At 41.0% G+C, this 72,089-nt stretch overlaps 3 protein-coding genes across 5 annotated transcripts in view; all 3 read right to left on the bottom strand.

The window, feature by feature from the left end:
* Positions 1–4,893, bottom strand: part of LOC146608281 (sodium/potassium-transporting ATPase subunit alpha-1-like) — a 25,806-nt gene extending 20,913 nt beyond the window's left edge. The window contains exon 1 of the mRNA XM_085349008.1: positions 4,655–4,893. Within this exon, the coding sequence (XP_085205134.1) occupies positions 4,655–4,666 (12 nt within the window). The 5' untranslated portion in view covers positions 4,667–4,893. The remainder of the gene's footprint in view (positions 1–4,654) is intronic.
* Positions 4,894–13,049: 8,156 nt separating this feature from the next.
* On the bottom strand, positions 13,050–36,692 carry LOC146608280 (sodium/potassium-transporting ATPase subunit alpha-1). Its single transcript, XM_085348932.1, has 23 exons — positions 36,452–36,692; positions 36,038–36,148; positions 32,561–32,620; positions 31,269–31,370; positions 31,029–31,130; positions 30,826–30,939; positions 30,215–30,349; positions 29,667–29,784; positions 29,301–29,569; positions 28,900–29,208; positions 27,949–28,083; positions 27,083–27,275; positions 26,806–26,981; positions 26,584–26,720; positions 25,850–26,000; positions 25,597–25,765; positions 25,354–25,508; positions 25,128–25,251; positions 17,047–17,192; positions 16,823–16,953; positions 16,494–16,595; positions 15,336–15,427; positions 13,050–13,246 (listed from the first exon to the last, which is right to left on the bottom strand). The coding sequence occupies exons 1-23, from the start codon at positions 36,461–36,463 to the stop codon at positions 13,218–13,220; spliced, it is 3,072 nt and encodes a 1,023-aa protein (XP_085205058.1). The 5' UTR covers positions 36,464–36,692; the 3' UTR covers positions 13,050–13,217.
* Positions 36,693–38,198: 1,506 nt separating this feature from the next.
* On the bottom strand, positions 38,199–59,050 carry LOC146608279 (sodium/potassium-transporting ATPase subunit alpha-1-like). 3 transcript variants are annotated; one of them, XM_085349033.1, is made up of 23 exons: positions 59,039–59,050; positions 55,178–55,288; positions 54,524–54,583; positions 50,458–50,559; positions 50,220–50,321; positions 48,868–48,981; positions 48,442–48,576; positions 48,073–48,190; positions 47,075–47,343; positions 46,674–46,982; positions 45,951–46,085; positions 44,847–45,039; positions 44,583–44,758; positions 44,368–44,504; positions 43,566–43,716; positions 43,313–43,481; positions 43,070–43,224; positions 42,844–42,967; positions 41,328–41,473; positions 41,068–41,198; positions 40,813–40,914; positions 39,772–39,863; positions 38,199–38,227 (listed from the first exon to the last, which is right to left on the bottom strand). In XM_085349033.1, exons 1-23 carry the CDS (start codon positions 59,048–59,050, stop codon positions 38,199–38,201), a joined length of 3,072 nt encoding a protein of 1,023 aa, XP_085205159.1. The 3 variants fall into 3 exon arrangements, with proteins under 3 accessions (XP_085205159.1, XP_085205158.1, XP_085205160.1); XM_085349032.1 differs by lacking the exon at positions 59,039–59,050 and adding an exon at positions 55,796–55,811 and having other exon boundaries at positions 55,178–55,284; XM_085349034.1 differs by lacking the exon at positions 59,039–59,050 and adding an exon at positions 55,800–55,811.
* Between the last annotated feature and the right edge of the window lie 13,039 nt (positions 59,051–72,089).

Below are 72,089 nucleotides of genomic sequence, written 5' to 3'. Positions count from 1 at the left end.
CCTTTTTCTGTTTAAACACTGAAAAGAAAGTGTGTTAATTTAAATGTGGGGGAGGGGGGGGGGGGGGGTCGTGTTTAAATCTCCCTCCACGTCCCTGTGACTCTCAGCTTTTTTTTTTTCCCCCCCATAAAAAAAAAAGAAAAGAACAAAAGTGAGTGAATGAATGAATGTCTGGCAGTGTTTCCTCAAGAATTCAAACTGCAATCTTATGTCATAATCACACGAGCCAACAGCTCAGTGATTCAGCCTGCAGATCCTGGATCTAGATTTTAACATGGCGTGGAAAATTCCCATATTTCCTCATGCAGGAAAGGAGCACAAAAGACAGCCACCCGTGTGTTCTCTGCAGGTTTTTGGTTTTTATGTCCATGTTCCACATTTACTCAGCTACAGGCTCGCAGGGAAAGTTCAAAGAGCTGCCACGGAAAACAAATCACACGGCTCAAGCTTCTTAGCAAAACAGAGGGGAAGGCTCAGGGAGGGATGGCATGTGGAAGAATTGGAGGGAGGGAATTAAAAATAAAAACGAGGAAAGCCAGAAAGAATGGCAAAGCAGGAAAGAAAGAGAGAAGCTAAAGATGGCAAACAGATTAATGGAACGTAGGAAACACAACGGGTAAAGATTGACTGAGCGTAGGAAAAAGAAGCAGAGAGAAGGGGGTACGCGGTGTTCAGAAACAGACAAGGGGTACTGTGTGACAAAAGTCCCAGTTAATTCACAGTGACTGCCAAGCGGAAAGAATGTTAAATCCCCAGTAAAGAGGGGGAGCGGGACAAGAGCGGAAGGAAAACAGGTACAAACAGAGAACAAGGGGGGAACGAACTGTAAGGAATGGATGTGAAGGTGTAGATTAAAAGTGGGCGGGGACTAGCATGCCAAGTCAGCTTATGGTGGGAAGATGAGAGAGAAAAGTCTTTGATACGAGTGAGGGGAGTGCCATCCAGAAACAGCAATATTACCATCTTTTCACTGTTCACAGCATGTACACTTCAATGTTTCAACTACACTCGCATAGTCATATTTTCCATGCAAAACTGCAAGCTCAAGATCAGAAAATCCTCAGCTGTGTCCTTAACCAGTACTTTCACAGAGCCAATCTGCCTGTCCATAGATTTCAGATGAGACAAATTCAAGGAAAAACTTAACATTGGGTGTTTCAGTAAGGTACCGCAGCTACACGTTCCTGTACACCTGCTTTGGTCATCCTTTGTATTGATTTGCCAAGTTTCTACAACTCCATTAGGGTCCTCATTTGGCATTCCTAAGGATTGTGGTGGAACTCCCCAACATGTCCGTCCTAAAATTTTCTAATAGGACTGACTGCACCCTCTTCAAATAGTTATCATTAGTGACTGTATTGCCTCCTTTCTACTAGCACCTACTCATCTACTACCTACTCACTTGACTGTACTCAGTTTTTAGGATTTCCCATTAGGTGGTAGTGCCTGGTCTACTGGGCTGGGACCAACAGACTTCATGCCACTGATTCCCTCAAACATGGAAATTAGGGAAATGGATGCACACAAACCAAGACCCTAGTCCAAAGACTAGGTGCAGACATTTACCATCAGCTTAGCAGCAGGTATACGCCTCTGTTTTCCATTGCTGTGTTGTATTTATTTCACATGTAAATGTTGTCACAGGATCTTTGGGCCACATTGTTATAAGGACCCCACCCACAGTGAGTGGTAATTGAAAGGGAAAAGGCTTAAACTGAGCCAAGTTGAATCCAGTACAGTCGAGTTGGTGCTAGTGGAAAAGAGGCATGTGTGTCCTACAAAGAGGGCATTATCATCCTGAAGAAGCTTACTCCCATCAGAATGAAAATGACCAGCGGTCACATTGTAACAATATGACGGTTGAAAGGTCAAAACTTTGTCAAAACTCAACCCTCATAAACCCAAGTCAAATGTTACCACTTTTAGCACTAAAGAAAAGAAAACCCCAGAAGGGTGGGAGCCAAAACACTGAGGCTTTGCAATGCAGAGTCTAGAAACTGATGGGAGATGTCAAGGAGGCTATGGCAGCTATGGACATTTCAACCAGTTAGAAAGACCCTTGTCACATTTGAGTGATGTACTTTCAGCTTGCTGGAAGGCTGATATTGAATCATAAAAAATAAAAAATATTTCTCTTCAATGTGTCATCCATCCAAGTATGATTAAGACAACTGGGTAGTTTAACTCTCTATAACTGCAGAACGCATGCTGCACGAAAACAAACAAATTCAACCTGACAACCCAATATTCATGCAACTGTGACCATTTCACCCTACCCCACCCATTTACCAGAACAGGATAATTTCGTTGGTGAAAGGAAACTGCTATAGCTAAAGCGTTTGAATTGGTTGTAAAAACGGATGATTTTGAAGACCTGAAACTTCTTAATAATTCAGCCAACTGAGGAGAAAAAGATCTTAAAGGTTGAGTTAGGTAAGACTATGAAATATTTAGTCCACTTCGCCCCCATTGCTCCCCTGAAAGCGTTGACAGCTGCCTCTGCGTTCAGATCCCCCACTCCGCAGTGCTCGCCTAGTTCAAGTGCAGAAGCTGCAGTTTGAACAGGTGAGGTAACCTCCCATCAGCTTCTGCACTGCGAATTTAAACAAAAGGAAAAACAAGTGTGTGTGTGTGGGGGGGGGGGGGCATAAATAAATATAGATAAGCTTCAGCTACCTGCTCCTCTTTCCTAAAGAGCTTTTAATCCATGAATGGATCATTCAGGTTAAGAGAGTGCACTGCACAGAAATGTCCGCAGCCCCTCCATCATGTCTGGAAGTTGTTCGGCAGTGGCAACTGGTGCCTCTTGGCCCCCACCTCCCTCTTTTCAAGCAATCAATCCACCCTCTTGCTAGCTCACTTTGCTTTTGTCTCTTTATTGCACTGTGCTGCTGATGTGGTGAGGAAAATATTTTTTTTTTTTAAAAAAGGGCGAAAGAGTAATGTCATCCTCATATTATGAGGGGAGCAAGTGGGAGGCACACTTCCCCCCCAAAAAATGATCTTCCCGTACCTGTTCTCACTCTCTGCCCCACTTCTTCTCCATTGCAACTTAACCCCCCCACCCCTTCGGAAGGCTCTATGGTGGCCATCATCTCTTCCAAGTCTAGCTATTTGTCCGTGCCAGCACTGAATGTATTTGAGAAAAGGAGAGAAGAGGAAAGGGAGGGGGGCAGGAAAGGAGGGGAGACACTGTGGGGGAAGTGGAGGCTCGAATGGGGGCAGGGCATGGCTTTCATCACATATGGGAAGGAGAAAAAAGAAGCGGTGGCCAAGAAGCTGAGAGAGAGTGAGGAGAAAACTCTGCGGAAACAGAAGGAGGGAAAAAATGAAAGAGGAACAGACTGAATGAGGCGTTCTGCTTCACATCTCCCGCCAGATCTCTCTCAGCCCATCTTCCCTCTCCCCTTCATCCCACCTCTCCATCCCTTGCAGGCTGAATCTGTAATGAGTGCTTCCCCTGCGCAGAATGGCAGGGTGTGGCGACTGCTGACATTACATGCAACTGGCTTCAGTTTCATCCCCTACAATTCAAGCCGGGGAGGAAGGGGACGATATCAGCCATACCAAGAAGCAACAGAGGAACAATAACAGACTGAATCTTTCCATGTAAAAAAGCTGGACACTAATATATGATGAAAAAAGACAAGGAGGCGTGGGAATTTTAAATCAATTTTAAAACATCACAAAAAGGGCTTAAACTGTCCTCTTTTCTTTTTTCTCTTAACAATGCCTGCAAGCAGCTTATAGCAATTTTAATCTATCAGTGATGGATTGCTGCCACCATGGAGCACAATTACCCTTTCATCCATTATATTCCTGCAGTTAAAGTCACAATAGTGAACCCGCATGACACAAAACTACCCAGCAAGCAGTCGAAGAAATTCTCCCTAAAAGGAGGTACGGCTGACTTCAGATAAGTTTAAGATAGCTGCTCACAGTTGCAGGCAGAGAAAAATGGGTCGGGCTGCTAACATATCCCTCCCACTGCCAGGCTGTTATTCCCAGAATAAAAACGCCTGGTGCTGAAATAAAATAAATAAATACATACAAGTAGCGAGAAAGAAAAGCCACAGTTCTTCCCTAAAGGCATACATTTCTGTGCTATGTGTTGCTCACGAAGAGCTTTCCCACTCGAGTTGAAGCTTAAAGTGGCTCTAAAGTCAGTAAAGTGAGGACACCGTTACTTTCTCGAGCGGGTTTATTTCCACAGCTGCACCGTCGCAGCTGGAAAACTTTTGACAGCTCAGGCGGTTCAGAACATCTCGTTACATAACGGGACGCCACTCAAAAGCATCTCTGTGAGCGATGGAAACTTACTTCACAGCGGTCTTTATCCTTGACGGGCTCAAGTCAATGACAAAATACATAAATAACAGAAGGAGAAGAACAAGAAAAGGGGGGAGTCTCTACTCTCTGAGGGTTCGAAACACGGAAGTACCCCTCAAGAGGCATTTGAGGAGAAGGCATTTTGAAGCGTTTCGAGCGAATCGCAACACATGGTGTAGCATCAGCATCGACTTAAAGCGAACCACTTGTTTGAATGGCGAACTTTCAAATATCTCCTTTTGCCTACCGCTTATTCTCAGCGGGAGCAAATAAGAGCATTTGTGGAGTCGAACAAAGAGGTAAAATAAACATTTTTTATACTCACTCCTCGTCCCATGGTTGCCAAAATGCGGGGTTAATTCTTCCCAGTTCAAGTAAAAAAAAGAGCAACGAAACTCCACCTTAAATTTATATACAGTTAAAAAAACAAGCTAAACAAAAAACAAAGATAAAAAAATAAAACTCCTGGATGTGCCTGTTATTATATATATATATATATATTTTTTTTTTTTTAAATTTATTTATTTTTCTTTATTTTTGTAGTCAGCACGTGTCACTCCTCCGCAGCACACATCCGAGCTCGCAAGCCGTCGCGGCAGACCCTCCAATACTTATAGACGGCGTTTCTTCCATAGTGACGTCGACGCCATTTGCCATGGTAACCCCACGGATGAAGGCGGGGCATCCTCCATTATTGGGCGTTTTTTTTTCCTTTTTCTTTTCTTTTTTTTCTTTTTAAGCGCCACACACAAACACACACACAATTCAACACTGATGGGCACTAATCTGCACCGCAAGTAGTCCAAAATAAAAATGATAATAATAATAATAATGATAATGACAATACTAACAATTAAAATATCATGGCAACTGTTGATTTTCTATGTTAAATGTTATGTATCTTTGCTCATTCACTGAACGAACTATTTGTTTTTGAGAAACATTGCTAGCTTACAAAGTCTATGACCCCTTCCTTATTTCCTAGTCTTCTGCATATTTGTGACACTTACATGTTTTAGAAATTTTAATAGTGGACATAATTTGTATTAGAATTACAATTTTCTGTTTTTTTAAATGATTATCCGTTCCTGTATTAATGAAATAAAAGCTATCCAAACTATCCTGTGTGAAAAAGCAATTGCCCCTTAAAGCTGCGTACCCAATGAAACTGATTTGCAGCAACGCGGCAACCAGAGAACATAGAAAGTGCATGATTTTTGGTGACATCAAGCAACTACGGAAGTTAACTTTGGATGGAAAGTGTGATGATGAGAGTGAAGAATAATGTTGATTGACATATGACCAACTGATAAATACATTTGCGGGTCATCTTGGGAGCCCAAGCCTGTAATGTCATCAAGCAACCAGCTGGTGCGATGCATGATGAGAATTCACTTCCACTGTGTGCAAAGCCTAAACCTAATAACTGGTTGTGCCACTCTAGGCAGCAATAACTGCAATCAAGTGTTTGTGATAACAGCAAATGAGTCTTTCACATCACTGTGGAAGAATTTTGTCCCAGAATTTTATTTGTGGTGCTTTATTTATGTGCTCTGACGCAACATTTAAAGTTGCGTCAGAGCATCTCAATCTGATGTAAGTCCAAACTTTGACTGGGGCACTGCAAAATATTCATTTTATTTTTTTTTAACCAGTCTGAGGTGGACTTACTGGCGTGTTTCGCATCATCGTCCTGCTGCATAGCGCAAGTGCTCTTGAGCTCCATGGCATTAACTAATGTTTTTTCTGCTAGAGAGCACAATTCATGGTTCCATCAATCACAGCAAGTTGTACTAAAGCAGCAGGGCAGCCCCAGACCATAACACTACCACCACCATGTTTAAATGTTAGTATTATGATCTTGTTATGATTTTCTGTTTGATGTCTAACGTAACGAGACTCAAACTTTCCAAAAAGTTCCGCATTTGTCATGTGAGTCCAGCGAATATTTTCCTAAAAGTCTCAGGTATCATCAAGATGTGTTTTCTGGTCAGCAGTGGTTTTCTCCTTGGAAATGGATGCCATTTTTGTCCAGTCTCTTTTTTATTGTTGGATCATGAACTTAGACCTTAACTGAGGCAAGTGAGGCCTGCAGTTCGTTGGGTGTTTTTCTGGGTTCTTTTGTGATGTCCTGGATGAGTCGACGATGCACTCTTAGAGTACCTTTGGTACGTCGGCCACTCCTGAAGGTTTGTCGCTGTTCCATGTTTTTCCACTTGTGGATAATGGCACTCACCATGGTTCACTGGAGTCCCAAAGCCTTAGAAATGGTTTTGATAGGTGTCATTGACTTTGATGCATTAATTTTTGAGAAACTGTAGCCTATTTCATTACCAGTTCTTGTGTGAAATACTAACACTGGCACAGGGCCAGATAGGTGGATACTTATTTTCCGTTAATAAATGAGGACAAATATGTTTTCAAGGTCCTATCTATTTGTAAATTAAATCGAAATGTGGTTAGCCTCTGTGACCAGCAATATTGGCACCTTCAAACCCTTTTATAGAAGAAACACTTAAATATGAAGGCAACCATCTAGATGAACTATACTCATATCATTTCTATACTTTTTAAATCCTCATTAAAGGACAGCTTAATGTGAGTTTAGAATCAAAGTACCAACCAAGAAAGACTGTTCAGCAGAAATGTTGAACTATTGCTTTAAACTTCAGCTCTGCACAAAAGAGGCCCACCACTAACACCCTGCTGTTAGCAAACTACTACACACACACATGCACACACACTCCTGATTCATCTACACCTGTTATGTATTTTCGTGAGCGGTCGTGGCTCAAGAGTTGGGAGGTCGCCTTGTAATCGGAAGGTTGCCGGTTCGAGCCCCGGCTTGGACAGTCTCGGTCGTTGTGTCCTTGGGCAAGACACTTCACCCGTTGCCTACTGGTGGTGGTCAGAGGGCCCGGTGGCGCCAGTGTCCGGCAGCCGCGCCAGTGTCCGGCAGCCTCGCCTCTGTCAGTGCGCCCCAGGGTGGCTGTGGCTACAATGTAGCTTGCCATCACCAGTGTATGAATGTGTGCGTGAATGGGTGGATGACTGGATATGTAAAGCGCTTTGGGGTCCTTAGGGACTAGTAAAGCGCTATATAAATACAGGCCATTTACCATTTACACCTCTCCCAGCTTAACAGCTGGGTTCGCAGACACCTCCCTTCCCCTGCTGCTTTGACAAGGTTGTTGCTGCTGATAGCGGGCAGCCAACTTTTGAAGCCCCTGCTTCTGAATCTCTAGCTGCAGAAAAAAAGGCACACTCATGCTCGCAGTATAGTCTGACCAGGCTTGTCATGGGTTTTGAGGGTATAAGCAGACAAAAGCTTATAAAAGCTTATCTGTTTTGTTGGTTTATCATGTCAAAATTCATTAGCATCCCAGGCCTCCATTCTGCCCTGGGGCGCCTTGACACTTTTCCCTCCTTTCCCTCTGACCAGCCAGCCTATTGTTTCCTTTTTCTCCCCTGGTACTAGGTCCCTAGCTGGACTGGCCATCGGGCATACCGGGCATTTGCCCGGTGGGCCGCTGGCGACTTTTTGTTTTTATGGGCCGATCGATTTTTTTTTTTGGAAGGGTATAAATAATGAAAGGTGTTGGATTGGCCAATCCGATTGTTCAGTCTGACGTCACTGGCCGTGTCTGGGTCTAAACCCCGCTGCAGGTCCATATATCAAACGATCACTATGGCATTACTGAGAGTTGAAAAACTGTCTAAAGTCTTTCATCTTTAATAAAATAATCAGCGTTCTGCTCTACCAGGTGTAACAATTGAGTTTAACATCCAGGCATCCATGAAAACGGAATTTATGACATTTAACGGAGTTAGAAGTTAGCAGGGAGTTAGCTCGCTAGCTTCTATCTAAATACAATATAGCATGTTCTGACTGCGGGGTTTTGGAAACAAATTAAAACGTACAGCTCTGCTATCACTTCCAGCATAAATGAAGACAGAAAACTAGACAGCAGTGACGTTTGTAGGGTTACTGAAGTTAGGCTAGCTGGTATATAATGATGTGCTACGTGACCGCTAGCGACACAGCATGTTAGCATAATATAAACAAGCTAACCTTTTTTTCCACTCGATAAAAGTTAATGTGAGTGTTCTCGGTGGTCAGGAACAAATGTAATCGCATGGCAGGATGCTGTAAAAGGACCAAACTTCAGCCAGGAGAACAACTGAGATAATCCATCCACAATACGAGGTTAGTCATTCATATACTGCTGCATGGGCTGGGCTGTAGTTACATCCTAAGGTTTTAAAAAAAACTGAGCTTAAATAAATGATTAGTGGTAATAAAAGCCGAGGGAGGTCAACAGGGATCACTGACTGTTTTTAGGAGCTTCTTGAGATCAAATAGAAGAAAATACATAACATTAAACATGTTAACAACACAAAAGCCATATTAAACGCAGACTACTTTGGACCCGGAAGTAGGATTCGTCGCGTCATCACTGAACAACCGGATAGACGAACTAAAGAAAATGGAGAACAAAAAAAGGAAAGGAGGTGCAGAAAAAATTAGGGCCAAAAAGAAACAAGCCCTTCAGGCAGACGCTGCCAAATGTGTAAAAATAACTGAATTGTTTGGCGGTAGCTATGGCATAGCTTCCACAGATTTAGCAACATCAGCAAGTGGTGGAGGCCAGCAGGTGGATAAGGGAAAGGGGAGGCAAGAGGAGGAGAGACCCGAGGCGGCCGCCGGTCATAGTGGCAGAGGAACTGAACTTCAGGTAAGTTATGACCTGCTGTCTATCTGTGTCAGATATAAACCAAGTTTAGTTGTAGTTTGTTTTCGTTGTGCAGACTTTTTACAGTCGCTTAGAATAACTGGTACTGCGTACTAGCTAGCATGACAGAGTTTATATACTGCTGGGTGGGTGCTATAAAGTTACTGATAGTAAATTTTATTTTATGCTTAAGGTTAGTTTCTCAAACTCCTCAAAATCTTAACAAATTGTGCCAATCCTTACATGTTGCACCAGGCTGATTTATCATCAAAAGTGGAGAAGTCTGTGACAGAGGAGACAGAAGAGCAGCAGAGAGAGATGGAGCAAGAGAGAGAAATAAAAGAACAGGAGAGAGAGATGGAGATGGAGAGATGACTTTATGTCATCCATGAGGGATGCATTTGACATATGTTTCACATATTATAGCCCAACAAGTTACTTATAGCAATTTAAATACGAGCAATCAGTTTTTGGCAAATACCGGAAATCGGTTTTTGGCAGACAATCACTTTTTGGCACAACACCAGCTATTGCAGTTAATAATACAACAGCTTCTTGCCATTTTTTGTGTTTCTTTTTATCGCTGTGTAACTGAGTTCAATTGAAAGCCTGCATGCGCTAGTACCTCTTGCCACAAGTTCCCAGAACCCTTTGCGGTTTTACCCCTGAATGACGTCACATTTTTGGTGGGCCGGTCTCTAGTCCAAATTCCCCGGGCCGATTTTTTTGTCCCAGTCCAGCCCTGACTAGGCCACATATACTTTGAACATATACCAGCTCCAGAACACTGCCCAACCTCTGACCACCTCCTGCGGAGATTGCAAGATAGAGGGAGAGGGATCTGTGCCGAGAGCCCACTGACTATCACACTGCAGCAAGATTTTGCTGTACACTACCCCAGCAGCAGCAGCCGCAGCAGCAGCAGCACTCTTATGGCCATTTGCATCTGTTCCATGAGCTTTTAAACCCTTTCATCCCACAACACAAATGAGAGATTTAGTCTTTCATCCCTGCATGTAAGCTTGAAACCAGAAACAGTCAGCCACTTGCTGTCGTATATATATGGCCAGAGGGGAAAAAAAGGAAAGTTACAGCCTTATGTTCATGAGCCAAAGCTCCACCAAGGCTTTAGATTCCGTAAATCTCGGGGCAAACCCACATTTATAATTCCCCCCTCATTGCTCTCCTGTCTCCTGTCTGCAGCTCGAACCAGCCGCATCAGAAGGCTGTGACAGATTACGCTTTGAGAGCGACCTTCTCAAGAATGAAGTAGACCGGGGCAGGGCAATATGAGCCTGCAGTTACGGAGTGCTATTGTGTCCCGATAGGTAAACGGTGTCACTCGCTGTCTGGATCCCTGTGTATTCTGACAGACTTTATCAGCTGGCCTGGAGAGCACTCTGCGGCAAGTGTCAAGATAAAGCTGAGATAGATCAAACAGACGACGGGAAGATTTCAATGGCGGGCTTCAGCAAGGAGTTCAACAGACACACACACATTAACTCCATGGTTGCTTATCAGACCAGCTCTGCTCTGAAATATGATGAGAAAAAAATACCCCAAAGCAGGGGTAAACAAACAAAACCCACAGGTGGACTTAATTCACAGATGGACGCACAGCAGCAAGCCTTGGCATAGAGGAGGCGGGTGTGCACACAAGCCTATACGTCTTCCTGTGTATTACTGCACATGTGCAGTTGCCTGTTTACTGCATTTTTGTTTTGCATTCCCATTTGTGGGTGCACGATTAAATGTGGCTTGCATGTTGCCAGTGTTGTGCTATAAATAGCCAAGATTTTATTTAGATGTTAGAGAAAGAGACAGAGAGCGAGAGAGAGAAGGCTCTCAAATGAGTTGCCATAGCAACAGGCACGTTCAGGGGCCCTGCTTGTGAAGGAGGGCAGGACTGGGGGTGGGGGAGTGGAGGAGTGTGTGTGTGGTGGGGGGGGGGGGGGGGGGGGCTGAAGACATGATAATGTTAGTCTGTCTGCAGCCTCGATTTCTCTCAAAGCAGTGAGCAGAAACCCATAAACTAAGCTTCATAATGTCAGCCCCTAAAAACACAAATTAATGCCTGCCTTTGTTTCTCATGCCCCAACTCTTTCGCTTCCTCATCGTCACCCTGACTCACTTTTGTCGACCCCATTCTTTGTCCCTCTTTCCTCTACATCCCTCCATCCTTTTGTCTGCAGACTCCTGACTCTAGACTCTGTCTTGCAGCAGCACCCTCTGCTGTGGAAGAAATCACCTGAAAGATTACTCTTTCGGCTCAAGCACTTTTCCCCCAAGTGTGTGTGTGTCTATGTGAAGCTGGCCATCTGTGACCAGGTTGGCATGATGATTAGATACTCGCACACACACAAGACAGGTTGAGGGGCGATCATAATGACCAGTGTAAACACAAAGATAGCACTAGAGTGGTTTCAGTTCATTTTCACTGAGGCCCTCTTTGCATTAGCGGTCAACAGACCAATCCATTGCAAACACTGCTGTGACAGACATGGCTCTTGAGATAATAGAGACACTTTTAAGCACGTGCACACACACACACACGCACACACACACACACACACACACCGTTTCAGTATGCTTGTTCCTCATTTTTGCGAGGAAAGTACAGCTGTTTACTGCACATGAAAATGGAAATACAGTATATGATAAGAAGACTGAGATTGTGGTGTTCAACAGTAAAATCCCTCGTGCCCAACTCTGTGCTGCCCTGGGTTCCTTTGCTAGCTTTTCTTGTGACTATGTCAGTAACTTGGGTGTACTGCTGGATAGCTCGCTCAAACTCGATAAGCAAGTGTCTGCTGTAGTGAGATCTAGCTTCCACCAACTGCGCCTTATCTCTAAGGCTAGGCATTATGTTCCGCATGAGGACCTGGAGAAGCTTATTCACGCTTTTGTGACCTCCAGGTTGGATTGTTGTAACTCTTTGTACTACGGTCTTCCCTCTTCTCTTCTTCTTAGACTGCAAACAGTCCAAAATGCAGCAGCCCGCCTCTTGACCGGCACCAGGAAATTTTGCCATATTACTCGTGTCCTAGCTAGCTTGCATTGGCTGCCCACAAAGTACCGTATTCCATTTAAAATATTACTCTTTACTTTCAAAACTATTAATAAATTAGTGCCAAGTTATCTTAGTGAACTTCTCAAATCACATACTCCTGCTAGAACACTCAGATCTGCCACTCAACTACTTCTGACCCAACCCAGATCTCGGCTGAAGTCCCGGGGTGACCGTGCGTTTGCTCTAGCTGCCCCGGTACTGTGGAATACCCTTCCTCTCGACCTCCGCGCATCTGATTCCATTGCACTGTTCAAATCACGATTAAAAACCCACTTATTCAATCTTGCCTTTCCCTCTAGTTAATATTTCTTTTATGATTTTATATCATGCACTTTTATGCTCATTTAAATTCTTGTTTGCTCTGTACCTGTTGCTTTCCTATGTATCAGTGACAGTTATCTGCTTGCATACTTAGTACTTGCTTTGGTCCTATTTCTATTATCCTCCTCCTATTCTCTATCTTACTTGTTAAGCACCTTGGCATACCCTTGGTTTTTAAGTGTGCTTTATAAATAAAGTTTATTATTATTATTATTATATGAGGCAAAAACAGAGTTTGTACAATTACTGAATTTGAAAGTCAATATTTGTTCTGACCACCTTTATTCTTCAATACTTCAATACACTCTGAACTCTAAGTTACTAATTGATGGTAAATGATGATCATGCTTTCCTGTGAAAATGCCCTAAAATATTTCTCCTTCCCTGAGACATCTTGCTTGTTCCCCATTAAGCTCTTCATATTCAATTCCTGCAGTGAAGACTGTTGAGGTGGATAATCCCACTGCACGGGTCATTGCGCCTGACTCACAGGTATGTATCTGCTGAACCTCGGAACATCCTGAATCAAGTTCCTGAAACACGGTTTCCAGTCCAAAGGCATCAGAGAGACAAGCAATCATGCAAGCAGCCTCAGTGAACAGTGGGAATGTTTTATTGGGAAAGAAACACACATCAATATAATCTTAATCTATCCATGCTTTGTGGTGTTATTAATGGGGGGGTCTAATAACTCAAACAAATATGTAACATGGCATTAAATAGTAATGAAGCACACGCTCCCTCCGTGTCTGTGTGGCGTTGGATCAGTAGTATGTTTCTTTCTCCACCCAACCTAGAAAGCAAAGGAGACACAATTAGGGAGGGTTTTTTTTTTTTTTTTTTTATCTTTCTCACAGTTTAGGGCTCAAATTTGTCTCATTGTCTTTTACAGAGAAAAAAAAGATGGAATACAACACGACAGCCACATCTAAAACGGCTTTGGCCTCAAACCTCGTGCTCAGAAAGATTTCACCCCTCATGCTGGCTGACAGTGATTCGAAGAAATAAGACTTGACTGGGCTTGGGCCGTGTGCGAGAGACTGCATGCTAAATTTAGGGGAAATGCGGCCATTAGGAGATGCACCCTGAAGGGACGGGAGAGGCTGTGTCATTTTTGTTTCATGGTTGCTTATGAGGTTACACCATCAGTGAGGCCATGAATAATCACCCTGGGATGAAATGACTAAAAGAATCACATAAAATGACCCTGTAGCTCAAAAGCTAGATGTTTGGGTTTTATATCATTAGCTGGACATAAAATCCAGTAAAAATGAATGGCGAGAGTGGTCCTAATACCAAAATTCCCCAATTTTGACACCAATTTGGTATTTGGTGTCAAACATAAGGCGCCAGGACTGCAAAAGACTCCAATCTGGCCCGCTGGACATCTTTGGACAATGTGAAGGAGGGCATAAATCTTGGATTTTTAACTGTATTTTCATAAATCTTTCAGTTTTACCTACTGATAAAGACCACCCCATGCATACTAATCATCCTACAGTGATATATTAAATAATAAAATCATGTCATAGATGACCATCTATTATAGAAATGCCTCTGTTTTGGTTATTATTTCACTTAATTTTCTTATATTATAGAAAAATATAGAGATGGATTAAACTTAAACTTACAACGACAGAAAGGGCCCAGTTAAGATCAAAGTGGGCTGTATGTGGCCCTCAATGTAAAATGAGCTTGACATCCCTGCTCTAAATGCTTGAATTATACCATTTAGCATGTTGGGTTTCACTTTTGGGAGAAACTGTGAGTTAAAAAATAGTTTTAAAAAAGTTAAAAAATTATCTAAGGGCAGTTCACTTTGGGCTATTTATGGAGTGGAAAAAGTATTTATTTGCTAGCGCTTTCAAAAAAAAAAGAAAGAAAAGGGGGCCAAAGTTGCTAGAAACCATGTCAGCTCAACTTGTGTTTTTTCCTGTCTGAATGTAACACATTATTCACCATGGATGGGCAGTGGGATGTTCACTGATCTGTGCCGTGGGGCTCAGATGTAGCGCACACGCACTCTCACACAGCTGCTTCAGAGCCAGCCCTTCGTACAGGTTCTGTTCAGCTTTGTGGGTGGAATGATGCATTAACTACACCACGGTTGGGGGTTCAAATCCCACCGGGCTCTGCCATCTGCCTCAGCTCACTGGTCAGTGTAGGGACGCAGTTGTGGCAGCAATACTGGGCACGAGTATCCACGAAAAATAGACTCGCAAGAGGCATACGCCACTTTTGCTGAGCGCGCGTGTGCGCACACACACACACACACACACACACACACACACACACACACACCTGTGTCTCATTTTCACACAGTACAGTGGGCACCTTCACAAAGCTGCGGCTGCCTTTGCTCTGTGATGTCAGCCTCAATGAATCAATGAGACTGACATCAGCCACTGGAGGGAGTTTGTTTGTTTTTGTGGGTTTTTTTAGAAGTTTCAACACCTTTTAAAGCCATCAATATTTCACTACTTTGCAGTCGTGTTTTCAATCCCGTGTTTGTCAAAAAATAGCTAAAAAGAAGGTCTCCCATTCAGATGGGGGTTTTTTTAATGCGGTTTAATTACGTTAAAGGGACACATTTTTCCTCTGCCTTCAGCGCTTTTCATGCATTGAGATTACTGCAATGTGTGGGGCGAACTTTTGAGAAAATCACCTCCCAAATATGCAAAAATATGATCCTCTTCTTTCCAAATGTGCAGAGAGCACATATTTTAAGCAACGCAGCACATTTTTCTGCATCTGACTTCAAGTCAAGTAAAAAATCCCTCTGTGCCCCACTACATTCAGATTACAATACTGAGAATACAGGCAAAAATGTGTCCTAGGGGCCTCAGATAGTTATATATGTCAAGAGTTAGTGAAGCTCTTACCTCCTGGGTTGCGTCTGAGGATATATCTTCTGGCTTCATCATAAACAAAGATGAGGAGGGAGTAGGGGAAGGCACAGAACCACCACAATGGCCTAAAGGTAAGGATGGACAGACAGGTTGAATTATTAATGGGAATGTGACAAAAAACCCCAACACAAGCACACTCTTCTCTTTTGAACAGAAAAGCTTTTGGGGTGAGCATTAGGCTGTGGAGAACCGGCTATTAAATGAATTCAGAAGCCGTTGAAACAAAATGATGCAGAGAAATCTGACAGCTGGGTTGAGGACATATCCTGTTCATCTCTTTGATAGTGCTCTCTGGCAACGCTAACGAGGCTGCTAAAAGCCCACTAATGCAAAGCCCTGAAAACAAATCCACAAAACTTCTAGAGGGGGTTTGTGTGATTCTATAAGTGTCTTAGAACTAGAGCAGGGGCCTACACCCCTGTCTTTACCCAATAAAATACCCCAGAAGGGCATAGTGTCAGACACATATGCTCAGCACCTTTAATCTGCATAAGATATTTACAGAGGTAAAGAGAGAAATAACTTAGAAAGAACAAAACAGAAGCTAGAGTCTGGGACACAAAACAGGTGAATGAAGAAGGTGAGAAAGGAGAGACAGATCCATGGGAAACCGATGAATAAAGGTGACAAAGGAAAGTAGCGTGTGAACTCTTGAGCTAATGAGCCTCAGTGCTTTCTATTTTTCTCTTTTGGGCAAAGAAACTCATTAGTATAGCATCTCTTGTGCTTCGCTCTGCCTCTGAAGTGGAAATTACCAGTGACACTAGATAATAGCCATCTTATTTTCAACGAGATGATAAAGCTAAAGCATCACCAAACTGAAAACGTGAAGCTCTCAAAGGGCTGTCTGCACTGAGTGATGTACGAGAAACCTCCGGAAGGATCCAGCAACCAGGGATGTCTGCAAATTTGCCAAAAGAAGGCTTTTCACACTTTAACAAAAGTTGCCTTGTGCTCAGCGAGGTCCTCAAATAAACTGAACAGACACGCAAAGTGGGATATCAACAAAAGCCAACAGTGAAAAAGGAAAATGAAACGTTCTGCATGATTATTGGAGCCTACGAAATTATCTTGGAAGCTAATTTTAAAGTCATGAGTCACAGGATGGTTCTGTTTGTGTACTTGACTCACTTCATAGGGTACATTCTGAGGGCAACGTCCATGCCTGGGCAGTATGAAAGGAAGGCAGCCAGAGCCGTCTCCTCAAAGAGCCCAAAGATGAGGATGCGGTTCCTGTGGGGGTGAAAAAAAGGTATGGGTCAATACAACAAAAGCTCCTACTCTTAAAATTACCTGACATATTGATGTTCTTGTCATAGGAAAGCATGCAACACAGTACCAAACTGTCATTGTGGCTTGAAGCCATCTCATCAGTAATGTCTTTGATTTTATTTACAATTACTCAAATATAAAGACCCAGTTGTCATTTGAAGATCTCAAGCATCTCTATGTGTACATACGTCATTCCTTGCTGCACAATGGAGTTCCTCCTGGTCTTACAGATGATCAGATCGGCCCACTGCACGATCACAATACTGGCGAAGAAGGCTGTGTGGCAGCTGTACTCTACAATCTTTCTGCGCTCATATGTCTGGAACAGAATAAAATAAAAAGGAAAAGATTAGAATGTTTTCCTTTTCCTAGACTGAAACGCCAATTAAATTTAAGCATAAGTGTGACTGACCCACTGCTGCCCATAGCTGTCTTCCAGGTCATTTACATATTTATCATCCCACAGCACTCTGAGTCCTATCAGGTCCATGGGGAGGAAACCATTTTCAGCCAGGATGACAAAATATGTGAAGAAGCCAGCTGTGGCCTGCATCATACCTAACAGGAGAAAAACAACAGGAAACCTCAGGAAATGCAAATCAGAAGCAGAGTTACAGTTTCTCTAGCTTTCATTAACAACTTTCATACTTGTCTCTGGTAATCAAGATGGAGATAAGACAACCAAATATAACATGTAAGTGGCATTCCCTGCAAAGCTAAGCCTCTGGAGAGACATAAAAGTAAGTAAATCAAGTAACATTTTATTTGTATAGCACCTTCCAAGATTAAAAACACAAAGTGCTTCACAGAGAACTGAAAACATAGAAACAAAAATCAACCAAAAGCAAGTTTAAAAAGATGAGTTTTTAACAGTATAAAACTATATGTTTGAAATTGTGAAGATATCCTTTAATTTGATTTTCTTCTTTTTGAGGATTTTTAAAAACACGACTTTAAATGGATTTAGTCTCTAAAAATGTGCTGAATTAAAGCTGGAAGTCTGTGCTACAATCTCATCTTGATCAGTTGATTTAAAATCCAATGTGATTTTGGCGCCGCACAGAGACATTTCAAGCTTTAATAAGTGTAGTTAATTAATGGAAATATTGACTTTGTCACTGTAATAAGCATCATATAGATTGCTTCATAAGGTGAAAAAAGGAGAGATATGGGGGACAAAAAAAACTGACTTTGGAAACCCATTGTGTTGTATTTGATGCAGACTTTACCATGAAGTCAGGTATAAAAACATCAAAACCATCTGAAACAAAGCAATGATATTCACACCAGAAATGTATTGTAAAAGCAAAGATTTCCCCAGCAAAGCGCAACTCGCCAAAACAAGGCAGCCATTTTGGATATGGGATTCAAAGTACAGTATGCAGACTGTCCACCAGGGGGCAGTAGAGAGCATACACTTCAGTTTGTGTTTTGTTTTGTTTTGTTTTGAGTTGGTAGGAGGAGCATGTGTCTGAGCGACACAAACTCCCTGAGCGGTCCTTTGGACCACTGTGAGCAACAGCAGACATGTCCACTGTGGTCACGCCAGCATCGAATCCATCCAAGTTACATGGTTTATTAAAATAATCAAATTATAGACAAGCATGGGGTAGTCACGCTTTCCCTTAGCTCCCGCAACTTTTAGTTATTTGAGCGAGCCCACCTAACTTATCTTTTGAGGCAAATATCTTGGTGATTTGGTGAAGCCGTTGGAACATTTGATGCCCTGTCATGTCGCCTAAACCTGCAAAGTCGAATGGTAAAACAACCGAATGCGTGGTTGCTAGCGTTCCTGCGAATGTTAGCAAAGCCGACATAACAGCACTGCTAGCGGAGCACCATTCAGCTTTACTGGCGAAACTAAAAGTCAGCTTTTGATGACTTGAGTAAAAAGCTGGATGGACTACAGAAGGCATCGGACAACCATGGTGAGTGCCTAGAATCTTTGGGGGAAAGCGCTGAACCGCTCGACCAGCGCCTTGCTAAAGTGGAGGATACCTGTGAGACACTACGGGTCGCTAATGAAAAGCTGAAGGCTAAGCTATCGGACATTGAGTCGAGAAACAGACGCTGCAATGCCCGCCTTATCGGCCTGGAGGAAGGGATTGAGGGTCCACAACCCTCTAAGTTTTTCTCACAGTTGTTGCAAGATGTTTTTGGGAGAGACATTTTCCCCTCTCCCCCCGAACTGGATTGTGCACACCGTATTTCGGCCCCCAAACCGACCCCTGGAGGCAGACCGCGGCCCGTCATTGTCTGTTTTCACCGCTACCAAAACAAGGAGCTGCTAATACGACAGGCTAGGAGGAACGACCTGAAGTATATGGATAAACCATTCCGAGTCTATGAAGACTACAGCCCTGAGGTGGTGAGCCAGCGGAGAGAATACAGGTCAGTGATGTCAAGCTTGTACAAGATGGGCCTGAAACCATCACTGCTATACCCGGCACGACTACGCATTGTTAAAACAGATGGTGTACGCCTCACATTTGGCTCTGTGGCTGAGGCCGAAAGGTTTGTGCAAGACTCCATGGAAGACTGAACTGTTTTGAGGCGCGTGGAACACGGGACTACTTCGGACGACTGTTACGGCATTGTCATGCATCCTTTGTTGATTTTCAGACATTTGACTTCATTTCTTTTTCTTTATTATTTTTTGGCGTGACAGTGCAATTATTTTACACATACTTTGAATGGTGGACTTCACCGGTGTACACCTGGTGAGTCTTATTCCAACCTTTCCACTATGCGGCTTTAGGTAGGATAGTTATGGAAGTTTTTCAGTTAGATTGGATAGGTGTGCTGTTTGTTCTGACATCTAGCGTCACCTGGGGGTTCAGGGGGTTTCTGGGAGGGTTCCAAGTGTTTTATGTTTCTTGTCTGAGCAAGAATGAGCTAAAATTTTTGATATATTTTCAATGGTTACCCCTATTGACTTAGTGACCTGGAATGTTAAAGGCCTGAACCATCCTATTAAAAGAAAGAAGGTTCTCACTCACTTGAAAAATATGGGTACTGATATAGCCTTTATCCAAGAAACCCATCTTAAAACTCTATAGAATATTTATTGTTAAAGAACCGCAGTGATACCTATGAGCACGGAGATTAGGCGGGAGAGATTCTAGCAAGACAGTTGAAATGTGCAAGAGCCAGGCAAACTATTAATGGGGTCGCAACCCGAGATGGTGGAACTGTTACAGATCAACAGGATTATAAGTTGTATAGCTCCGATAATACCAATGATTCTAACCTTCTCTCTGACTTTTTTAGAGACCTAAAGATTCCAACATTGTCCCCAGACGAGGTTTCCACCCTAGATGCACCTCTGCAGCAGCAGGAGATCATAACGGCAATAAAATCATTACAGTTTTGCCGATCACCAGGCCCTGATGGTTTACCGAACGAATTTTATGCCGTCTTTGCTGGAAAACTAGCCCCTGTGTTAGCTACAGAGGTGGGACCAAGTCATTGTTTTGCAAGTCTCAAGTAAGTCTCAAGTCTTTATCCTCAAGTCTCAAGTCAAGTCTCAAGTAATGTCAGGCAAGTCAGAGTCGAGTCTCAAGTCACTGGTGTAAAAGTCCGAGTCAAGTCACAAGTCTGAAACTTTGAATTTCAAGTCCTTTCGAGTCTTTAAAAAAAAAAAACGAAAAAATAATGTTGCAGTTATATGCTAAATGTAAATATTAGACCATGTAATTTTAAAATCTGTGTTTTTCTCAACACATGACAAAATAGTGAACTTAGAAAATATACACAAATTGTGAAATTGCACCTCTTTAAAATGCAGCTCAATTAAACCTAGCTCCAAGAATAATTTTCACCGACAGTTCTGAGATAAGCTGCATGTTATTCTTGGATGCGGTTGTAGGACCAGCTTTAAAATCGCATGACAAAAATATCATACACATTAAAAAAAACTGTATCACCAACGTAGCCTGGACAACATTTGCTAGTTAGATGAAGTCAGCTATCTCATTGTAGCATATTTATATGCATATTTATAATCATACGGTTCTTGGAGTGAGCGCATACACTCATGAAGTTTAGTAACTTCAGGTCACTGCAACAAGCCCAGGTACAGTTTACCGACGGATGGGTGCAGGACCTTGAAATGCACCGTGTAGAACGAAAGACCATCGTACGTATCATAAGTTTACCAGTCTCACAAATTGTCGTCATAAATACACATTCCTTAACCGTTTATTAATAGGACCTTTGAGCTCAAGGGTAATTAATTAGTAGTGGAAATAATTTCTGGTACCCATCACAGAAATGTAGCAGTGACAACAATATTGTATGCTGTAATCGTACTGGGCAATTAGTGATACAAAAACCCTGTTTTATCCTGTGAATAAAAGTATATGTTTTTGTCAATGTACCATAATAACAGAAGCGAAACGCAATATTGTGTCAGGACAATTCACTATTTATGCACAATAAATAAAGGAGCATAGCGCGACAATTTCTGTTCAGCGCCAGACTTGCTTGTAACCTATATCACTAATTATGTTATGAAAATGACGTATTAACTACTAAAAAACACTGACCTTCGTGTAAATGCTTGGAGCAGACTAACCTGTGAGCTGGAGGGTTCTGGGACGTTATATTTGATCTTTGAATGGCTGCAATCCAGGCCGTCTTTGTTACTTCGGAAACATGGCTAGAACAATTTCTCTTCAACGACGTAATCCGATAACAACCGATCTCTTTACCCGTCGGCTTCCCGTGGCTGTCATGCGACCGGCTATTGCAGTTAATAATACAACGGCTTCTTGACATTTTTGTGTTTCTTTTTATCGCTGTATAACTGATTTTAATTGAAAGCCTGCGTGCGCTAGTACCGCTTGCCACGAGTTCCCAGAATCCTTTGCGGTTCTACCCGTGAATGACGTCACATTTTCAATCTCTATATAATATGCATGTTAAATTTTATATTTGGGGTAAAATATCAAGTCTTTTCAAGTAAACCGGTTCAAGTCCAATTCAAGTCCCAAGTCATTGGTGTAAAAGTCCAAGTCAAGTCACAAGTCTCAGAACATTTTTTCAAGTCAAGTCTAAAGTCATAAAATTAATGACTCGAGTCTGACTCGAGTCCAAGTCATGTGACTCGAGTCCACACCTCTGGTTAGCTACATTATATACTGACTCTCTTGCCAAAGGTGTTTTGCCTGATAGCCTAAATCAAGCTTGTATAACATTACTTCCCAAAAAAGATAAAAACCCTTTGGAATGTGGATCCTACAGGCCGATTTCACTCCTGAATTCAGACTATAAAATACTAGCAAAGATTTTGGCCAACCGATTGGAAAAAGTTTTACCCAACATAATCTCTTCAGCTCAGACTGGTTTTATTAAAAACAGTCACTCCTTTTTTAGTATTCGTCGACTACTTAATATAATGTACACCCCCAGTCAAGCTGCTTCTAAATGCCTCCATGGATGCGGAGAAGGCTTTCGATAGAGTAGAATGGGAATATCTATTCGAGGCCTTGCAAAGATTTGGGTTTGGAAGTTCCTTTTTATCCTGGGTGAAATTACTCTATGCCTGTCCTTCAGCTATGGTACTCACTAATAACCGTTATTCTAAACCGTTCCGCTTACATCGTGGAACCTGTCAGGGCTGCCCCCTTAGCCCCCTCCTTTTCGTATTAGCTATTGAGCCATTGGCAATAGCTATAAGAAGTAATCATGCTATTCAAGGCATTTCGCGATACGGAACTGAGCTATCAGCACTACAGCACGATTGCAGCGGACCCGTATGGGTAGAAATGGAGAAGCTCTCTTCTGGTTCTTTTTTGCTATTGTCTATCGTAGGTGCATCTATCCCGTTACCCAAAAGCCTGACAATTGAGAATCCTGTAGTTAATAATACTATCCAAATTTGCTTTCAGTTTAGAAAACATTTTAATCTTCTGAAGATGTGCTTAGGCAGCCCAGTAGCTTCCAACTATGTTTTTTCCCCTTCAATGTCTGATGCCACATTTCAGGGCTGGCAGAGGTGAGGGCTGAGATCTTTAAAAGAACTATTAATTGACGGCACGTTTGCCTCATTTGAACAGCTGACTAATAAATACAACTTACCCCCCTCTCATTTTTTTAGGTATCTACAAATACGACACTTTCTTTCAGGCTCTATCCCAGGGTTCCCAAATAAACACCCTAATGATGTAATGGATGACATTATGTGTTTCAACCCGGTTAAGAAAAAGGCCATATCATCAATACTTGTTCTGATTTTGCGCCTGGGTTCTTCCTCTATGTCTGCAATTAAGCGATCCTGGGAAGAGGATCTTAAAATCTGTGTTGCTGAAGCAGACTGGGGCAATGTTTTAAGTAATATTCACTCGTCCTCCATGTGTGCAAGACATTGCCTTCTGCAGTTTAAAATAGTGCATAGGGTACATCTCAGCAAATCAAAATTGGCAAAGATGTATCCTCAGATTGACCCAACGTGCGAAAGATGTAAATTGGCAGAGGCCACCTTGATCCATATGTTTTGGTCCTGTCCCAAAATACAAAAGTTCTGGACGGATGTCTGTGAGGCATATTTGGAATGAGAGTGTCACTCAATCCACTTTTATTTTTATTTGGGGTCAATTCCGATGGTCTGGCACTACCGGCAGGGGGTCAAAGACTTATTGCCTTCTCTACACTATTGGCAAGATGTCTAATACTTTTGAAGTGGAAGGACGCAGCCCTGCCCATGGTTTCGTATTGGGTTAAGGATGTATTATTTCATCTTAAATTAGAGAAAATTAGGTTCGTTTTGAGAGGATCAGTAAAGAAATTTAATAAAGTCTGGAAACCCTTTTTGATATTTTTTGACCAACCATCAACACAGGTTCAGGAGTGACCTTTATTTATTTATTTTTAATTATATTTGTTTGCTTATTTTTTCTTCCTTCTTATTCTGTATACCTTGGCTGGTGTTATTTCGCACTGATTGAAAGTTTTTCCTTTTAAACTTTTGATTACTTGAGGGGTGTTGTTTGTCAGGGTGGGTTTTTATTTTAATTTTTCTCCCCTCTTTTACTTTTATTTGATGCTTTATGTTTTTGTATTTCATTGTGAAAAATAATAAATATATTAAACACCAAAATAATAAAATTACAGCATTTACATTTATGTTAGACTACTTTTAATTAACTGCTTTAGCCCACTTACAATGAAAATTAAAAAAAAAAACTTGTTCATGACCTGTGTAGTATGTTAACACTATTGGAAGTAAAAATAACTTGAACTCAAAGTTTGAAAACACAACTTTCTTTCTTTCTTTTCTTTTTTTTATTTTTTATAAAGCTCTGACTTGTATTATGAGTATGAGTCTGTGGTCTGGGAAATACAGTACTGTATATAATGACCAATGCTGGGCAATTAATTATGTAGTTACTTCTTCAAAAAAGTAACTGAGTTTTGCAAACGTTTTTTGCAGCTGTTTACCTAAAAATGCAGCCAAGGTGTTTTTTTAAAATAAACGTTTCAAACTATATACAGAACAATCAGGTGTTCTGCATCAAATTTGATGCCACACAAATTATTTGTGCCACTCCAAAAAAAAAATTTCTGTCCACTATGAGATAATGGAGAACAACAGCCTGATACCTGCAGGCCTGACAGCAGGAGATGTATCACTCCTGTAACACCTGTAACATTCAGATGCCTCATTGTTCTGACACACACAACAAAACTATTGAAAACTATCGCAAATCTCTCACATCTCAAAACACCACTGTCAGTCCTAAAACTTCCCCCTTCCTAAGCAACTAAATGCCATGTTGCCATATCATTTTTTGATTGGTCGACATGGTACTTTTTTCCACCAATAGGAAAAGGTGGGGTTTTTTTTGATTTTGTTTTTGCTCACAGGCGGAGAGTGCTTTCGAGCGTGTTCCGTATAAAACGCTGGTTTTACCGTTTCTTCCCGCAGTAGATATAAATAACAATGGTATTCAGGAAGGCAACCAAACATTGCATATATTTTTTATCATAACTCTGGTTTTACGTGGCCCACAACAACACAATTTAAAAACTGGTATAAAGTCCACACTTTTTCCGTCAATTGCTCCGTCTGTCCTGCTCACATCTCCAATGGTCGTACACGTTGTGATTAACGTGGCTTCACTCCACATCAGCCACGCCGCTTTGCTAGCTAAAACACCGGTGTCGGCACATAAGGACGCTGTCATAGCCTGTCAGCGACGCTGATTAGCTGCGTATATACGAATGTGAATCGCATTATTGGCTGGACTATGGGATAAGGTGGCATCGTTCTAATCCCATACGGGAACAGCCAGTCACTTACTGACTAACACTGCAAAACAGAATTGTTAAAGTATTAATTTTAATTTCAATTCAGGTAGATTTTTTTTCTGTGCACAACGCAGATTTTCTGTGCACAGACCGTGCCAGCACGCGCGCAGCTTAGAGGGAACATTGGTCACAAGTCATGTATCGATTATAAAAACTGAGATTTATATATAAATAATGTCTTACCAATTTGTCCGTAGGCTATACTGATGAGCCTTTCATTCACTAGCTTGTCTGTTTTGGGGTTTCTGGGCTGTCTCTTCATGATGTCGCTCTCAGCTTTCTCATAAGCCAGGGAGATGGCAGGGACCTGCAAAACCACAAGTGAATAAATATACACATGAACTTTCCACCCAAATTTGAGTTCAGTTGAATCTCTCTATAGAACAGGATGAAGAGCCAAACAGCTCACCATGTCAGTTCCCAGATCAATACAGAGGATGGTGACGGTTCCCAGGGGCAGAGGGATGTTGGCGATGATGAAGAGGAGGAAGGGTGAGATCTCGGGGATGTTACTGGTCAGAGTGTAGGCGATGGACTTCTTCAAGTTGTCAAAGATCAGACGGCCTGAACAAAGTAATTTAGTAGATTCAGTGATGTTTCGTATTTTGTATTTCCAGATTTCTGCAGGTGTAGGTCTTGATATAGATCTTACCTTCTTCCACTCCAGTGACAATGGAGGCAAAGTTATCATCCAGCAGGATCATGTCAGCAGCCTGCTTGGAGACATCAGATCCAGCAATGCCCATGGCAACACCGATGTCAGCTTTCTTCAGAGCTGGAGAGTCGTTCACACCATCACCTGTCACGGCCACAATGGCTCCCTGGACAAGGAAGAACATGTTTTTACAAGTTCCAAACAAAACATTTGTCAAACTGTGTCTGTGAGAATCCCCCCCGATGCTCACCTGTCTCTGGCATCCTTCCACAATGATCAGTTTCTGTTGAGGGGAGGTCCTGGCAAATACAATTTCAGTGTGGTGCTTCAGCAAATCATCAAGCTCCTCTGAGGTCATGTCTTTAAGCTCACCACCATGGACAACACAGGCCTTAGCATCCCTGAAGAAATTACAACAACATTAGTACAACAGTAGGGTATCATCAGGAGATTAGAAAGAAAAAAAAACAAAAAAATAAAGTCAATTTGACCAAAACAAAGACAGCATCACCCTTAGGAAGAACTAGGACTCCCAATTATAGACAATGAGTTCTAGCTCCTCAGCCACACCTACCCTACAGCAACTGCTTTGTTCTAAGGGGGTTGTGGCTGAGGAGGTAGAGCACGTTGTCTACTAATTGGGAGTCCTCCATTTGCATCCAAGTATCTTTGGGCCAGTTACTGAACCCCGAGTTGCCATAAATCCAGAGTAAATGTAAGGTTAAAAGTTAAAATGGAAAGGTTAAAATGGAGTAGAGGTAATGTTAAAAACACTTTTGGCATAGAAAAGGGTGCTTGTGTGACTGTGTGTTGAAGAGGTAATGAAGCTTGTAGTAAGAAAGTGCTTTAAGTGCTAAGGTAGAGTACAAAAGCACTATTTAAGAACCAGCCCATTCACCAGCTAATGGCCACAGAATGATTTTTACCAGCTGCTCCTTACGCTTGAGAAATACTAGCACAGTGAATCTTTGAAAGAGAACTAACCTAGGGTTGACCTCTGAAACTGGAACATTCAGGCGGGCAGCAATGTCTTCAACAGTCTCATTGCCTTCGGAGATGATACCCACACCTTTAGCAATAGCCTTGGCTGTAATTGGATGGTCACCTGTGACCATGATGACCTGAGAGAGAAGAGATGAGAAAAAATTGGAGTACTTTGTACAAACAAAAAAAACAAATATCTGGTCATCCAAAAAGTTATCATACCTTGATTCCAGCACTCCTGCATTTACCAACAGCATCAGGCACAGCAGCACGAGGAGGGTCAATCATGGCCATGAGTCCGACGAAGCACAGGTTCTCAGTGGGGAAGTTCACTTCATCAGTATCAAAAGCAAATCCCTCTGGGAACTGGTCATCAGGCAGGTGACAGTGGCAGAAACCTGAATAAGACACAAAGAAAATGCTAGTCAGGACTTTGCAGAACTTTGCCTTGTTTCCACTACCTAATAAAGGATGTAGCTATAGAAGGAATGCTCTGTACCCAAAACTCTCTCTCCAAGACCTCCCAACTCAACATAGGCATTCTGGAAAGCATCTTTCATCTCATCATCCAGAGCCTGCTCTTTGCCCTGAAGCACAATGGAGGAACAGCGGTCCAAAATCCTCTCTGGAGCTCCTTTCATCACCAACAGATGCTTGGTTTCCCCAGGAGTGGTGTTTTTATGGATGGAGAGCTTTGGGACAACAGAAAGGCTGGATTTAAATTCAGGTTTTATCTATACTATCAGTGGTTTATGTAATGAAAAAAAACTGGTTTACTCTAGACAGCTTTGATAAGAACTTTAGCCAAAAACAGCTTATGATTAATCCAACCACTAGGGGGCACAAATCAGCATTTACTACTAAATATGTTGTACACCGAGACTATACATAACAGACCAAGATAATCAAAGATTTAATTAAAAAGGGCATTCCAGAATGGCCTAAAACCTGCATGCCTTCTAATGTCCAGAAGGTCTGTTTGGATAAAGCAGTTTGTATTGATGACTGTATGATATTAAACCTGAGTAAATACTTTACTGATTAGTTTAATGTCTAACTCTTTTAAATTTGCAGATGCTCAACTGGCAAACCACAGCGTAATTTAAACTAAAATATATGATAAAGCAGGGTAGGGTTTAGGGGATTGCCAGGCTGTGATTGTCAAGTTGCCTTTGTATTTGGTTGTTGTGCTGTTTGTTTCACAGTCAGAGCCACAAGCCTTCTTGTTCAGGTTAAAAAAGAAATAAGATGGAAACAGCCTAATGCTCAAATCAATGCTTTAAAACAACACTTGAGTGGCTAAACAATCTGTGGATCAGTTTTCTTTTATTTTTGAGCTTTTATCACACTATCTGAATGGTTTACCTGGTATTTGTTTGTGGAATTGAAAGGGATCTCAGCAATTTTGGGGTATTTTTCTCTCATTTCACTGACAGATCCACAGCACAACTCAATACACTTCAGCAAGGCAGCTTCTGAGGCATCACCAGCGACATCTCTCTGTGGATTTTAGAAAAAAACTGTCATTAAAATTGGATCAACAATCACATCCCATGCCTTCTCTATTACAATATGTTGCAAATGTAGACTGATAAATACAGAACTATATATATAGATAATTTGTTGTTGAATTACATAAAATATACAGCACCTGGGTCTTAATGAATACCACTCCCTAAACTGGGTAGATGATTTTGAGGACTAGGATTCAGTTTTAATTTAATTCCACAGTACAATATCACTTGTATCAAATGTTGATTTACTCTTACACTCTTATATAAGCTTATATAAACTCTAATATAATTCGCCGACTATGCATTGCCTACATTTGATTCCGTCCATAATGAGCATTAGTAGCACACTTGCCAGGATTCATTACATATATTAACTTATGGTTTTTTTCTGGCCAGCCATCGCTAAAGAACCAGCTGTATATTTAAAACAGCCTTTAATTATCTTGAGTGCTTTTCTAAAGACTTCTAGCGCTGATTGGCTGCATTTGTATTTGCTTGTATCCCAAAAGTTCCAAGCCAAGTCATAACACTGCAGCACTTCACACATAGCCACTGCATCCCATGTTCACTGGGTATACTATCAAATTCCTTAAAATATTTAAAGGAATTAGGTCAATACACCACGAGGTAATAAGCTCTGTGCTTGTTTACAACCAGAGCTGTGAGGATTTGCTCCACTGAAACAAAGGTTCTTACAGTGGGGAATTATTTGGAGTCTTTCGTGATGGTCACGATGGATGAACTAGAGTACAACAGGTAGTGCTTAGGAAGCTGAGTAGTTTTACAGATGAAGATTTCTCACCTTCAGAATGGGAACGTTGCTCTGGTCAGCCAGGAAAACGGCACGGTTGCAGAGTCCAGCGATTCTGGACAGATTAGCCCAGGTGGCAGAGCTCCTGTCAAAAGAGGTACCACTCTGGTTCTCAGTGGTGTCAGCCTCATGGATCTGGTTGTCAAACCACATGTGGGCCACAGTCATTCTGTTCTGGGTCAGGGTGCCGGTCTTGTCAGAACAGATGGTGGAGGTGGACCCCAGAGTCTCGACAGCTTCCAAGTTCTTCACCAGGCAGTTCTTCTTGGCCATACGCTTAGCAGTCAGAGTCAGACACACCTACAGACAATTTAGGTTTTAAGAACCACAGTCTTTTTTTATCAATAAATATAAGGTATTTAAAAGGAATGCCATTAGACACCAAAACTCACAGTGACAGTAGCCAAAAGACCTTCTGGCACGTTGGCGACAATGATACCAATAAGGAAGATGACAGCCTCCAGCCAGTTATATCCAAGGATGAGAGAGAGGATGAAGAAAGAAACACCCAAGAACACGGCCACTCCAGTGATGATGTGGATAAAATGCTCGATCTCAATGGCAATGGGAGTTTTTCCGCCCTCTAGGCTGGAAGCCAGGGTGGCGATGCGGCCCATGACGGTATTATCACCAGTGTTGATGACGATTCCTCTGGCTGTGCCTGAAAAGAGAAGTCAGACTGAGTCCATGAAAGCTTGGTGATGATTCATGATCTCTATATACATTTCTATGTCAACCACTAATTCTCCATGCTGTACCTTCAATACAGTTGGTGGAGAAGAAAGAAATATTCCTGGTTTCCAGTGGGTTTTCATTGGAGAAGTCTGGAGAACGAGTCTGGGGCTCTGATTCACCAGTCAGGGAGGAGTTGTCCACCTGAGGAATGAAAGCACAGAAGCAGGAATCAGTGACAAAAGACATCACGCTGATCAAGCCAGAAAAAGGATATATTGAGAAGCTGAGATGGAGGTGGGTTGCCAAACAGCTTGCAGGTGAGCAACAAATGTATGTTGGGTAAAGAAACTCAAACACAGTCTAGATAAGATTCCTCGTTAGGAAACATAGAAAGGTTTCTGATAAGCAATCATCTGATGCTGAGATCATGATGTGAGCTTGCCTTTAATGCTTTCGTGGACTAACATTCCGCCCAGTTACTCAAAAACCATAACACATGAATCAGAAACATTATCACAGGGCAGCTTGAGTGTAAAGAAGTAAATTGAACAGTCTAAAAATATATATTAGCTATCAAACCCACGCTCTACAAAAGTATTTGTTGGGATTAACACAAGTAGTTGATACAGACCTTGCAGCCATGAGCAGAGATAATTCTCAGATCAGCAGGGATCCTGTCTCCTCCTTTCACCTCCACTAAATCTCCAAGCACCACCTCCTCAGCATTGATGTTCTTCTTCTCTCCATCACGGATAACCAGGGCTTGCTATAAAACCAAAGACTTAAGTTAAACATTATAAAACAATAACTACATTATAAAACATGTCAAAAAGACATGATGAATATTTCTTGTTTTTAATTCCCAGATGATTCAGATGAATGATGGTAAAATGTATCATCATTGTTGTAATACCGATGACGAAACACTACTCCTTAGAGTTGTGCAACTAGTACTGTTGCTTGTTGCCAAAGACTTTAGTTAAACATTATAAAACAATAACTACATTATAAAACATGTCAAAAAGACATGATGAATATTTCTTGTTTTTAATTCCCAGATGATTCAGATGAGTGATGGTAAAATGTATCATCATTGTTGTAATACCGATGACGAAACACTACTCCTTAGAGTTGTGCAACTAGTACTGTTGGGTGTTACCACTGGGAGGCTACAAAGCAATTTAAGACAAAAACAGTGTGTATAAATGGGCTGTTACATTAGCTTTTCTTTTTGTGTCTCACCTGTGGGACCAAGTTCTTGAAGGACTCCATGATCTTGGAGCTCTTGGCCTCTTGGTAGTAGGAGAAGCAACCGGTGATGATGACGACAGCAGAAAGCACAATACCTAGGTACAACTACATGAAGAGAGAAGAGAGACATAACCTTTGTAACTATTAATTCTTTAATTAATATGTCACAATCTATATAAAGAAACTATCATTACGTTATCATTTGTAGGTTCATCTTCTGAGGCAGCCTGGATACCATAAGCCAAGAAGCAGAGGATGGCACCAATCCACAGCAGCATGGAGAAACCACCAAACAGCTGGAAACAAGAGGAAATAACAATCAGGCTTTGCTGGTTGTACTGGTTTACAGTGACACAGACTTAATTTGCATTTCTACTATTTGAATATTCAAAAACAGGTTTATGGTTTGCAAGGGGAGGATGTTTGACTCTTACCTGTTTGCAGAACTTGACCCATTCAGGTGTCGTGGGGGGAGGTGTGAGGGCGTTGGGGCCATCTCGGGCCAGGATCTCTTTTGCTCTGGAGGAGGAAAGACCCTAAAAAGAAAAACAAAGATAAGAAGAAGCTGTGCAAACTATAATATAAAAAAATATTCATCTGTTCTCTAAATCTGTCTAAATCTTCATTTACTGGGTGAGAACCATAATAAAGGACAAGAACAAGAACGGTTTTATTTGGTAAACAGGTTCACTCTATTCCACAAAGACATGGTGGATTAAGGTCTGGTTGACGCAAAACAAAAGAAAACCCGAACGCGTGAAGAAAATTATCTCCCTAATCTTAAAATGAGAGCTTCCTCTGTTTTATGTGTGACTTGCAGTAAATGAAAACTCAACATACCAGTAGTAATAAAACCAAGACAGAGAAATATACCAGATGATCAAGTTGTATTTCTATTACTTCATGTGTGACTGAAAGTCTCTTTAAACAAATACCAAGATTAACAAGGAGCTTTTTTTCTCTCCTTGTTGGCAGGATCAATAAGTCTGGTGTTCTGGTGTGAATGAAGCCTTTGTTTTAGGGCAAACTCAGACAGATCAGATTTCAGGAGATAACCAGCGTCACTCAGGCATTTGGCCGTGGTGGAATTGTATTGGCTAGTGCAATTGGATTCTGTGTGTATGTAACCTTAGCTTGATGAGGAAAACATGAAGAACAACTATTGTGTAGGAGCTAGCTTTGCTTTCTTTGTACAGTGTGGCGTGCACTGATACCTTAAAGAGCTACTCTCTTTCCTCTTCCTAGAAATTTCTCGTGTCTTCTCTTGTTTGTGGGAACATGTAGCATCATTGTAACAATGCAACAGCATGACTACTTTCTAACAAAGTAGTCTTTGACCTGCTTGCAAATCATACTTATAGCCAAGACCATTACAGTACTTTTAAATAACAGGGACACTTTTTATTTCTATCCAGTGTTTTGAAAAGTCCCTTTTCACCTGCTTTTCATTGGGAGGAAGGAAGGAATGAGGCCAACACCTGTAAAACTAGGCTAAAAACCAAGAAATGAATTTCTTTGCTGCATGACTATCTGTGCCTCCACTTCTTTGCTCTTGGATAAACACTACACTGCTGGATAAGTACAAGAAAAAAGTGAAACTTTGTCCACGTCTTTAGTCCGCTGTTTGACCTCAGCTTGGATTGTGAAATCTTCCCTTACCTCTGTCTTTATCAGCTGAAAGACTCACAAAAACAAAGACACACATACACACATCTGGAATGCTCACCCTGGTTAGGTCAGTTCCATATTTTCTGTGAAGTTCATCCAAGGTTAACTTGTGATCATCCTATGGAGAGAGAAGGAAAGAGACTGAGAGACATTGCATAAGTGAGACATGAAGGCTGCCGTGAGCTCAGTGACGTTCGGATTGGCTCAAGCAATCAGTTTGCTGCGAGCAAACACTCCGTAAATCGATGTCACCCAACTGATAGACTGATGTTTGCTCTCAAAAGTTTGTGCTCATTTGTTTGACATTTCAGCAAAGCTCCCCAAGAACTCTATCTGACTCAGAGGCTAACTCACGTCATTATCAGTGACATCAAAGTGAATTTGGTGCAAGATTTTCATAATGATTTCTTGTAGTGTTTAACCATGAGTGTTTGTAAGCCACCAAACGTTTTAATCAAGCAATAATTCAGTTAATTCCAAATGCGATAGTGGCAGAAACTAAAGTAGCTCTGCAAATGAACCACCAGAGACGCATGTGTTCATCGATGCCTACATTGAGATTATCTCATGTCATTCGGATGAGCTGCAGTGATATCTAACTCCCACCTTTCATTGATTGGAAACTGAGAGACAACACAGTCATGCGATCAAGAGTGCACTAAAGCAATTTCCATTTCCATTTCCAGACAAAAACGAACAAAAACAAAAATTATTATTTACATAAATAAAGCAAGGATGTTGTTTTATAGCCACAAATTTATATGTTAATGGTTTTAAAGATAGCGGCAGATAATCTTCTGGGACTGCTGTGTCACATATCATGAGGTGACGTTGCCTAGCAACCACCTATCAATGGGCTAAGATGACCCATTTCTTTTTTTTCTTTTTTTTGGCGTTTATGCACCTACAGCAAACCAGCTCCAGCATCGCTATCACTTTAATTTTAAAACAATGCCATCTGATTTGTATCCACAAAACCTGGATGGTGTATTACGTGGGTTGTGACATCATCACGTTGCCTAGCAACCGCCTACCAACAGACTAAAAATCATAGCATGTGTACTGTGGCATGGGCATGTGCTGGTGATACGAAAGTACAGGATCACTTTGATTGTTTAAAGTGTAAAAGCTCCAGTCGTTTACTGCCTGCACTGTGAAAAGCGTGTCAGAGTTGTAGTTGCAGGTAAATGATTGTCACTCAGCTTTCTGCTTTAATAGATTGCAGTTTCTTTTTTGGTTAACCTTTATTTAACAGAAGGAGTGCACATCAAGTTTCACTTACTGTGTGCTGGGTTGATCTGACTAGTTAAGTTTTTAATTAAAAAAGTTAATTAAACCACTTCTCTTTCTTCACTGTGCTTGATGACATTTCTCTGCACGCTTTCCTGTCACATGGGGAAAAAAATGGGGGTAACCGCATGGTTCAATCAGCATGGCCACTTTTTTGCATTACAATAAGCATGCAAAGTGTTCCATACCAAATGTGCCACAGATACTGTGCTTATATTACATGCTACAGGCTAGCTTTCATATTCTGGCTTATAAAGACCTACACCTTGGCCATCCACAAACTGCTGAAGAAACAAACTCTATAACTCAGTAAGATCTATATTTAGGACTTTCTGTTAGACTTTGTCACAATTTATCAAATCACTAGCTGCGTTGTGTTATTGTGGGCCTGTTCCCTTTGTCTTTAGCTGGACTTTGATGCCTCGGTTAATTGTATGATGATGCAATAATCATTAACAGATTGCCAAATCCATGGGTTTCATAGAGAGTCACCTACAGTTTTACTACTGAGCTGATACATTAATCCAATACGTTATTAATATTTAACTAAAGTTCAAATCTGGGGATTATCAATCCAAGCTGCCCTTTGACAGTAAATCTTATTTTGAAATGCACATTCAATGGTGGCCTGACACATGAAAGACAATGCCTGCTTTTAATTGCAGGCCATGGGAGGTCATGGCACTTTGGTGATAGGGTTGCCATGGCATTGAGATGTCCTTCAGTGACAGCAGGACTTTGAGATGTAGTTAAGATGTACACGGGACAGTAATCATTCATGTGTGTGGAAGATGGGGCTTTTATTACCTAATAACCCTCAGTATTCTGTGACCTGCAGGATGACATTGGGAAGAAGGGACTGTCGCTTGTGTCAAGACAAAATCACTGTAGAAGTGCCAAAGACCGCTAATAGCATGTTCTGTCAAAAATGTTGTTTTTAACAAGTTACTTTGGAGCCATGTTGGATATCTGATATTACCTAACAATATCTATCTACATGTTTTCTTTGTGACCTTGTGAAAGTCATTGACCAGCAACATTTAAAAAACACCATTCTGCCAAATAATTGATGGTTCCTCATGACAGAAGTGACATTTCAACACAGATCGCTCGCTAATACTTGACTGGTGTTTGGAGATGTTGGTAAACTTGCCTATGTGTCAACTGACCTTGTCAAGGACAAGGACAAGGCTAAAATATTTTCTAGAGTATACATCTTAAATATACGTGAATATGTACATATATAGAAATAAACGAGTAACCAGTGACTTTACGTGTTAGTTTTAAAAACGCACTAGTTTTACCTGCTTCTTCTGTTTTTGACTGATAACCAACAAATCTATGTTAATCCGAATGGAAGGAAAATTTGCCTGGAATTGAAATGCATAATATTAAGAGTCTGAGATAAATGTCGCGCTGAGTTGTCTCCAGTGGAGACGTGAGAAGAGAGGTGAATGCCTCCATGTGTCGGATAAAAACCTAAACACTTGAAACTTTTAATAAAAGCATCCCTGGCTTCTAAAATACCAAAACGACCGTTTTAACTGGTCATCGGTGCTCTGCAGTTGACTTTGTCGTGAACTCACACCAAGTTCCTTGCTGACCTTGGGAAATGACCTAAGCAAGCTGCAGACTGTGACTGAGAAAAAGCTGACACCAGTGGAAAACATCTCAGTGTTCTGCTTTTTTTCCCCCTCCCTCTCTCTCATCTGTCTACGCCAGGATGTTTAAAAACCTGTCTAAACTTTTAAGTGTGAAACTTCACAACTCCACCAGTCTCTACGTCATCAGAGTCCAGTGGGAAGAGTTGAAATTTTGAAGCCTAACAATAAAATAAATGCTGAGTGTTTGTGGAAGTTTATGCATTTGAAACATCCTGGCACTCCCACCCAGCACTGACGTGTTTGGTTGAGATCAGTCTTTATAGACATGGCTTGCAATTTAATTATAGCTGTGAGCTACACTATGCAAGCAGTCCCAATAATGTGTGACTGTACATGCAGCAGTGTAAGCACAGAGCTACGTCTCATGTGACCAGCCATGAGGCCAAAGCAGAGGTTTGTATCGCTGGCAGTGACTGAGTGTTAACATGAACTGAGTGAATTTTATAAAATGACTTGACTTTAACTAGTTTAGATGTCATTTGTAGGCTTTAGTGTCACCATTTTATGCTTAAATCACATCAATCGAGGCCTCAAGTGGCAACTAATTACAGACTGGCTTTGCTCAAGCACTCTGTACTCACAAGGTCGACTTCTTTTTTCAGATCGTCCATATCCTTCTTGGCCTTGGCCTTCTTGTCTTTCTTGCCCCCATCTTCCGAGGTTGCCGCCAGTTTGTATTCATCTTTCCCTCTCTGCAGTGAAGGAAAGGGAAACAAAGTTAGCCTCTGACAAAAAAACAGAAAAAGCCTGAGGGAAGAAAGCCCTGGAGCTTCCGATTTTAAGAAGCGGGAAGCTATGTCAGCTGTCCTGTTCAAACATATTGTGAAACTCCTGTAAATTATTATTAACACAAGTGAGATCTTTGAGTTCTGGAGTTCATAAACTTCCTAAAGCTGTAAAGAAAGACGTAGTCTAAGTCAATGCAGGAGAATCTGGCACTCACATGCAAAGTTAAGCAACCTTAAGCAAACTTGTGACAGAGTTCCAACACTTACCCCAAGCCCCATGACTGCAGCACGAGTCAGAGAGTGGTCAGTCCAATTGCTTTTTAAAACTGAAACTTCCCACTCCGCCTCTGCCTCTCTCTCTCACGCTCACTCTCTTCCTCTTTTCAGTCGTCTTCCACTCTCCCCAGAGCAGAGAAGGTAGAGGCGGTTGCAGAAATACACCTTTATACCTGGAGGAATAAGAGGAGGGGCTTGCTGGGTGGGGGAAGGGAGCTAAAACTGGACAGGTAGCTTAGTTGGGGGAAGTTTACTTGCATTGGGAGGAGGCGTGCCTGAGAAAGGGTGGGCTAAATCTTACTCAACTTCTCATTTTTGTTCCCACTGTAGCCGGTCTTCTCCTTCCCTCTCCCTTCCAACTGTCCTAAAACCGTTTTTTGGCTTCTGTTTTTGATTAATTTCATCTGCAGTGTTATTCGTGCGAGGGCATTGTCTCAGGTTGTGTGTGCTTACCTCACACAGTGAAAGGCAAGATAGTGAGAGACACAGAGATAAAGCAACAGCTCCAAAGGTCAAAGTACAGCTTTGAAGGTGACTGATTGCCCAAAGCGTGAATAACAAAGACTGAAAGTAAAGTACCAAAAAAAGAAAAAAAAGTGAGAAGCTGACTAAAACTGACTGACTTTTATCTTGCGAGGGCGCGGGAGATAGAGGGAGAACAAAACTGCTACTCAAAACTACGATAGCATGTGGAATGCATAGGGAGTAAACCACTGAGCCTGAAGCTCAAAACAACGCCCCCCCTCCCCCTCTGAAAAAGAATCTAATTTGAAAGTGTTTTGAGATTAAAATTTTTAGCTATCTCTTGCAAACTTGGCCAAAGTTGAATGGAAAAGTGTATTTTAATTGGTGCGGTCGATACACTTAACAGGATCCAAAAGGTTTGCAGCTGCCACTGGAATCCCCACCTCAGCATTCCTGAGGTTAGCAAAGTCTAAAGTAAAGCCATAAAGTTTTAACTGACAAGGTTTCAATGAATGATTAAGCAACATAATGTGCCTGCAATACGCCGTGCCCTTGAACAGAGCGACCACTGACTGCTGACTTCTTAACTGAATGACAGTCCCTGTGAAGCAAATGGACTGCCCAAAAGTTTTCAGCACTAGCGCTCAAAGAGCCACAGTGGAACTGAAGGACACCCGTGACCCCCAATGTCCCTTATGGAACCGACACGTGCCGTTAACGCAACTGAAACTTTAGCTGTGAGGATTAAGGGCTGTCCTTGATGGCTGACTGGTGGGGGTTGTTGGATGTGTTTGTAGTAAACTTACGGCTGTTTGTAGTCACTCAACTATTGCAGGGTGGGGGGTTAGCAACGGAGTGGGAGGGAGCTTGCAAAACACTAGGGGGCGTGGGGGCGGGTGGGGGACATATGGAAAATCTCAGAAATGAACATAAGGGCTTGTAATGAATGATTAGGCAACATGGTGGCCAAGAAATACTCTGTGCCCTTGAGCAGACAAAGTGATCTCTTGACTTGTTGTCAGACTGTTAGAAGTAACAGAAAACAGGCTAAAATGACCCTAAATGATGAGATAATCCCACGTTTACCAACAAGGAAAGCCTGGACAAAATTAACCACTATGCAAGCAGCGTCAGTGCACAGTATTTATGTTTTATTGAAAGCCCCACACATACATCAATATAATCTGACTATGACTTGTGGTGTTAGTGGTCTAACATCTCAAACATAGGTGTAGCATATGAAACACTCCTGTGTCCCATGCATGGCGCTGGCTCAGTAGTATGTCTCTAGCTCCACCCAACCTAGAAACCAAAGGAGACGTAATTAGGAACATCGCACATCTCGCCTCACATGCACCAGGGTTGACAAACTGATGCGTTGAAAAAACAAAAGCCATGGTTTCAACAAGCTTGCACTCAATCCTTTAAGTTTGCTGGCAGCAATCAAAAGAAAAGAGACTCGACTTGTGGAAGGGGGGGCGGGGCTTTGAAGATATATGTTGCTGAACTTTGGCCGAATGCCACCATGGCTTTGGTGGCAATGCTATTAGAAGATGTATCCTACGGGCGGGAGAGGCTGTGTCATTTTGGTCTCACAGATGCTGATGAGATGACATCATCAGTGAGGCCATAAATAATCAGCCTGGGATGAAATGACTAAAAGGATCACAAGACACTGAAATGACCCTGTAGCTCAAAAGCTACGAGTGGAGTTTCATGTAAATGTAATTGAGTAAAACTGTCCTAACATGTAAATGGTAAATGGCCTGTATTTTATATAGCGCTTTACTAGTCCCTAAGGACCCCAAAGCGCTTTACATATCCAGTCTCATGTGTTAGTCTAAAGGTTAACTAGTCGGACATCCTAAAAAAATCCAAGTATTTCTGGTGGAAAGGCCAGCAACATAGTGTATTAGGTGGTGATTGTATGGGATTTGGCATATAGTAAATAATAATAAATTAAAAAGAGTAAATTAAATGAAATAAAAATCTGGAAAATGAAACACACATATTTTAATGCACTGTTGTCCCATTTATCCACCCGTGTGCATTGGGGTGAACGGCCACTTTTAGAAACATCAGCTTCACAGATGTGTGCCTTGCTTAAATATAATGTAACTATTACCTGTTATTAATTCCACCAACTTTGTTCTGGTCAGAGTATCATAATAAAAATCCTTAAAAATCCTTGATGTGGGCAGTTTAATGCAGGAACAATTCCTATCAACTGTATGACTGTGCAGGAGAAAGAGTACATCTACTGATCACGGAGGGGCTTTTAACTGCAGCAACTTGAGAGGACGTAAACATAAATGGTTCCCACCCCCTTCCACCCAACCAACAGCTGAGCTTTAATGCCAGCCAGCTGATGGGCTCCTTTGTTTCAGTGGATGTGGTTCAGTACTATGAAAATAGTTCCCACATGAAACTGTGCAAAACAAGGTTTGTAGAGTTTTTGAGCAACCAGGCCCTGATTACAGGAAGGATACATCGGTGCCACTGGCACTACAAGGAGAATGTTATTTAGTTTCATGACATTTAAGAGAATGGAGACATTTCCACAGCCTATACTGTATCACCAAATCTGGGCACTACAGGCCCAAGTTAGATTTTGCAGTGAACTATTCCTTTAAGTAGCAGGCTTGTCAAAGCACTTGATCATTTCTCTTCAAATTTGGATGTACAATAGATTTTAACGCAAAACAGCACATTTTGTGCTTCTGATTTCTCATTTGGGTAAAAAGGAGTTGCACGCTACTTCATTCAGATTAAAATGCAGAGACAAAACGGGGGTCCTGGGTGCCTCAGATAGTGAAAAAATGTAACAGAGTTAGTGAAGCTCTTACCTCCTGGGTTTCGTCTGAGGATATATCTTCTGACTTCATCATAAAGGAAGATGACGAGGGAGTAAGGGAAGGCACAGAACCACCACAATGGCCTAAAGGTATGGATGGACAGTCAGGATGAGTTACATGGCAAAAAAAGCAAAACAAAACACAAGCACACTCGTCTTTTTTCTTTCAGGTTCAATAAAGGCACATGAAAAGCTTTTGGAGTGAGCATTAGGCTGCAGAGAACCGGCTATTAGAATGAATTCAGAAGCTGTTAAAGCAAAACGAGGCAGAGAAATCTGAGGACTCTGGGTCGAGGACATATCCTGCTGATGCGTTCATCTCTTTGAGACTGCTCTCTGGCGACTCTAACGAGGTTACTGAAAGACCACTAATGCAAAGCCCTGAAAACCAGCCCACAAAACTCTGGGATCTGTTTGTTATGTTTTTGTGCTTATTTCAGTGTCCTAGATCTAGTGCAGCTGTCTACATCTGAATATATCCACAGGTAAACAAAGAAATTAAAAAAATAAAAGAGCGTAAAATAATCAGAAATAGGGACAACAACACAGAATAAGAAACTGGGATTATTTAAACACCAGAAGACACCCAAAGAAACAGGGGAGTGGGTAAGTTAGGGAAGTAGCATGCGAACTTTTCAGCTAATGAGCCTAAAGTGTCTTCAATGCTTTCTATTGTTCTCTTTTGGGCAAAGAAACTCCTTAGTAATAGCAGCTCTTGTGCTTCGCTCTGCCTCTGAAGAGGAAATTACCAGTGACACTAGATAATAGCCGTCTTATTTTCAACAAGAAGGTAAAGCAAGATGACACCACTGAATTAAACACAACAAGATCAACACTTTACCAGGGGATTGTCTTGTGTTCATGAATGTCATTGCATGAATAAAGGTGACAAAGAAGACGGCCACAAGAATAACATTGGAAGAGCAAAAGTGTGCTTTATGAATAATTATTGAATTCTAAGGGTGTTTTCCTGAATTTGTGGTATTACTAGATTAAAAAGAAGAGCACAAGCTTGTCTGTGTGCTTGACTCACTTCATAGGGTACATTCTTAGGGCAACATCCATGCCCGGGCAGTATGACAGAAAGGCAGCCAGTGCAGTCTCCTCAACGAGCCCAAAGATAAGGATGCGGTTCCTGCAGGGAAAAAAAGTCAGAATCACCAAAACACTGGTGAATATTCTTAGATGTTCTAAAATCAAGCATCACAACATCATTAAACTTTAAAGGTGCTCTTAGTTTTGATGTAAGTCCCGCCCTGAGATCTCTTGTGTCTCCACATATACGTACGTCATTCCTTGCTTCAAAATGGAGTTCCTCCTGGTCTTACAGATGATTAGATCAGCCCACTGGACGATTACAATGCTTGTGAAGAAAGCTGTGTGGCAGGTGAACTCTACAATCTTTCTGCGCTCATATGTCTAGTGCACAAAAAACAAAATGATAAGCTTAGAAAGCCTTTTCAAGCACTGAAACTCAAGTGAACAACACAATAAAGCTGAATAATTCTCCTAGTTCAGAGTACATGTAGTAGAATTACTGTGACTGACCCATTCCTGTCCATAACTGTCTTCCAGGTCATTTAGATATTTGTCATCCCACAGCACTCTCAGTCCTATCAGGTCCATGGGGAGGAAACCGTTTTCAGCCAGGATGACAAAATATGTGAAGAAGCCAGCTGTGGCCTGCATCATACCTAACAGGAGAAAAACAACAGGGAACTTCAGGAAATGCAGATTGTATTGATTTTTCTTTTTACATTCTGTACGGTGCTTGAAAGTCCCCGACTACTTTTGATCACAAGGTGACTGCACAGGTTAGCTGATAGGAGGCAACCTTTCTGAAACCAGTAGTTCAGTCTTACTTGGGCTGACTGATGTCACTCTCAGTGGGATTGCTGAAGGTTTGCAAATAACTGCAGCAAGAGATATGTATTTGTAGTGGGGCGTGGTCTGCAATGCCTCTCCAGGTGAGATGGATGAACCTGCGTGGCAACTGCAATCACGCTTCGCCAGCTTAAAAGTCTGTGACTGTTTAATCTTGTAGTTGTTGTTGTTGTGGATGTGTGTGGTTGACAGCTGCAGAAATGCAGCCCATTGTGAGTGTACAGCAACTGTGTGTGTGAAAAGTGGTTGAATAAAGATGCTGAAAAGTGTAAGAATGTCGTTGGGTCTGCTGTGGTTATTTTACAGTGGTGCCGAAACCAAGGAGTGGAGTGGCATGGCAGACCCAGGACCGGGCCAGCCAGGGAAGGCGCTGGCCGGAATAGTGATCAAACTCACAGCCACACAACAAGAGCAGGCGGTGTTGTCATGCTTCTGGCGGGAAGAGCTGCAGGACAAGACTGAGCAGCATGTGGAGGTGATTAAGGCATGGCAGCTCGGATCTGGACCTGGCTGCCACTGCCGCCAGAGTGAAGGAGGTAGGGACTGTTCTGGCGTCCGTGCCGACCCCCAGGGCGTGACCATCTAGGCTGCACCCATCCCCACTCCTAGGGTGGGAGCGTCGATGCCTGGCAGGGGCCTGCAGCCATCAGCCATTCGAGGGGGTGACCGTGGCTCAGGGGGTTGGGAAGTTCATCCGGTTCGATCCCTGGGCTCTCTGTCCTGGTCGTTGTGTCCTTGGGCAAGACACTACCGCCTACTGGTGTTGGCCAGAGGGGCCGATGGCGCGATATGGCAGCCTCGCTTCTGTCAGTCTGCCCCAGGGCAGCTGTGGCTACAACCGTAGCTTGCCTTCACCAGTGTGTGAATGTGAGAGTGAATGAATAGTGGCATTGTAAAGCACTTTGGGTGCCTTGATAAGTGCTATATAAATCCAATCCATTATTATTATTAATTCCCATCTATCAATAGCTCGCCCTTCATAATTGCAGACATTTTAGATAGACCATTCAAATGCAACTGATGTATATAAATAATGCACAACTTGGCAGAAGAGTTAGAATTAACTTTTTGAGGGTTTTTGGAAAATTATATGTCATATTGAAGGTGCAGAATTCTTAAATACTGCCACAAAAATATGGATACAGTATAGTTAAAGCTGAATAAATAAATGATGCCTTACCAATCTGTCCATAGGATATACTGATGAGCCTTTCATTCACTAGCTTGTCTGTTTTGGGGTTTCTGGGCTGTCTCTTCATGATGTCGCTCTCAGCTTTCTCATAAGCCAGGGAGATGGCAGGGACCTGCAAAACCACAAGTGAATAAATATACACATGAACTTTCCACCCATATTTGAGTTCAGTTGAATCTCTCTATAGAACAGGATGAAGAGCCAAACAGCTCACCATGTCAGTTCCCAGATCAATACAGAGGATGGTGACGGTTCCCAGGGGCAGAGGGATGTTGGCGATGATGAAGAGGAGGAAGGGTGAGATCTCGGGGATGTTACTGGTCAGAGTGTAGGCGATGGACTTCTTCAAGTTGTCAAAGATCAGACGGCCTGAACAAAGTAATTTAGTAGATTCAGTGATGTTTTGTATTTTGTATTTCCAGATTTCTGCAGGTGTAGGTCTTGATATAGATCTTACCTTCTTCCACTCCAGTGACAATGGAGGCAAAGTTATCGTCCAGCAGGATCATGTCAGCAGCCTGTTTGGAGACATCAGATCCAGCGATGCCCATGGCAACACCGATGTCAGCTTTCTTCAGAGCTGGAGAGTCGTTCACACCATCACCTGTCACGGCCACAATGGCTCCCTGGACAAGGAAGAACATGTTTTTACAAGTTCCAAACAAAACATTTGTCAAACTGTATCTGTGAGAATCCCCCCCGATGCTCACCTGTCTCTGGCATCCTTCCACAATGATCAGTTTCTGTTGAGGGGAGGTCCTGGCAAATACAATTTCAGTGTGGTGCTTCAGCAAATCATCAAGGTGTTCTGGGGTCATGTCTTTAAGTTCACCACCATGGACAACACAGGCCTTAGCATCCCTGAAGAAATTACAAACACATTAGTATAACAGTAGGGTATCATCAGGAGATTACATCAGGACATTTCAAAAAGTAAATTATGTGAACTTTGGTACTGTCAGCAAAAAAGTGTTCAATAACACTGTCACCTAATAAAATAATCAATCCTCAGTGCAGACAGTGAATCCCAACCTTTTGTTTTTAGCATTTAGTTAATCCAACAGAATGTTATGTCATATTTTGTAAACAGAGGTTTTATATGAGTTTAAAAGAGCCTAACAATCCTAACCCTGCAAAAGCACTAAGAAGGATAGTAATTTTAGTGTGCTTTAACGTGAACACACAAACACACACACACACACACACACACACACACACACACACACACACACACACACACACACACACAATAACTTGTTGATGAATAAAAAGCAAAGCCACCAGCTAAGCATCACACCAAGATTTAATAGATGTAAATTAATGGTAAAAGCCTCTTTGGCTGTGTAGCAGTCAGGACCTCTGAAAGACAGAGTTAATTTAATTTAGCAGTTTTTGCAATTTCAAGCAAACTTTAAAGCTGTATCATTAAAGAGAGAAACATTTTGAACAGTTCTCACTTGTGGTCAAGAAACTGTCAAAGCTACTTCAATAAATCTTTGAAAGAGAACTAACCTAGGGTTGACCTCTGAAACTGGAATATTTAAGCGGGCGGCAATGTCTTCAACAGTCTCATTGCCTTCTGAGATGATACCCACACCTTTAGCAATAGCCTTGGCTGTAATTGGATGGTCACCTGTGACCATGATGACCTGAGAAAGAAGAGAAAAAAATGGAGTACTTTGTGCAAACAAAAAACAAACATCTGGTCATCCAAAAAGTTATCATACCTTGATTCCAGCACTCCTGCATTTACCAACAGCATCAGGCACAGCAGCACGAGGAGGGTCAATCATGGCCATGAGTCCGACGAAGCACAGGTTCTCAGTGGGGAAGTTCACTTCATCAGTATCAAAAGCAAATCCCTCTGGGAACTGGTCATCAGGCAGGTGACAGTGGCAGAAACCTGAATAAGATACAAAGAAAATACTTGAAAGATTCCCCTTTGCTAGCTAAAATTGAAATATACAGATAGCGAAGGAGGCTAGCTGTACCCAGTACTCTCTCTCCAAGACCTCCCAACTCAACATAGGCGTTATTGAAAGAGTCTTTCATCTCATCATCCAGAGCCTGCTCTTTGCCCTGAAGTAAAATGGAGGAACAGCGGTCCAAAATCCTCTCTGGAGCTCCTTTCATCACCAGCAGATGCTTGGTTTCCCCAGGAGTGCTGTTCTTATGGATGGAGAGCTGTGGGACAGCAGAGAGACTGGATTTAAATGCAGGTTTAAGTGATTTACGTGAAGCAAAATTAAAAGAGCTTTACTCTAAACCGTTTGACAAGACTTTTTACTAGATTAATCAAAAACATTTAATAGATTCAGGTAAGGCAAGTTTTATTGATAAAAATGCTGTTGTTAAAATTAGACTGAAATAAAATATATGTAAAATATAGACATGGCTTAGGGCCCTGAAAAGTAAGTTCATGCAATGTACTCTCACCAGCAGGGGCGACTCCCCTGGTTGAAACAAGTAGTATGATTGCAGAAGTGTAAAAGGATATTACAGTCATTCTGTTCTGATTTATAACTTCAGTAAATACTAGGGCTGTCAGCATTAATCGCTTTGCAATGACGTTAACGGCAAAACTGCATTAACGTGGCGCTAACACGTTAATCGAGCTACCCACACTAACGCGTTGACGCCGTCCAGCCCCACACAAAGGGTGATCCACATTAACCCGTTAACGGAGATAAGCCGCGTTAATGTGGTTTTGGCATTAACGTCATTTTAATGCGATTAACACTGACAGCCCTAGCCCGAGTAAATACTCAATAGTTTATCATCCAAATCTCTAGTTTAAGTGTTATTTAATTCAATGTGATATTTCTTTTGTAAATCAAGCCCTCATTTATAGTGAAATAGATAATAAAGTGCAAAGGGTAACTAGCCTGAGACTGACAGCTTAGCACTATATTAGTGTGCAGCATCCCCCCAGATCAAATCAAGTTTAAGGAAATCAAGATTGGGATTGCCTTAATTCTAAAGTTAAGACTTTGAAACAAGGCTTTCTGCAACTTTATAGTATGTGTTTTGTCTATAGATGTGCTTTTTTTGATCTAAACATTTAAGGGCTTTATCACACTGTGTGGATGGTATACCTGGTATTTGTTTGTGGAATTGAAGGGGATCTCAGCAATTTTGGAGTATTTTTCTCTCATTTCGTTAACAGATCCACAGCACAGCTCAATACACTTTAGCAAGGCAGCTTCTGAGGCATCACCAGCCACATGTCTCTGTGGATTTAAGCAAAAAACAGGGTTAGTAAAATAGGTTTATCATCACATTCCATGCCTTCTTTATAACAACATTTCGTAAATGAGAATTGATGTGTACACAACTGTATTTAGGTAATCTGTTGCTGAATTACATCAAAAATATGGCAATCACATGGTTGTGGATGTAATTTACTAAATTGGATAGATGATTATGGAGACCATGACTTAGACGAAGACTATTATACATCTGTATATTTAAAACAGACTTTAATTATCTTAAGTGGTTTCATAAAGATTTGTAGTGCTTTTTGGCTGCATTTGTATCTGGTTGAATCCCAAAAGTTCCAAGCCAAGCGATAATACTTCAGGACTTCCCACATAGTCACTGATTCCCAGTATTCATTGGGTATACTATCAAACTCAGGAAAGAGGGGTAATAAGCATTGTCTTTGTGTACAACCAAGGGTATGAGAACTTGTTACATGGAAAACAAATGTTTCTGATTTGTTCCTTCAGATGGATTATTTGGATGGGAAATTATTTGGAGTCTTTGTTGATGTTCACGATGGATGAACTAGAGCAGTTTTACAGATGAAAATTTCTCACCTTCAGAATGGGAACGTTGCTCTGGTCAGCCAGGAAAACGGCACGGTTGCAGAGTCCAGCGATTCTGGACAGATTAGCCCAGGTGGCAGAGCTCCTGTCAAAAGAGGTACCACTCTGGTTCTCAGTGGTGTCAGCCTCATGGATCTGGTTGTCAAACCACATGTGGGCCACAGTCATTCTGTTTTGGGTCAGGGTGCCGGTCTTGTCAGAACAGATGGTGGAGGTGGAGCCCAGAGTCTCGACAGCTTCCAAGTTCTTCACCAGGCAGTTCTTCTTGGCCATACGCTTAGCAGTCAGAGTCAGACACACCTACAGACAATTTAGGTTTTAAGAACCACAGTCTTTTTGTATCAATAAATATAAGGTATTTAAAAGGAATGCCATTAGACACCAAAACTCACAGTGACAGTAGCCAAAAGACCTTCTGGCACGTTGGCGACGATGATACCAATAAGGAAGATGACAGCCTCCAGCCAGTTATATCCAAGGATGAGAGAAAGGATGAAGAAAGTTACTCCCAGGAAAACGGCCACTCCAGTGATGATGTGGATGAAATGCTCGATCTCAATGGCAATGGGAGTTTTTCCGCCCTCTAGACTGGAAGCCAGGGTGGCGATGCGGCCCATGACGGTATTATCACCAGTGTTGATGACGATTCCTCTGGCTGTGCCTGAAAAGAGAAGACAGACTGATTCCACTGACTTTTCATTTGGCTTTTGTTAGGTTTTGTATTGTTGATTGTCATTTATGCTTAGAAATATTTAACCATATATGCTTAGAGGTGTATAATCAATTGTGTAGTGATAGGATGTGTGATCTTTAACAGGCTGCAAAGGCTTGGTGTGTATTCCACACTGGAATGCACACCTACATCCTGGGAGCATGAGAAGAGGTCGTACCTTGTTTTATTGTTTTATGGTAGGATAAACGTGGCTGTATCTGTTTTAGGCTAAGTGCCTTTTGTTTAGATGAACTGTTGGACTTCCAGACCAGCAGGTTTAGGGAAGTCATTTATGGGGTCACACTCTGACCCCCCCCCCCCCACACACACACACACACACAGAGTATTCTTTGTTCACATGTATACCTATGTAAGATGTTATATGTTAATGACCCTATGCATATTCATGTAACCACAATAAAAGGAGTGCTATGGGGAACCTGGCTGAGAGTCTGATGGAGGTCAAGTGGTGGGACGACACTTGGCTCCAGGCAGGTCTCCCTCATGCATGAGTAACAAGAAGAACTTTGCCTACTTCGTGTCTTGCTTGCTGTGTAATTATATTGTCTTCAACGTTCCAGCAAATAGGTTCAAGCTACAAACCTATCAGCTTTTACTTGAGATCATTAAGCTTATGTTTTCTCTAATTAGACAGTAAATCAATTTTTGTGTCTGTACCTTCAACACAGTTGGTGGAGAAGAAAGTAATGTTCCTGGTTTCCAGTGGGTTTTCATGGGAGAATTCTGGAGATCGAGTCTGAGGCTCTGATTCACCAGTCAGGGAGGAGTTGTCCACCTGAGGAATGAAAAAAAAGAAACAAACATGTTAACAGGGTCAGCAATAAGCTGTGATCGCTGACCAGTGGTGATGATCAGGTGATGCACAAGGGTGGAGGACTGAGGTTGATTTTGCCACTTCAAGAATGAAAAATTACTCAAAAACTATAACACATAAAATAAGATTTATATAAATAAAACCATAGCTGTCAAACCCCCACTCTAGAAAAATGTATGGTGTAATTAACACAAGTATTTGAGTTAAAGAACCTTGCAGCCGTGAGCAGAGACAACTCTGAGATCAGCAGGAATTCGATCTCCTCCTTTCACCTCCACTAAATCTCCGAGCACTACATCCTCAGCATTGATGCTCTTCTTCTCGCCATCACGGATAACCAGGGCTTGCTATAAAAATCAAAGATATTTTAGGAATTTTTAGGGAACACATCAAGCATACCTAGATATGTCAAAAGACACATGAATATGTATTTTCTTTCTTTTCCCATCAACAAAAAGTCAGATGAGTGATGGTAAAAATGCATCATCATTGTTGTAATACTGATGAAGAAACGCTACTCCTTAGAGTTGTGCAACTAGTACTGTTGGGTGTTACCGCCGGGAGGCTACCAAGCAAAATGATACAAAAACAGTGTGTATAAATGAACTGTTACATTAGCTTTTCTTTTTGTGTCTCACCTGTGGGACCAAGTTCTTGAAGGACTCCATGATCTTGGAGCTCTTGGCCTCTTGGTAGTAGGAGAAGCAACCGGTGATGATGACGACAGCAGAAAGCACAATACCTAGGTACAACTACATTAACAGAGAAGGCGCAGTTAGGTCATCTTTTGTGTTATACATTATTTATTTAACATCAGAGTTGGGGAGTAACGGAATACATGAACCGGCGTTACGTATTTACAATACAAAATATGAGTAACTGTATTCCGTTATAGTTACAGTTAAAAAAAGTGGTATTCAGAATACAGTTACTTTGTTAACATAAATGGATTACACGGTGGTCTTTTTCTGTTTCATATGCTAGTCTATGCCCTCTTTATTTTTGGTAATTCCACGCCGGTGGAAACCCAAACAAAACATGCATTAAGAGGCTCTAATGCCTGTGTCTCAATCTTGCAGCCCATGTCACCCCTACTTGCGGCCCGCATAATAGCATAAAGAAATATTTTTTAAATTATTTAAAAAATTATTTAATATGAAGGCAACAGGCAGAGTGTTACAGACATAGCTCTAAAGAATGTAGCCTCATGGGCAGTGTAGTCTGTGCTGCAGGGAGAATGGACTGCCATACCTGTTATGTGTCTGTGAGCGCGAGGAGGGAGAAAAAGAAGAGTGGAAAAGTACGAGTTGTCACCGACCAGAAACGGGAGTTGGAAGCATGTAACTATAATAATAACCACTGCAGCAAAAAAAGAGTACCTGACTAGCCCAGTTGTAAATTTTCTATTAAGACTCGACTGTACACCGTGTTCGTGTTTTCCTCCAAAACAATAAGTTCCGTTGGAGCAGCCTTTCAACGCCTCTCTCTGTCTCTTGCTAGCAAAGCTGACCGGAACAACAAAGTAAAGCTAATTTTTGGCTATGAGCCAGTCACAGAGCCCAATGTATTAGCCAGAGGTCCCTTTACTACGATTTGGAGCCGCGGACCTGTTTTATATAAGCACGGAATAGTTTTCAATACGAGACCGCTGCAAAAAGTGAAGCCTTACATAATGTCCACCCTACTGTTACTCATTTTATGTTAAGATTCAAAAATCTAGTTGATATTGGTATTGGTATGGCGGGTAACCAAGTAATAGTCATAAATCACAGAGCAATAGTACATTCATGTAGTTGTAAAAAGCATGATAATATATTAAGTAATCCAAAGTATTCAGAATACGTTATTCTCACTGAGTAACGTAACAGAATATGTTACAAAATACATTTTGGGGCATGTATTCTGTAATCTGTAGTGGAATACATTTTTAAAAGTGACCTTATCAACACTGTTTAACATACAACAATCTAGTTGAAGATGTTATTTTTACGTTATCATTTGCAGGTTCATCTTCTGAGGCAGCCTGGATACCATAAGCCAAGAAGCAGAGGATGGCACCAATCCACAGCAGCATGGAGAAACCACCAAACAGCTGGAAACAAGAGGAAATAACAATCAGGCTTTGCTGGTTGTACTGGTTTACAGTGACACAGACTTAATTTGCATTTCTACTATTTGGATATTCCACCACAGGTCCGGTTTGCAAGGGGAGGATGTTTGACTCTTACCTGTTTGCAGAACTTGACCCATTCAGGTGTTGTAGGAGGAGGTGTGAGGGCGTTGGGGCCATCTCGGGCCAGGATCTCTTTTGCTCTGGAGGAGGAGAGACCCTAAAAAGAACGATAAAGGTAAGAGGAAAGGTTAAGCTGTGTAAGATAAGATAAGATAAGATAGAACTTTATTAATCCCTCGGGTGGGTTCCTCTGGGAAATTCGACTTCCAAAAAAAGCACAGCAACGACCGAAGTTACAGTTACAGAATTGTTATATATATATATACACACACACACACACACACACACACACACACACACACACACACACACACACACACACACACACACACACATATATAAATACAGAGACAAATATAAATAAAATATACAAAGGGGATAAATAGAATAAATAGGAATAAAAAATAAAAATACAAGTGAATTGCACATTTCAAGTATTGAGTCTATTGCACTGTTGACTATTTACAAAAAGTATTGCACAAGGTATTGTACAGTGAGGTGAAGAGGCACTACAGCTTAGTTGTTCCCCCCTCCTTTGTCCTCCTGTTTCCCCTCCCTCTCCCCTCCAGAGAGGAGTTAAACAGTTTGATGGCATGTGGGACAAAGGAGTTTTTAAGTCTGTTAGTTCTTGTCTTGGGGAGAAGCAACCTGTCACTGAACAGACTCTTCTGATTGTTTATGGCCGTGTGCAGAGGATGCCCAGCATTGTTCATAATGTCCAGCAGTTTCTTTAATGTCCTTTTCTCTGCCACTGTCACCAGAGTGTCCAGCTTCATGCCGACCACAGAGCTAGCCTTCCTGATCAGTTTCTCCAGCCTGGATGAGTGTAAAACCTGATATGAAAATGTGTGATTCCAGTTTTTCCCTTGTTCCTAAAAAGTTTTTAATCTTTGCTGACTTAAGGACAAACATAATGAAGAAGAAGAACATTTCAGTTTAATACGTACAGCATTTAAATCCAAAGAAATGGTGAATTAAGGCCTAATGGAAAACCAAGAAGAAAAAACAACCACAAGCCGAAATACCTCAGTAATCTTAAAATTACAGCTTCTTCTCCTTAAGAACAGACAACAAGAGAAATCCATGTTTATGGGAAATCAAGTCTTGTAATTAACAGTGGGCGCGAAGACTACCAAGTGATCAGGTTGTGTCTGTTTCTATGAAATCCTCTGAAGAAATACGGGGAATTTTTTTTACTACTATTTTCTTTGTTGGCAGAGTCAATAAAGCCCGTTTCCCTATATGAGTGAAACTGTTCAGACAGGTCAGATTCCAGGAGATAATCAGCCTCAAGCAATCATTAGGTGGGTCCGTATTGGTGTGTGACAGTGCATTCTGTGTGTTTATCTGTAGCTTGATGAAGATCACATGGAGCTACTATTGAATAGTATCCAAGTCTGCCTTTTGTAGTGTGGTATGTATTGATACTTTAAAGGTCCAGTTCACCATCTGTCTAACCTGTTAATGTAACTGCCTGTAAGTTCACTTGAGTTGTTTAAAAAAAAAACTTCTTCATTTCCACAAGTAATCTGGGACTATAAAGACAATGTATTTTATTTGTGCCACATGTGGCATTAAAAAGAGTCAAGAAGCAAAGCCTGGGATAGGCTCCAGTCTCCTGACGACTGGTTAAACAGAAAAGAATGGATGGATGTTACTTTACAGAGACAATATTCCTCTACCAGCTTTTATTGGAATGAATGAAGGCAGGAAGCTAATTACAAGTAGGCTAAAGAAACAAATAGCTAAGTGCCACATAGCCCATGACTCAATCTCGGGCTCCTTCTGTCCATGTGTCAAAGCGTCGTTGGGCAAGTTACAGAATCCCAAGTTTACCCCCGATGTACCTATCAGAGTGCGAACATGTTGACATGTTAGATAAAAGTGCTTAGTAAAGATAGAAGCACTGTATTAATATGTGTGTGACTGGGTGAAAGCAGTTTGAATGCCCATATTAAGTAGAAAGGTGCTCGATAACAGTGTTTCCCAACCAATGATCAGGTGTGTCGTGGAATATTACCTGGTTCCACCTGATTAGTACTCTAAGCGTCCGGCGTGAGTAATGGGCAGAACAATTACATTCTCTTCCACTAGAGGGCAGTACAACTACCTGCTCTAATTGAATGGGTTGCCAACTGCCAGTAAAACAGAAGAAGAAGAAGAAGAAATTACATAATAGTCATGCTCTGAGTGAAAGAATGCAATGCGTAATAGCAACAGAAAAGTACTCAATCTGACCTGGGTCTTGGAGAAAATTCCAACCCAGACGACGCCCCTAGCATGAGTAGTGGTTAGAAGAAAGCAAACTATACTGGGGACAAACTGAGCCAATTCCGCTATACCTGGTGTGCGGGGAAAAATGATCAATATGCTTTTTGTGACATTTTTGCTTGGTGGTGTGCTGTGTGATTTTTCTAATGTGATATATGTGCCGTGGCTCCAGAAGGTTGGGAAACACTGCTATATAAGTACCAGTCCATTTGACAAAGTAAACTAAACTGTTGACTGTCCTGAGTCATGTGCTTATAACTAGGGAAGGATTGATCCGATATACAGTATCTGTATCAGTCTGATCCTGATCTAAATTACTGGATATCGGGGAGAAAAAAAAAAGTAATCCGATCCATTAAATATCACAAAAACATCTCACAAAACTTGCAACATGGCGTAACCCACGTAATGAAATAGCACGTCGGAGCAGCATGCGTCATATGATAGAGTGACTGTTGTGTGCGAGACCTGTCGGCGGTCTGGAGTTCACACTAAAAGCATTTGGAGCCTCGCTATGTGCTGCCAAACCAGGTGTACCAAGGTAGGTATCCCTGACAAAATTCGTACCTCTTGCGTTGCGAGCATTCGCTGGGCACGGAGTGCAGATCCAGTTTTTTCTGCCTCCATTACAGACAATTAGACGTGGAAGTAGTGATGTTTTAGTTTTGTGAAAAAGTGAAAAATGAGTGTCGTAACAGTACCATTCAGTTTGAGGGTTACAACAGAAACTTACATATTTATTGTTCTCATGTGGTATCGGATGGGATTATTTTAACAAATAAAGGACATTTTATCTGATAAATAGATGTAACTTTACTGTATAAAGAGCTAAAACCTTCAAAGTTTTAGGACTAGTTAGTCATTATAAGCGTTTGTGAACTAAAAATGAAGAATGTGGGATACTCTTTGTCCATGATTTAGGCAGGGGGGGAACATATTGTGGCAGGATCAGCCTGATATTATTTGTATCCCACTATAACTTCACTGTATAAGGAGCTAACATCTCCAAAATTTCAGTATTTAGTCGTTATTAGAAGTGTTTGTGAGCTTCAAATCCAGAATGTGGGATAGTGTTTGCCCGTGATTTGGAGAGCCCTGCGTGTGCTCCTGATGCAGGGGAAACAAATTTTGTCAGGGATATCAACTTTGGCACGACACATGGTTAAACAGTTTCGTGGTTCGAAAACAAAATATGAAAAACACTTTTTTCATACTCATGTTTTGTATGGAAATTACACAAAATTCATTAGCTTACACTGACATCCATCTTGATAAAAGATGAGTGTTGTGAGAAGCCGTGTTTGCATTCATTTGCACTGCTTTCCACTCTGGATGTCTATTTATGTTAAGCTTTAAGAATAAAAGGGTCCATTCTTTTTTTCAGAACCAAAGAATTTTTGAAATCTGCATAAAATTGCATTTTAAATTAATTTTTGAATATTACTTTAAATACTTCGATTTAAAGTTCTGCTAAAAGTTTAAATAAAAAGATTAGTATTGCTGAACTGCAAAATATTTTGGGTGTAATAGAATAGCTTTAGTGTTTTGTTTTTTACAGTTTTTAAAGTTAGCATGAACTTAAAAAAACTGTATAGGATTCATATCGGTTTCTGCAGATATCCAAATTTATGATATCGGTATTGGTATCAGACATTAAAAAGTGGTTTTGTGTCACCTCTACTTATAACCTCATGTTGGACTATGAAATCCTCCTTGACCTGTGGGATTATCTTCTAAAAAAACACACTTCTAAAAAACTAGACACCCACAAGCCCGTCTGAAGTGCTCACCCTGGTTAGGTCAGTTCCATATTTCCTGATAAGTTCTTCCAAGGTTAACCTGTGATCATCCTATTGAGAGTAGGAGAGGAAAAACAAAGAGATTGAGAAACATTGAGTAAAACAAGCCAAAATCCCACAGGCAGGCATGCATTTTATTACATGTGTTTTATTATGTGAATGTAGCAGCAGAAAATTGCTGTTTGCGCATGAAGGATGAGTTGATGTGATCTAAGGAACCACACAATACAACAACAACAGAGCCTCTCACTCACTCAGCATTAAAAACCAATCTAGATAAACATGACTTAGAAGGTAATTATAGCTGACAGCATCTTAATAACATGGGAGTGTACGTCCAGCAATGTAAGCAGCAATCTTCATGAAATATGGCTCAGACACCTACATCTCATGAGACCAGCAATGAGGCCAAAGCAGAGGTTTGCCTCAGCCGTGACTGCATCATTGCTGTGGCCACTGGCAGCAATCGAGTGACTGTCATTAAAGTTCACGAACGTTTATTCAATGCCTTTTTCTTTCTGTGACACAGTCAAACTATTTATCAGTAGTTTTGTATGCTTAAAATTCTCACTTTTCTTACATGTGCATCAAGCCAGTCAAGTTACAGATGATCACAGAGCGGCTGCACGTGAGCTGAGTACTCACCAGGTCCACTTCTTTCTTCAGCTCATCCATGTCCTTCTTCTTTCTAGCCTTCTTGCTTTTCTGTCCTCCATTTTCTGACGTTGCTGCCAGCTTGTAGTTATCCTTTCCTTTCTGGAGAGAAGAAAGTGGCACAAAATGTGGCATTAATAAAACTGAACATATGTGGGGGAAATTGCCCTGAAGCTTCCTCTTCTGTTGTGCAAAAATAAGAGCAGAAAGTCAGGTCAGCCGTCCTGTTCAAACATGCTCTGACACCGGTGTTAATAACTGTTAGAAGAGCGAAATTCTTTAATCTTGATCCAGATAATCTTGGGTTTATAATGCTGCCAAAGCTGTAAAAATAAATTTAAGTTAGAAAAAAGAGAACTGACATTAACACGAAACGATAAATTGAGCCCTGTGAGATCTAGGTTATCTCTGATGGTGACTCCAAACCTAGCCCCAAGAATAACCTCATGATTTGGAAAAGACAAGAATTATTTTTGTTTTATCTCAAAAGAAATTCTATTTCTTTATCAAAATAACCAAAATTTAGACTGAGCTCAAACCTGAAAAGAAATGCAGAACCTAATCTTAAGGTAAGTTTAAAGGCCAAAATCTGTGATAAAATTTCAGTACTTACTCCAAATCCCATGATTGTATTTCAAGTCTAACAGCAGTCAATCTTCCTGCCTTACAAGTCAAACTTGCCTCCTCCACTTCTCTCTGTCACACCTGCACTGTCTCTTTCACTCCCTTGTCTTCCACCCTCTCCAGAGCAGGGACGATGGGTGGCATCAGTTTGGCACACCTTTATACCTGACCTGGTGGAGCCGTGGCTGGGCAGGGCAGGACCATGTGGGGGCTAAAGATCACTCAAACCCTATGTGTTGCACAAACTGCCTCCTGTCTTCCACTTGACTTTCACCCCTCATTCTGCCATTATGAAAACAATTTACATTTTCTTGCTCATTAATTTTACCTGAAGCGTTTATGTGTTTATGATGTCTCCACCCGCTTGAGGTTGAGAAACACTGGAGTGAATCCAGCTATGAAGGTGACTTATTTCCTCAAATCTTCATTAACAATGGCTGAAAGTAGGGACTTGATGCTTAAAATGGACTTTTATCTTGTGAGGGTGCAGGTGAAAGGAGAAGTAAACTGGTGCACATAGCACAGATACAATTTGGATTGCAATGGAAGTAATCCAGTGAGCCTGAAGCTTTCTGAACTTCCCTTATGAAAAAAAAAAAGATCGTCCAATGCATTTCAAGGTTGCATTACTTTAAGAAAGGGCTGCTCTACAATGCCTTTTACTATGCTAAACCACCGTGTTTAACATAAAATGCTGAATGCCTTGGTTTGCTGCCTGCTACTCCCTTACATTAACTAAAGCCAAAAACCATTTGAGACTTTTTCTGCTTTCACACACTGTTGCATATCAACTCATAATAGCTGTAGCTCACCGCAGTACAGTCAAACCCAGGATAGGATATTGGTTTGTGGTGTAGTGATCTGAAAGTCATCGGGATGCTAATGAACAAAATGTGCCCGTCATGTCAACACCCAGAGATAACTTTGTCTTAACGACATATGATCACACCTTCTATCCAAAAACACGAGCACACACATTGGAAATTAGTGTTTAGACTTTCATTTGCAGAGTTTGTACATGTGGATGCTTGAGTCTTTGGGATGTTCACCCCCCACACGGAAATTATGCAATTCTTGCATCAATAAAACCAAAACAGTGAACCATGATTGAGCCTAAGTGGCTCCCTCAGAGATTTTATGGAGATAATGTAGGTTTTAGCTCTGCAATTAAGGCATTATAGGCTCTTGTATAACCCTAAACAATCCTCTGTCATACACAAACAACGTGGGAGCTGAAAATGTAAAACATGGCCTTTAGAACGTTACTGTACTACCAACTACATGAGAGATAACATGAATATTATTAGGGGAAACACCAGCAGCAGAGGCACGGGGCCCAAGCAATTTAAAAGACACTGAAGTGCTAGATTAAAAAAAAAGCAGCAATGTGAACAGCTGTACTTACGCTTAAGAAAAGTGATTATAACGGAAGCCAACTTTGCAAAATATACAGTACAATGGGTATAAAGCATTCATGATGAAGATTCACATAACTGTAAAGACACATGTCCAGAAATTTAAAAAAGTGTGTGCAAAAATGTACATGCAAATGCATAAATATAACCTCTTAAAGTGTTGTAGAGAAACAGGTCAACGTACAGAACTGTGTAAACGTCTTGAGCCACCATTCATTTCTTTATATTTTACTTCCAAGCAGCCAGGCTTGCTTGCTGGAGGTCTTTCAAAATTTGTCTTTGGAGAGTTTTTCCCTCATTTTGAAACCAGTGAGAAAAGGCCTAAGTATGCCACATTCCACAAGAACTGGAAAATCAGTGGGAATATGTCTGATGGAGTGATGAATCCAAATTTCACATTTTTAGTTCAGACTGGAGACAGGTTCAACAGTGAGTGTCTACAGTCTATGAACAATGGTGGAGGCTCTGTCATGGTTTGGGCTGTATTTCAGTCAGTGATGTTGGAGATCTTGATAAAGCTAATGAATTATGAACACAGAAAAGTACCATCAGGCTTTCATTCGCCATGCAATACCACCATCTGGAAAGGATTTGATTGGCAATGGCATAATTTTTCAGAATGACAATGGCCTCTGGAATACTTCCCTAGATTTTTATGTAATGTAACATTTCAATGTAACGATTAATGTAACTATTCAGGATTTGTGAATAGGAGAGCCAAGAATTTAGACTGGCCATTCCAGATTCCTACCATCACCTGGGTGTATTGGCTTAAAGCATCACAATCAGCAGAAATGAGCTTCCTCCAAAGGGTGACTGGGCTTAGGCTAGTGTGAGGAGGTAATCCAGGAGGGACTCAGAGCAGAGCTGCTGTTTCCCCACATTCGAAAGAGCCAACTGAGGTGGTTTGGTGATCTGACTGCAATCCATCCTGAACTTCTCCTAGTGAGGTGTGAAGCGTCTACCCAGGAGAGCACCAGGGAAGACCCAGGACTTACTGGAGAGATTATATCTCTCAAATGGCGTTGGAATACTTCCTTCAAAAGATGCTTGCCATCAAGCAAGCATTCAGGACTGTGCATTTAAAGAATTTCTTATGTCAGAGGGATTCAACACTGGGCTTGAATACACACTAAAATCTACCCTTGAAAATATAGCAAAAGGGTCTCAAAGTTCCCTAAACTGAGACTTAACCTGGATATGCAACATGTAAGTGAGTGCGCTATAAAGTCCTGACTGGGGCAAGAAAGTTAACATTAAGCCGTCTATAGTAGTGCCAACATACTGACTGCCTACATGGACTATCCATCCATTCGCTTCCGCTTATCCTTTTCAGGGTCGCAGGGGGTGCTGGAGCCTATCCCAGCTGTCATGGGGCGAGAGGTGGGGTACACCCTGCGGCCAGTCTGTCGCAGGGCCAGACAACCATTCACATTCATTCACACCTAGTGACAATTTGGATTATCCAATTAACCTATCCCCACAAGCTGCATGTCTTTGGACGGTGGGAGGAAGCCGGAGTAACCGGAGGGAACCCACGCAAACACGGGGAGAACATGCAAACTCCACACAGAAAGACCCCGGCCTGATGTTGGAATTGAACTCAGGACCTTCTTGCTGTGCAGCAACAGTGCTAACCACCATGCCACCGTGCTGCCACCTGCAAGGACTATAAAATGTAATTTCAGAATAACTTATCATGGCAAAAGGACACTCAAGTGCAGTACACGTACAGACCAGTGATTCTTAAGATTTAGATTTTAGTGCTTTGTCCTCCTCATAGCCACTCCTGCAGCGAGGGTGACAGTCAAACAGTCAAACCCATGTTGACATGTGAGAACATTTGCCTTGCTGTCATTTCTACTCCTCCAGAGATGCCTGACAAATATACATACATCTGTTCTTTACTTGAGAAGCTATCATATGATTACAGCCAAAATGTGTGACTTGTTTGCTACATCTTATTCCTATTGTAGGCTTCTTCAAGATTTCTTCAGGACCCCTTCCCCCGCCCAAGGTCTTGTACAAGACAGCACAAAGCCTACAGATACTTGGAATCAAAAATATCCATTAAATAAATGTGACTTTGTGCAGTTTATTTTTAATTTGATATAAAACATTCACTTGAGGAGTGATGAGAAAAAAGGCACAGACATGTAAAATGCAACCACAGTTGAACCAAATTACAGCCACGGGATAAGAACAGCATGTTTCCCACCCCACTGAGACAGTAAATCCTCGTGCTGTAACAGCACATATCATCATGTATATTTGTTCATCTACAACATGCTCGCAGTCAAATTAACTCTCTATGCATCAAAGGTTAAGGCCTTAAACCTAGCAAAGCCATAGCAAAATTCATGAGATACTTAAACTCTGTGGGAATCTGTATTATCTCATGATGATGAAGATGGGGGCAGACCACCAACTGTATATAAAATATGGACATAACCAACATGAGCAATCACAAGTTTGTGAAAAACGCAGTTGACAACTGAAAAATTTTGGATCATAGGTCCGACAACGCTGTTAAAAGCTAATGTTGACATGCTTATTTTAGACCAAAGAAAAGCTGCATATTAATTTTATTTATTTATATGTAGTAATGTTTATTTCTTCTGCACAGTCAGGGATTTTAACGTGTGAATATATGGTTACTCATGTGGATATCCAACAAAATGCAGTTTTTGATTGCTTGAGTTAGTCAATTTTTTTTAGATCGTCCTTAGAGTATCATGGTCTTATATTAAGTATTATTTTGAAAGATTATTTAGACTTTTAAATATTTTTTGAATCAGAATTATTACTTTCAGTTATTTTAAAATAAATATAGTTTTTATTAATTTTTTAAAAAATATTTACATTTTTTTAATGATTTTTTTTATAATGCAAATTTTGATTGGCAAATATCTTTCCTTACCTGGTTATGTTTTTCAGGGCAAAAATAATAATGACATGACAGATTTTCTCTGAGCTTAAGGCTGTTAAAACATGTAATGTGTGCAGAAGCGTCTCCCTGCAGTGTACCCAAATATGAAAACACTGACTAGTAATGCCTTCAATTCCCAAGGGAAAAAAAGTGATAGCATCAGTATTATCGGCAATGCTTTGTCTTTCCCAACCGTCGTTCCCAAGCTGTGGGGCAGTACAAAGAGGATGTGACATGGATGACCAGGTGAAAAACGATTTAAAATGACATTAAATGCATCAGATTGTTTTAGGTAAGATAATTAAGAGTTTGCTGATGCTATTGCACCGACTTTTATTTTGTAAGGTAAAGACTGTAAAATAATAAAAGAGATATAATAAAGAAAATAGATAGAAAACATGAACAACCACACAACACCAATGAGCAAGCACGCAAAAGTGGGAAGGAAAAACTCCCTTTTAACAGGAAGAAACCTCTGGGTCAGGGACAGGCAGCCATCTGCCACGGCCTGTTGAGGGAGACAGGAAAAAAAGACACACTGTGGAAATGACACAAATACTATCATAAAAACATTCAGGCCTAAACAGAGCAACCACAATATACATCACCAAGACCCAATCAAGCTGCTACCAATACCATTGAAAAATAAGAACTTTACACTGAATGTGAGAAAAGCTAAAATATTTCTTGCTGAAGAAATGAGCTGGAAGTAACAGCCGAGTCTCACTCATGCCATAACTCAGTACTTCAGAGCACCGCCACCAAAGCACACGTTGCACCTAAAGGAGCCTTGACCAAACAGAAATAACTGACACCCCAGAGATAAGAACTGGCTGTACCTTTATAACAATATTATAAAGACAAGTAAAGATACTAAAAAGCCCAGCTGGATTACAGACTTCAGTACATTATACCAATGGTTCCCAGAAGGTAGGGTGGGAACACTGTATTGGGACAGCCAGGTGAATAATGTTGTTAGGTTTAGGTTAGGTTGTAATAACACAGTTTTTATGATTTTGTCTCTGTACATGACATCAAGGTGGACTGCAAATAACACAATCAACATGCGACTAAAGTGCAGGCTTTCAGCTTTAATTCAAGGGTTTTAACCAAACTATTTCAGAGCCCTAAAAGTAATTGCACAAACTATTTTCATAAATATAAGAATTGTTTTTATTCCCTTGCTGTCAACAAACATCATGGTTCCTCTCTTGAGATGCTGTACAGTCACCCATAGTTGCTGCTTGTTTGCCGGTCTTGCTGCATTTAGTTTTGTTTAAAGGAACTGAAAAGCAGCTGTGTTGAGTTCAGATCAGGTGACTGAGTTGCCCATTGAACAATATCCCCTTTCTTTGCCCTCAGAAAACATTGGGTTGCTTTTGCAGTATGATTTGGGTCATCATCGATTTGCAGAAAGTATAGATTGCATGTCATATCATTTATCAGCGCTGTGCACCTTGTTGTAAACCTTGACAAACCTGTAGACCCTGACAGTGATACTTTGTCAGATGTTGTGAAGTTGTTTTTCTTCACCATGGAAATACTTCTGTGATCATCCACTTCCTAGACTTCTTCTGTGGTCTTTAAGGCCTTTTGATGTTGCAGGTTGAATTTGGCCACTTTCACTTCCGCTTACATCACTTTGGAGTGAAGAGCTACCAAATGCAATTTCAACGCTTGGAATCAATTCCAACTCTTTTATCTGTAGCCACTAATCAGAAGGTCGGTGGTTCGATCCCAGGCTACCTCCTGGCTGCATGCCAAATATCCTTGGGCAAGATACTAACCCCATGTTTGCATACTGGTGCTGGTCAGAGGGCCCGGTGGCGCCAGTGTCCGGCAGCCTCGCCTCTGTCAGTGCGTCCCAGGGCAGCTGTGGCTACAATGTAAATGGTAATGGTAAATGGCCTGCATTTGTATAGCGCTTTTCTAGTCCATAGGACCCCAAAGCGCTTTACACTACATTCAGTCATCCACCCATTCACACACACATTCACACACTGGCGATAGCAAGCTACATTGTAGCCACAGCTGCCCTGGGGCGCACTGACAGAGGCGAGGCTGCCGGACACAGGCGCCACCGGGCCCTCTGACCACCACCAGTATCTGGTAGCTTGCCATTGCCTGTGTGTGAATGGGTGAATGACTGAATGTAGTGTAAAGCGCTTTGGGGTCCTTAGGGACTGAGTAAAGCGCTTTACAAATGCAGGCCATTTACCATCTGTATAACTGGTTCTGGAATAGGCAATAAGTCTCACCTGGCCAGTTGACTAGTAAAGAAACCATGTCTGTAATTCATAAACAGTTAATGCAAGTTAGATATTTTGAATTAAAGCTGAAAGTCTGCACTTTATTAACATTGTGATTGCTTGAATTAAAATCCACTGGGGTGGTACACCGAGTCAAAATGAAAAGTATTGAGTAAAAGTAAGTTGAATTAAAATATTAGTTTTACTTTGCCAGCATTTAAGAGAAAACTTCATAATGTTAAGTCAGCCTGACATACTCCCAGTAGGACTTAATAACTCCTAAAAGAGACTTCACACACATACTCAAAATTTCCATCTTAGGTGTTTGTCTAAAGCTTGAAAAAAGGAGGACTGTAATTTATTCTTGGTGTTTAGAATTTAGCTCAGCATGTGCATTTTTAGGTTTCAGTTTTAGCAGTAATTTTGGGTTGCTTTTGATCAAACAGACACAGAATGGCCAATTTTCACAGAAAAAATAAAAATTTAAGTACAGCACAGAAACATGCTATATAGCCTCAGACATAAATGTTTCTTTGCAGAGAGTAATTCCAGATGAAGAAGTCAGAGACTCTGTGGACACGCTGGGATATCTGTGCCAAGGTCAACAAAAGAGAAAACAGACTCTTGTTGAGGCTGCCATGAATGAAAGGGACAAAAACAAAAAACAACTTTTTGTCTCTCTTGGTTTCCACTTCATACAAATATAGAAAAAAAAAACAAATGAGGTCAGAAAAAAATATATGGATATGAAGCTAAATGCTGCATATTTGTTTTCTGTCATCAAACAGAGGACTACTGTTATAAAAAAAAAAAAAACAACCTTTGCCCTAAATTAGTTGTACTAAATATGATTTTGTTTAAATTAGAAGCCTGCCATTTTAGCAAACTAATAAGTACTCAAAACTGGACTGTACTTGGTCCCATCACCTTAATAATTTTTTTAGTCTTTATCAGAACGTTAAAAATCAAATAAACAGTCAAAGTAGTTTTCTTAATCTTTTTTTAATCCCATCACTTTAGTTGGCAACATTTTACTTTTTAAATATTTTTGTCCATGCATCACAGCTCCCATTCATATGTTAAACACTACTATTTATAAGGTGCTCCTCTGTGAATAGTTTACCTGGTAAGTAGTAAATAAATAACTAGAGTTTTTTCTAGTAAGTCTTTCATCTCTAACTGCAGCTGGTAGTCTTTGGTCTACTTGACATTTTCAGTTAATTTATTACATTGGATCAGTTCTCTACCTCCTACAGGTTCTTGTTGGAGTCCCTCAGCAGAACTAGTGCCTCCAGAAGAACACCACAAAAAGGATTATTGCTGCCAGATATAGTCCAAGATGGTGTTGAAGTTTGTCAGACCACATTTGTCACCAATATCAAAGAATGACATAACATCAACATGACTGGCAAAGAAGCCAGTAGGACAAAAACAAGATGGAAAGAAATGAATCAAGTTGATTATATGAATGAGGGGATTTTCTGAGCCTAGGAATGGCTTATACAGAAAACCCTAAACCTCTAAAAGAGCCAGAAGGGGGAAAAAGATGCTTGGACAGATGAAACCAAGATAAAGAATGAGGGAAAGAGAAAAATATAGAAAAGCAGAGAACAACACAAGATCAAGAAGCATATCACATCATCTATCAAACATGGTGGAAGCAATGTTATGGGATGTGTTGATGATGTGACTTCTGATGGATGCATATTCTTCAATGGTTAAGTCAGTCACCTGAATGAGGAAATTCAAAAACCAGGTCAAATTGTGTATGAAAGGAGAAGATAAGGCATAAAACAGAGGGCGTCCACAGCAGTTTCTACAACCAACCATTTACCAGAAGCTTGGTTCCTTGCAGGCCAAGAGAGATGAAAGAATTTCTGAAATCTGTTTGCACCACAACAAAATGCTTGTGTAATTAGTAAACATTCAAATCAGCTGCAGTGTCAGCTAGAAATAGGCCAGCTGACAGATCAAAGTGTAATCAAACTAGGCTACGGCAACGCACATGGCATCCTCTCTGACATGAAGAAAATCCTAAGTGGTTCGGTTTAGCTGCTTTACAAGCTGCCAGATCGTATTCCTGGTACGAGTGGACGTTAGTGGAGAGTAAATTGGATTTGGATTCTCGTCAGTTTCACCCAGGGAGATGATGACAGGGATCATGTAATCTCTGAGAGATCTATGTGTCGTTCATTCAGACCACACAGGCGCACGCACATAGACCCTGCACATCCATTTAATCTGGTTGAGGATTACCCGCTGCAATTAAAGGAATGAAAAAAGGAAGATGGAGGGAGAAAGAGACAGACAGGGCGAGGGATGCATTTTTCTAATTCAGGTTATTGCTATTATTGTATGGTCAAAGCTGCAAACAGGCAGTTGAAACTGAACCATGTTGGTACAGAAGTAAATAGGGAATCAATACTTGTCTTAATGATTCTGACAGATTTTTTTCTTTCATGTGCAGTTTTCCTAAAGCTTGTGTTAATATTCTTCACAACTTCATATTCATCAAAGTCACAAATGCAAATCCTTTAGCACATCAGATGAAGATTAAGGGTTTATTTGACACATTCCTTCATGTGCTTATAATGAGCTTGATGCTGAAACACATCCCATCCCTGATCTGAGGCCAATCCAGCACTATCAGACATGGATTGGCCTCCCCAGAACTTGGACTTAAACATTATCGAAGCAGTGTGGGATCATGTTGACAGAGAACAGAACAAAAGGCAGAAACATCCAGAGAAGAGATTTGAATGTCCTTCAAGAAGCCTGGAGAACAATTCCTGAAGACTACTTAAAGAAATGACAGGAAAGCTGCCTAAAAGAGTTCAGACTGTGTTGAAGAACAAAGGTGGTAACCTAAATATTGACTTTCAAGCTTGTGGAATTGTATAAACTATTAAATACTGTATTTTCACGTGCGCTGGCACATGTTTTAATACATTTCTGCACTAATTTTCCATTTTGTAAGAACTCACACCAAAAATTAGATATTTAATTTGGGGTTGATCACAACCGATGACAGAATGTAAAATATCTAATGTACAAAATGTAACCACTGAACAAATAAAATAGAAATTAAAAGCTATGTAAGACTTCTCTTTTCAGCACTGGATGTGACGTTATAGTTTTACATTTCCCAGCACTGTGCACTGTAGTATAGTGGCACAAGGAACTAGTGAGAGAATAAAGGAAGAAAGAGTCACTGTAGGCACTTTCAGCCTGGCTGATCCAAAATCCTGGCAACAGCAACAAAGAGCTACTGTCTGAGCTCACTCTTTCTCACACATTCATGCACACATACTGCAATGTGCAAACCCCAGTGTGGACGCAAGCTAGTTTGCTAACAGACACATACCAAAATGACCACCACATGCAAGTAATGTGCTAGTGATTTTCTTCTCACCACAAGTCTTATGGGTTTTCTGGATGATTCCCTAAAGACTGAAAGACTTCTAAATTCAGGCCTTTTTTGATGACAGTTTGGTTAGGTTTGGGTCAACATGGTAACATGGGTTAAAATAGATCCTTTACATAATCTGAGGACACCTATCTGTCTGAAAGCACTGAACGTCTCTTTGGCAAGCTTTGCCCACGTGCCTGCACTTGCAGCTCTAGCTCAACACTTGTCATCTACAGACAAAAAAATAACACCTGGAGTTCTGACACTGATGCATCCTGCAGGTAAAGTATTATATAACTGTTGCATCATGGCAGTCCTTAGGTCTTTCAGTCTGTGGTGGCAACATCAGTCCAATGGCTCCTGGACTCAACCTTCTATTTTGGTCATGACTGGAATATTTAAATTCCAGTCATTACCAAAGTCATGGTGTACAAATAAAATAAAAAAAATGGTAAATGGCCTGTATTGATATAGCGCTTTACTAGTCCCTAAGGACCCCAAAGCGCTTTACACATCCAGTCATCCACCCATTCACACACACATTCACACTAATTCAAATCAGTTTTATTTGTACACCACAACAGCAATCACCTTAAGGCTTAAGGGTTTTTTTTAGTACTTGTTTTGGTCACCATGAAATGTGGCTCTCTACGTCACATCAAGAACCATCATCAGGTAAATCTGCCAATATGTGTGAAAACAAACAAATACGAGCCAATCTCTGTTGTTCTTTGTGTTTAGCAAATTTTAAGCTTTTTGAACACCGCAAACAAGCAAATGTCAGCAAGTGATGATTGTTATTGTGAGCACGTAGACATGTAGGCATGCTGACGTAAATATTTAGCTCAAAGCACCGCTATTCCAGCGTTTCACCTTCTGCTGCAGAGGGACTAGCACATTTTTCATTACTTTAGTTTGTGTGTTTTAAGGTCTCCCACAATATCTCTGTGCCACCTCTGTCAAAAACTGCTTTTAAAGGTTTGTTTTAAATGCATTGTAGTTAAACGAAGACAGTACATTAGGAATATAAAGTCAAGACTGAGTATTTAATTTAATATATGTGTTATTACAGAATAGCAACATTGCAAATTGTTCAATTACATTTTTTTCAATTAAATTTTATTTATACAGCTCCAAATCACAACGGCAGTCGCCTCAAGGTGCTTTATATTGTAAGTTAGACCCTACAATAATACTACAGAGAAAACCCCAACAATCATATGACCCCTTATGAGCTAGGGATTTGGTGACAGTGGGAAGGAAAAATTCCCTTTTAACCTTCCTCTCATGTTAGGGTCGGCACCGACCCATTTTAAATTTCAAATGCATAAAAAAATCACATACATTTGTTTATTGTATCAAGGCTTTTTGACTTTGTCAGGAACCTCTATTTCTACAAAATTAAACAAAAAAAATCTTTTCACTAAATTATAAAATGCCCTAGTTTAAATTATGACCTTTGTGTTGTTAGGGTCGGTTTCGACCCAGTTATAATATTATGAGTATAAAGAAATAATTAGAGCCAAAACTTAAATCATAAGTGCACTGTCAGTTGACACACTGACAGCAAGCTCCTCTCCTAATCATATGAGCTTCAGGGGATTCTTATTTTGCGTGTTTTTGCAGTATACCTGCACAAAAACAAAACAAAACAAAGACGGGCATGTCAAGACATTTGAGGTGAATTCACTCATTTGAGTGGCCATTTGACTTCCAGATTGCACATTTCCAATTTGCAGCACACAAAAATGAGAAGAAGATTTACAGTGAGCCAAGTTCTGGATCATATTTTTGGTGAAAATGAAGGAGAGGACACAGAGCAGCATAATGATTCAGATGGGCAGGTTTCTGAGGGGGAAGACAATGTGGACTATCATCCAGAAGACACAGACACATCCGATCAGAGGTGGAGGTCGCTGGTGCTGAAGCTACTCCGGCTGAAAGATTCGAGTCCAAAAATGGTACAATCTTTTGGAGCTCAGTACCTCATTATGTTCATGACAGGCCAGCTGCTGCAAATGTCATCAAAATGACCCCTGGAATCACAAGGTTTGTTCTGACCAAAGTCAGTGACATCAAGAGATGTTTTGAGCTATTTATGCCATTGTCACTAAAAAGGATCATTATTACTATGATGAACCTTGAAGGAAAAAAAAGTCCATGGTGACATGTGGAAAGATAGTTATGAGGAATACCTGGATACTTTCATTGGTGTTCTTCTTCTTGCTGGAGTGTACAGATGCTGCAATGATGCCACTGATAGTCTATGGGACGCATCGACAGGCAGAAATATTTTCTGGGCAACGATGTCATTTCACACAATTGATATCATTTTGATTCAAGAGTCCTCAGATTTGACAGACCAGACCGAGGTCTGACAAGCTTGCTCCCATCAGGGATGTCTGGGAGAGATGGATACAGCTTCTTCCGCTGATGTTCATCCCAGGGCCAGAGTTGACAGTGGATGAATGTCTTGTCCACTTTTTGAGGAAAATGCCCCTTCCGGCAGTACATACCCAGTAAGCCAGGGATATATGGCAGAAAAATCTTGGAAGCCTGTGATGCAAAAACCAACTATGCCTGGAATGTACAGATTTTCACAGTCAAAGCTGTGAGTGGCATCCCTGAGAAGAACCAGTGAAAATGTGTGGTCTTCAATATGACCACTGGACTGCAGGGTCACAATATCAGTTGTGATATTTTATTATTTTTTTTTTTTACCAGATATGACCTGGGACAAGAACTTCACAAAGGAAACTCCACAAAGACACAGCTGTATCATCAGGACGTGATAAAAAGCCCAGATTTACCCACGACTATAACCAAAACAAAGGAGGAGTGGACTTTTCTTTGTTTTTTAGTTTATATTAAAGGTCTACTGCTGAAAAAAAAAACTTTTTTTGGCTTTTCTTGATGTAAATATCAATGGGTCGCAATTGACCCGTAACACCATAGATGTCATTTTAGTTAATAATATTAAAATGAAAAAATCAATAAAACAGATTTATTTAAGAGATGTGTCCTTTACCCCTCAATAATAGTCAGGTAACACAAAAACCTTTTATTTATTAATAGGATTCTCTTGAGGTTAATTTTACTATTTTCTTTAAATGAAATCGAGGGGTATTGTGACAAAAAAACAGACCCAGAGGCGCACACCAAAAGTATTAAAACCAACATTTTCATGGATAAGGAAGCCTAACAAGGTAACCAAGAGATGAGAAACAAATTGGATGATAACTTATTGTTTTTAGTATATTTTATAGCTGATTTAATTCACGGGTCAAAACCGACCCGCTAACATAAGAGATGATAACAGAAAGCTAACACAAGAGGAAGGTTAAGTGGAAGAACCCTCCTGCAGAATCAAACCAGGCATTTGTTTAAAAGATACAAATTGTGCTCTGCTTTACTAGACAACCACCCAAAGTGAAGTTTATGCCATTGCTGCCCTAAGTTAACAGTACTGGTAATTAACAAAATGGAGAAGTCCGGTGTTTCGGCTCAAATTTGGGTATAAAAATGTGGATTCACTTTTTTGTTTGACCAAAACAAAACAAACAAAAAAAAAAAAACCATAGCAGAATTTCAAAAAGTTGCATCCTGACACCATGGTCTGTTTTTCTCAGCTGTGATGTTTCCGTCATACACAATTCAATCATAGAGTCAATATGCAGTCTGTTTGGGAGTCAAACTAAGGTCAAAAGATCAGGAGATTGGTTTCAGTGAATGTGTTTAAGAAAGACCATCAAATGCTGTTGCTTAACTGTCTGAGCAAATCTTGTGTTTGTCTCAAGAGACTGTTATCAAAAAATAAACATCCAGGGCGCAGGCCTTCAGCCACCTACCTCTGCTGATTTCAGATATAGCTCTAAGTTGTCATTATGCCTTTCCATAGTTGTAAACATGCACATACTCACTAATTATGGCTGCAGCTACCAAATTAAAATGACATAATTGTTGTCTTAAAACCAAGATTTTGTTTGTGCCAGTTTTGCTATGACAAAGGTTTTTCCCGAAGCAGAAAATGGCTACGCACTGTTGTATGTGTTCAAAGGCATCTCACTTGCAACATATTCGAGACTAAATACATATTAGGTAAAAGATATGTCAAAGTCCTGAACTGGGATGATCACAAAAAGTACAAACTGTGAAAAAGCACATGTTGGAATGCGTAACATAGCACTGAGTCATTGCTATCAGCTTCCTTTCAAAAGTCATGCAGCGTTTGTTTCAGCTGTGTGGCAGTGTTTGTTGAGAAAGCTTTAAAAAAAAAAAAAGGAGATTCTTGTAACTGCCTTCCACAGAAAAACTGCCTTCACTTCCTTGAATGACTCGGTCAGTGGTCACCGTTATGTCTGACATGAAAAGAAAAGTTAGTTTCCTGGTTAGCATGGTGGTATGGAGCTAAACACTGTTATCTCATGGCAGGAAGATTCTGGGGTTGAACCTTCAGGTCAGTTTGTGGTTTTCTGTGTGATGCACATTCTCCCCAGGTATTCTGGTTTTCATCACAAAGACATGCATGTAGGGTTAACTGGTGATTCTAAATTAGCAACAGGTTGCTGGTGTACCCTAATCTCAAATACAGGGAGTGCAGAATTATTAGGCAAATGAGTATTTTGTCCACATCATCCTCTTCATGCATGTTGTCTTACTCCAAGCTGTATAGGCTCGAAAGCCTACTACCAATTAAGCATATTAGGTGATGTGCATCTCTGTAATGAGAAGGGGTGTGGTCTAATGACATCAACACCCTATATCAGGTGTGCATAATTATTAGGCAACGTCCTTTCCTTTGGCAAAATGGGTCAAAAGAAGGACTTGACAGGCTCAGACAAGTCAAAAATAGTGAGATATCTTGCAGAGGGATGCAGCAGTCTCAAAATTGCAAAGCTTCTGAAGCGTGATCATCGAACAATCAAGCGTTTCATTCAAAATAGTCAACAGGGTCGAAAGAAGCGTGTGGAAAAACCAAGGCGCAAAATAACTGCCCATGAACTGAGAAAAGTCAAGCGTGCAGCTGCCAAGATGCCACTTGCCACCAGTTTGGCCATATTTCAGAGCTGCAACATCACTGGAGTGCCCAAAAGCACAAGGTGTGCAATACTCAGAGACATGGCCAACGTAAGAAAGGCTGAAAGACGACCACCACTGAACAAGACACACAAGCTGAAACGTCAAGACTGGGCCAAGAAATATCTCAAGACTGATTTTTCTAAGGTTTTATGGACTGATGAAATGAGAGTGAGTCTTGATGGGCCAGATGGATGGGCCCGTGGCTGGATTGGTAAAGGGCAGAGAGCTCCAGTCCGACTCAGACGCCAGCAAGGTGGAGGTGGAGTACTGGTTTGGGCTGGTATCATCAAAGATGAGCTTGTGGGGCCTTTTCGGGTTGAGGATGGAGTCAAGCTCAACTCCCAGTCCTACTGCCAGTTTCTGGAAGACACCTTCTTCAAGCAGTGGTACAGGAAGAAGTCTGCATCCTTCAAGAAAAACATGATGTTCATGCAGGACAATGCTCCATCACACGCGTCCAAGTACTCCACAGCGTGGCTGGCAAGAAAGGGTATAAAAGAAGAAAAACTAATGACATGGCCTCCTTGTTCACCTGATCTGAACCCCATTGAGAACCTGTGGTCCATCATCAAATGTGAGATTTACAAGCAGGGAAAACAGTACACCTCTCTGAACAGTGTCTGGGAGGCTGTGGTTGCTGCTGCACGCAATGTTGATGGTGAACAGATCAAAACACTGACAGAATCCATGGATGGCAGGCTTTTGAGTGTCCTTGCAAAGAAAGGTGGCTATATTGGTCGCTGATTTGTTTTTGTTTTGTTTTTGAATGTCAGAAATGTATATTTGTGAATGTGGAGATGTTATATTGGTTTCACTGGTAAAAATAAACAATTGAAATGGGTATATATTTGTTTTTGTTAAGTTGCCTAATAATTCTGCACTCCCTGTATGTATTTCAGTTTCTTCTATTTTCTTGAAATTTGTTACAATCACTGCACCCACACACAGCGATGTTTTTCCTGTTATTCTTGAGGTTGATGGAAATATTCTTTTCTACAATGTAATAAGCAGTGGGCATGAAACTGGCAGACCTGTAGTGCATGAGTTAATAATGAGTAAATCCCCTCTAATCTAGGTGGTGGATTAGGGCTGATTACCCCTAAAGTGAAATGCTCAGTTTTCCAAACAATGGATTTAACCATATATTCCTGGAACGTTTTTCACTGGAAATCTAGAGTGAATTTATTTATTTATTTAT

The sequence above is a fragment of the Diplotaxodon limnothrissa genome, linkage group LG23 (assembly GCF_057381915.1).
Source record: "Diplotaxodon limnothrissa isolate DT_005_m linkage group LG23, D_limnothrissa_male_GT1.1, whole genome shotgun sequence".
Taxonomy (NCBI): Eukaryota; Metazoa; Chordata; class Actinopteri; order Cichliformes; family Cichlidae; genus Diplotaxodon; species Diplotaxodon limnothrissa.
The sequence above is the reverse complement of the archived record's forward strand: the minus strand, read 5'-3'. Positions and strand labels throughout refer to the sequence as shown.

Excerpts from the sequence above, each read along its gene's own strand:
- LOC146608280 (XM_085348932.1), bottom strand. Across the intron at positions 29,570-29,666 it reads CTCCACCAACTGTATTGAAG|GCACAGCCAGAGGAATCGTC; the intron begins GTACAGCATGGA and ends TTCTCTTTTCAG. Across the intron at positions 26,982-27,082 it reads TCTTGGAGAGAGAGTTTTGG|GTTTCTGCCACTGTCACCTG; the intron begins GTACAGAGCATT and ends TGTCTTATTCAG.
- LOC146608279 (XM_085349033.1), bottom strand. Across the intron at positions 48,982-50,219 it reads ATGAACCTGCAAATGATAAC|TTGTACCTAGGTATTGTGCT; the intron begins GTAAAAATAACA and ends CTGTTAATGTAG. Across the intron at positions 46,086-46,673 it reads GCAACGTTCCCATTCTGAAG|AGACATGTGGCTGGTGATGC; the intron begins GTGAGAAATTTT and ends TTAAATCCACAG.